General features: G+C 37.4%; 1 long non-coding RNA gene across 2 annotated transcripts; it reads left to right on the forward strand.

The window, feature by feature from the left end:
- Positions 1 to 5987: 5987 nt before the first annotated feature.
- Positions 5988 to 54855, forward strand: LOC135406607 (uncharacterized). 2 transcript variants are annotated; one of them, XR_010426376.1, is made up of 6 exons: positions 5988 to 6085; positions 6428 to 6549; positions 9899 to 10066; positions 12197 to 12232; positions 21748 to 21850; positions 54183 to 54855. It is a non-coding gene; the product is annotated as an uncharacterized LOC135406607 (long non-coding RNA). The 2 variants fall into 2 exon arrangements; XR_010426371.1 differs by having other exon boundaries at positions 9999 to 10066.
- Positions 54856 to 72089: the final 17234 nt, after the last annotated feature.

The raw sequence follows: 72089 nt of genomic DNA on the forward strand, positions 1-72089 counted from the left end.
ACTGTTATATCTCAGTTTTTCAGAAAAGTTTAAAAAATGTTTCATTGCGCCAAATATGATTATACAGATATGGTTTTCTTTAATGGAGACCTTGGGGTCTTGAAAATGTGTTCTCTTCTTCTCAGCATGAGCAATATAATTTCTTTTTTAAAAATATGAGATCATAAAAGTGTTCTGTCTAATATTCAGAGAATACTCCATTTATGCACACGTGTCTATATATCTGTGCACAGGTGCTGACCTTTCATTTCTATATATTGTGTTCATCACCGGTGATTTCCAATACATGGAATTATCTGTAAAATTATGAATAGCCTGACATTTATGGATGAGTAAATCTGAAAATCCTTTTTGTTACATACCCTGTGGCTAACACCAATTATGCAGGTAAGTAATCCAGCTAAGGTTTTACTGAGCAATACAAAGGAAACATGAAAAAGCACAGTTCTGTTGTGCATTACTCACTTTTTGTTGACCAATCCCATGACTAATTAAGCCAACATAACTATCAAATTGTTAACAGTAAAACCTGACTTTTCTCACTTCATATAAACATACTGCAAGTTCTTTTAATGTTAGATCAGGATCCTTGGAAAATCCCACACTTGGTTTTGGGGAAATAGGATTTCTCTTCTAACCAAGATAATGAGACTTGATATTACAACCAAGCAAAAATTAAGGAAAGCAAGCAAATACCTAAGCAGGTATTAAGAACCTTTGTTAATTAGTTTAGCATTTATATTGGAGTTCTGTATTGTTGCAACCTGTTTCTATTGTCATAGGTCTTTGCGCTTAGTAAGTTGGAAATGGCCTGAATATACGAGCAGTAATCTGCTTACTAACTGTGCTATTTTTGAACAATATAAAGTAACCTGTGCAGTATTTTATACTTGTTTTAAATTTTTAAATTTATTTATTCACTTGTTTGTTTTGCACATTTTCTCAGTCAATAAGTCTCTAGGCAGTGCTAACTAAAGATTATAAAACATCAGCGAGAGGCTTTTGGAAAAAGTTTTATTGAATTGAAAGAAATCAAGCATACTTTAATTTTTTCTTCAAAATTTCCTTAAAATGCTTCAGCTGCTGAAAGCTTCCAATTTCCATTTTGTCATTGTTGTTAAAACTTATTATTTCAGGTATTGCTAGTGATTACTTTGTAGAATTTCAGTAGAACAAGTGTGAAATTTCCAAATTCTATTTTATTTGCAGGCTGGCTACACATATGTCAATCTGTACAGGTTCTATTATACACCCACCTCTGCCTCTTAATCCAAACAAATATTTTCTTCTGTGATGAAAAAAACACCACTAGGAAATGTAACATTTTGATAAAAAGCAAATTTGATATCCAGGGAGAGGCAAAGAGTGGGAACACAGAGTGTAGTATATAAGGAGTGAGTACATACACATTTCTTAGAACAGCTTTCTCTTTAGGAATAAAAGTTCTAAGGAAATTTTTGTTGGAATTTTCTGTTACTTCATTCAGTTGAAATTACCACGTGCATTACGCAGAAAGGCTGTGGAGTCTCCCTCACTGGAGATATTCCAGAACCATCTGGGCACAGTCCTGTGCCATGTACTCTGGCTTCAGCAGGGAGGTTGGACCAGATGACCCACTCTGGTGCCTTCCAACATCACCCATTCTGGGATTCTGCATGAAATGAGCATTTTGCCTGAAGCTCCCCAGAATGCTACTAACCAGGCTACCTTTTTCCAACTATTGGGCTGTTGTAAAAGAAGCATCCATTGATACATTATGTCATGCACTATGGAATTTGTTGGTTTATTTATATTCCTCTTAAAAAATAATGCTGATTCGATCAAGGAGAATCCTATGAATGGAAGAGTTGTTGTTCTCACCTAGGTGGAACTGAACTCATCAGGGGAAAAATAACTTCCAGATTGCACAGCAGGAAGGCAGATGACAAGAAGAAGGGATGGGATAGTACAGAGAGGAATGAGAGTTTTGATAGGCACAGCAGGCAAGCAACCACTAAACCAATCTAGGGATGAGAAGGGCTGTTTAGAGTCTGCTGAAACTCCTAAAACCACTGAGCTAACAGAAAACAAGCCTGAAAGGAAGTAACTGTCTTGCAGGCAAATAACTTCTATTAATATTTATGCACATTTTGGCAGTTTCTTATTGCCAGTAACAACACATCTGTGATCTTTATCGGCATTACTGGTCAGAAAACCAGGAATCAGATCAGCACACAAAGCAGCACATTTAGAGCCAGAGCTTTTTTTTGTGTGTGGCCTTGGGAATTTCTGAGGAATCCCTGGCAGACTTTGGAGATGGGACAAAGACTATTGTCATGTCTTGCTAAAGACCTCAGTTTTGGTGATGATGTGTTCTGCAGTCCTTCCTGCTGTTCTCTTTAAAGATGTCTTTAGATTGTTAATACATTATATGTGTGAAGACTAATAAGACGGTTCATAACAGAGGAGTTTCTTACAGTGAGAGGAAAAGGTCTATGTTTTTCAGAAATCTGAGCTTTCACTGGGGCATTATCTTAGCTGATAACATTCTAGTACAGTTTATATTGAGTGAAAAACACGAGGGGAAAAACAGTAAAGTAACTGTTCCTCTGTCTCTATCTGCAGCTAGAAAAGAGAGAATAAGGTAAAGAGACAATAGAAAGTTAAGAGGTTATTTTTGTATAATCTGTTGGTTTACATAAAATATTTCATTACCAGTGGGAAAAAAAAGCCCCTAACGCAAGAGTTCTGGGCCATGGGCTTAGATAGCTGGCCTAGTGGAAAGGCTTTATTATTCTAAATTTAGGAAGTTTTCATTATTTATTCATACAGAAGTAAACTGTGGAGACCATGCCTACTGGGTACAGGCAAAACCTTTTGTACTGTTCTGTCATTCATTATGTATAGTCCACATTTTTAGATATTAACAAGTTTACAGAACTTTAAACTTTTGGGGTTTTAGATGTTTTTAAACATGATCTCAAGATATAGTCTTCTCTCACATCATGTGTACAATAACCTCATATGCTTCAATGGTGTTAAATGTTGGCCCTTTTCCCCATCCTGACTTTTGATATATTGAACTCAATTGGGTGCCACTGGGTTTTTTTTCCTTCTCCACTAGAGGGGATGTCCATTAGTTTTCAACTGTTTTCACCTGAAGAAATACTTGAACCTACTTAAACTACCTATTGATAATCTAAATAGCGGGGTTTTTTTAAAGTCCTTACTGGAAAGCATTATCTACAGTCTATTAAAAAAAGTAGATGTCTCTTTCCAACACCATCTTATTTAATACCCAAAGGATTTTCTGAAAATGTTATATTCTCAGAACAACTTTTATTTTGATGTAAATCCTTACATACTTCATCTTTCTTCTGGCTTTATTTGAACAAAAGTAGTGAATGTGTTCACAAGCCTGTGTTCTGCTGTCCAGTCTCTGTTCACAAAGAATCCTTGCTCTGGGCCTGCCACCCAGGTGTGTCTTTAATTTGTTAGACCCTGAAAGTGCTGTGTCCAGTCCTGGCCCCTGACTTTAGGAAAGATATTGAGGTGCTGGAACAAGTTCAGAGAAGGGCAATGGAGCTGGGGAAGGGTCTAGAGAGAAAGTCCTATGAGAAGGGGCTGAGGGAGCTGAGAGGTGTTTAGCCTGGAGAGAAGGAGGCATAGGGAACCTTATCACCTTCTAGAAACCCCTGGAAGACGGTTGTAGTCGGGTGGGGTTTCAGCCTGTTTTCCCAGGCAGTGAGTGACAGGACAAGAGGACACAGCCTCAAGCTGTGCCAGGGGACATCAGGTTGGGTTGGACATCAGGAAAAATTTCTTCACAGAAAGGTTTGTCAGGCATTGGAATGGCATTGCCCAGGGAAGTGGTGGAGTCACCATTCTTGGAAGTGCTGAAGAAATGACTGGATGTGGCACTCAGTGCTCTGGTCTAGTTGCCCAGGTTTGGTCAGTGGTTAAACTCAATGATCTCAGAGGTCTTTTCCAACCTAAATGATTCTGTGATTCTGTTACTTCCCGCCTGGGCTGAGCCCCATCCTGCCATGCTCCCTGGCAAGATGGCACTTCTGTCCTGTGTTCCCAAATATAAATTCTCTTCTCTAGATCAAAAACTGAGGAAGTTTATTTTGAATATTCAAAAGCAGAACACACAGATTCTGGTGCTTTGAAAGGCGAACCATGCAGGGCAGCAACCAATATGGATTTGTTTGAGTTATCATCTGCCTGAGGCTTTAATGATGTTTTTCATCTTCTGCTTGATTGCTTTCGTTTGTAAATCATTCATCAAAACTTTTATTTTTGTAAAGGAAAGCAAAAAACTATGTACTCTAGTTACATGATGGATATTATAACTTAAAAAAATGGTAGATCAACACTACAATTTAACCAACATTTAGCTGGCATTTATACTCTGCTATTTTAGACCTTTGTGTTGGGGTTACACCCTATATATGCTAGATATATTAGATATATATGATGTGTAGTGTAGTATTGAGAGAAATGAGAAGTATTCTTACTTCCTGTATCTCATTGAATAACAAGGGGGCAGAAAGTTACAAAACATATACCCATATGTAGCTAAATTAGGTAACTAAACACAAAGTAGAGAACTCTGTCACAAGTTTTTGACTGCTTGTATGCAGAGTGGCATGTCCCCAGGCTAATGAAGCGAAAACTATGTGTGGAAAAATATAAACTTTGATTTTATTCTCAGTACCTTTGCTTTGTTAGTATTTTATTCTTTTGTATTTTTTTCCCTTTTTATACATTATAGCACCAGAAAAAAAAAAAAAAGTAGAGAAGAAGGAGGAAAAATAACTAAGCAAAAAAGCCCCATATGGTTTATAGCTGTCACTGATATTAATGTCTTTCTGTAAGAAAGGCATATTTGAGCTACAGTTAACATAAGTGGTTCACTGCCTTTGTAATGGATATTGTTTATTAAATTGTTCTCTAAGAGAAGATATGAGCAAAGACTATTACAAAAGAAGTGCTGAGTTATCAAGCCTTGTCCAGATTATAGAGTGGCAGTACTGGAATTACAGAAGTGTCTCAAATTCAAACAATATCTCTTGCTCTTGCTTTTTTCTCCCCATTACATTAAAAGTTAAAGGTGAGGAGGGAGTTCTTGTGACACTTCTTGCATCTTTGAGTTAAGAATAGCAGTTCTGTCCCTGTAGTTCCCTGTGCCCATTGCCTGCAGTACGAGCAAGTAATTTGTGTCTTCAAGGAAGTCAAAGAGCAACTGGTGATGATCTGTCTTAACTCCCACTAAGTTCAGCACACATCATATCACCTCTCAACTGAGAATTAGTGACAATGAATTGCTTTTTACTCCCCATCATTTCACTCTTTTCTTCATACTTTGTGCAATCAATAAATGCGTTCAACAACTGTGGTGTCCAGGTTTATGGCTTGTAGGAACTGTATATTTCTCTTACTTGGATTGCAGACACAGAACTCAAATGTGTAGCACAGATCTTGCTTCATATGGAGAAGAGGTAATGAATTATAGTTGCTAGAGAACATGTAACATTTGCGTCCTGTCCATAGACACAGAGCTTGCTTATGGTAGGATAATACCAATCTCTTTAGAGAAAGCATGAGAATACTTGGATTTATTTATAAATTCCTCAAGCAGACAATATTTTAACATTCTTCTCCAGGAAACAAGTATTTTTTGGGAGCAGATCCTTGATTGATGAGAATCTTTGTGGTACTCTGATTTTTGATGATGGCAGTTCATGCCTGCTCTTCAGCCTATGCCTATTTTCTTTTTACTTACTCTCTGGTTTTCATACATTTTTCTAAACTTAAGTCACATTCTGTATTATTTTCATTTGAGGAAACAATTACCAGTTCTGAATGCAAAAACAACACAGACAACCATTCTTAAAAAAGATAAGAAGAATGTTAGATAATTACATTAAAAAAAAAAAATTCAAAACCCCAAACCAAAACAAGCAAAAGCCCCGAAGTAATAGAAGATTGTTTTACTCACATTTCAGGTTTTTTTCCTGTCACAGAAGCTGATGAAGACTGTTGAAAAGGAAAATTACATGGAAAAGCATACTTAGAAATTTCTATTCTCAGCAGTGATACTGTAAGTTTTCCTATAGTTTTGCATTTCAGAGGTTGCTATAGTAATGAACTGCTATAGTAAAAATCTGGGGTTTCATTTAACTTGGACTGATATAGAGCTATGATCGGCCTTGATAGTTAGAATTCACATAACCACAGGCTTGTGGCTGTGGTAATTAATGCGTTATTGTTGGTAAATATTATAGCACGGCATTAGTTTATGGCTGAAAATGTTTTTACATTTAATTGGAGTAATGCTTTATGTTTTGAATCATATTGTAAGTGATGTCTTGGTTGCATATTTAGAAAGGAGGAAGTGATGTTTTCAGCCTTTCAATATATTTCACACATTTCTGGATTGCAGCTTGGTGTTAATAAGAAACGTGTGTTTGAAGATGATGCAGCACCATAGATATGGAAGAAAACAAGATTTATGTGAATGGAGCCCATTAAAATGTCACTTGAAAGACACTTCAGTGGGACAAGGTAGAAGATACTTTATGTTTTGCACTTTGTTATACATATATTTTTAAATACACTACTGATTTTTTCTGTTTCAGTGGCAGACAGTATAAATCACTGAATAATCCCAAAGCATCTTTATGCTCTCCTATCACACCAAAACAGATCCTGTAGATGCTTTCTTGTTATAGGGAATCTTTTCTAATTTTTTCCCACAGAGTATCATAAATACTGTATATATAACAGTTTTATACTTAATTACAAATCAGCCTGATTGTGGAAACATGCTCTAATCTCTTCCTTTAATTTAAGTTAAATGAAACTGTACACAGCAGCAGCCAGACAGCTTCATTTGCCTAATGCACAGAGTAAACAACCACAGAATTACATCAGAATTCAGGTCTTGTGGCCTCACTCTTCAGAAACTGTTTTACTAAGAAGAAATAATAATAATAATAATAATAATAATAATAATAATAATAATAATAATTTGCCTTTTGTGGTAAAAATCATACAGAAGTATTATTAAATACCATTTTCACTTTGGGAAGAAATTCTGTTGATAGACTGATGTGTTAAACATGATGTCAGTTGTGAAAAAAATCAAGAACTCTGAGCTGAAGAATCATCATCATCATCATCATCATCAGGTTTTGATATACCACTGTGTTTCTTAGAGTACACATATCTTTAATCTTTGAGAAAGAGAAAATGTCATACTTTTTCTTATCTGTCAATATAATTAGGCATCTTCATTAATGCTACATCTAAGGGCAGATTGCTGAAGAGGAGAGAAAGGTAATTTGTTTTTTCTACATGTAACTCAAATATCAGAATGTTTTACTTGGGGTACTCAATTATCCTTTTATCAGAATTCATGTCAAAACTGTAGCATTAGTATTCTAAATCTGGATCTTCTGTTTGATCACTGCAATTGTTTTCTCAACTTGACTAGTTCTAAAGATTTGAGATTAGTGATTAAAAAATCAGCCAAATAATTAAAACTATTTTGCAAAAATTGTGTAATGAAATACTGCATCTAAAATTATATGTGCTGTAATTGTGTATTATGTTTTAATTGGCATATTTTACAGTAAGGTATAATTCTTGTGCAGCGTTTGATCTGAAGAATGGATGTTCCCAGGCCACTTGTTTGCAAGTCAATAACATTCGTTTCCATTCAAACATAGATAATAGTTGAGCTCTTGATAAATGTCCTGAGCATTCCAGCATGCTTTAAAAAAACATACTGTGGTGGTACAACCCCCCCCCCCCTCCTTGGGCCATACTGTGATCTTAGAAATGCTCATTAGGCCTCAGCCTTGATGAACAGCACGTGGGCTCAGCTCCTCCTGAGCTTATCAGAAGTACTGTCTGCTCCCAGGAACTAGTGCTGTATAATGAGCTCCTGAGTTTTTTTTATTAAACAGCCTTGGAAACTTATTTTTTGAGTAACAGCCCAAGTGGAACAACACTTTTGTTATTGAATTTTCAAAGAAAGTTACTGACCTAAATTGCAGCCAGGATGGAAAATTACTATGACTAAATTCAACTCTATTGTGACCCTATAAGCTGTGGTCCTAAATGAGACCCTTTGAGCTATCCTGGACTGCAGAGGGCTGTGACCAGCAACCTCCCTCTGACTGGGACACCTCTCAGGGCTGGGGAACTCTCAAGGCTGTTGTACTTGGAGAACTCCAATGACGGAGCCCTGGCTGATACCCCCACTCCTCAAGTCTTAACTCTTTGCCTGTTGAGAAGATACAAAGGCATCCAGTGTGAGTACTTCACTGAACTGGAGGGGAATTTTTCACAGGAATCAGCCTTGTACAGACTCTTTAGGTCTGTGTGTGTGTGAGTGTGAATATGCCACAGCAGATACTGTGAACGTTGCTCTCTGCGATTCTTGAGTACATTAGATTCATATGTGATTTAGGCCTATAAGTGAGTTACTGTTGTGCTTATAGTAAATTCTATAGAATCTGTTGTTAAATTTCTTATCTTCAGTTATCAATTCAGTGCTGTTAAACTTAAGTGCTGTTTAAACCTTTAGGCCTAAACCACTGGTCAAGTACCAGGCTAAGTTTGGCAAGGGGGTCCACCCTGAACCTTGTGACTCAGTGGGATGGTCTCCCTTGATCCTTTTCTTCCTTTACCCTTTCCCATCCTTACACTTCTTCTATCTGCAGCCTCTACTTATATCATTTTAGATAAATTTTAGTTTTAGATTTCTTGATTTTAGAATTTAGTCCTATTTTTTTCTATGTGCTTTAACCATCTAGTAAGTAGAAGAGTGAACCTTGAAAAGGATCTTTGCTCTACTTTCACTTTTATATTAAATCTGCTTTTGACAGGCAACACAATTGTTTGGATACCCAAACCCAGTGAACTTCACTGCTTATAAGTATTTAATCTAAACATAAAATTTTAACCATATTTCCTGAAACATGTCTCAGCTTTTAGTCCCTTCAGTTTTTGGCATTCTGGATGTAAAAGACAGTGTGTTCTCGCCTATTATTTGGAATTTTGTAGCAATCAGAGACCTGTCTGGTTTAATTAAAAACCAAGAAGTAACTTGAGATTTCTAGTGACTTTCATAAAATCACAGAATCATAGAATGCACTGGGTTGAAAGCGACCTTAAAGATCATCCAGTTCTAATCCCTCTGCCATGGGCAGGGACACTTTCCACTAGACCAGGTTACTCAGAGCTCCATGCAACCTGGCCTTGAACACTTCCAAGGGTGGGTCACCCAGAACGTTCCTGGAAAACCTGCTCCAGTGTCTGACCCACTCTCACAGTAAAGAACTTCTTCCTAATATCAGATTCAAACCTACTCTCTTTCAGTTTAAAGCCATTCCACCTTGTCCTGTCCTTGTAAAAAGTACCTCTCAGCTTTTTTGTAAATCCTGTGGGTACTGGAAGGCTGCTAGAAAGTCTCCCTGGAACCTTCTCTTGTCCAGGCTGAACGCCCCCAACTCTCTCAGCCTTTCCTCATACGAGAGTCGCTCTAGCCCTCTGATAATTCTTCTATCCCATCTCTGGACTTGCTCCAACAGCTCCACATCCTTCTTATATGGGGGGTCCCAGAGCTGGATGAGGCATTCCAGGTGGAGTTTCATCAGAGCGGAGTAGAATCCCCTCCCTGGACCTGCTAACTACTCTTCTTTTCATGCAGCCCAGGATATGATTCTCCACCTCTACTCCAATAGTTTACTTTGTGTCAAAGATTGATCATTTTTCTGTATAACGCAAGTGTAAACAGCTCACTAAACAGTCCATTGCATTTCTCTTTCCTGCCAAAGGATGCTGACTAAACAAAATGTACATGAACTCTAAGGTAGATTCACGTTTGTTTTTTCTCCCTGAACAGCCAGAGGTGGTAATTAATAGCTTTATTGTGAAATGTGTCATCTCGTACAAGCTCTGCCATCAATCTGAAGACTGTTACCAAATAAATTTTCCTTTAACAGACCAAAAGCAGTGGAATCTGTAAGTGGAAAGTGGGGAGAGACAGAAAACTGGATGATAAAATATAACTGTAAGTAAACTGATTGCAAACATTATCTTTCACAGCCATGATGAAAAAAGTGTCCCCAAAACCATGCAGTTCACAGTGGCTTACTGCATCCACTTAGTGTATTGGAAGTACATATTCAAAAGAGATTGATTCATACATGATAATCACACCTCACTTGTAAAAGTGACTAGGTAAAATAAATTAATCAAACACATATTAACATGCAAATCATTCCCCAATAGTAATTTAAATATTTAGTAGAGCCTATATTAATTAGTTTCAGTGAAGGGGAAGATACAAATCCTAATAATTTTTCTAGGACCTTAAATGAACATGCCTTCCAAAAAAGTGATGCAGTGGATGTGATTCGAGATTGATGAGAAACAAACCATGTTGAGCTTGTAGCTGCACAGTGTGATAATTTGTATACTTTTACATATAATAACTATTTTTGACTCAATGAGGAGACATGAGAGAGTACTTATTTTCATGCTGCAGTATTGCTAAACAAATCTTTACTAGGATTAGGATTTTTTCCCCCCCTCTTTTTATATACCTTTATATACCTTTATAAACCAAGTGGTCTTGATTCCCCCATCAGCCCAGGTCTATCCCCCTTTACCTACTGTACAAGAGAAATATTCTTCCATTTCTGTATTTGCTCATGTGGTATTAATGGGAGAATAAGGCTACTAGGGCTGATATTTAGTTCTTTTTCTGGAACTGGATGGGTCACCCTAATGAAGTGCTGTTACTAACTAGCTGTGGTCCCTTTCTAAGTGTCATGTTAAAAGGGGCAGAAAAGAGGAATTTACTGTCCAACCTGTAGTAATTTATTTTTTGTCTATCAGTGCGCCCTCCTCCCCCCCAGGAAATCAAAGCCTTTTAATGTCCAAAACAGTCTGTTAGCATCTCACCTAATGAGACCCTTGGTTTAACAGGTTCACTGAGATGGACAGGACATTTTTATATAAGGGCTGCACTTAGTAGCTGTAGGAAAACCCCTCAGCAGGTTTCTCCTATGAGTTATTTTGCCGTTGATGAAACTGTCAGCACCTAAAAACAGTCACTCTAACAGTTCACGAAATAACATGTTTATTAATACAAATTTGTGACAATTTATGGGGTTCGTTGTGTCTGGAATAGGGTCTAACTGCAAAAACACAAACTATGTAACAGTAATAATAAAGCCAAGCATAGGCACACACATGCTAGAGCAAAAGCAGCTTACAATGAGGTAGTAAGTACAAATTTTAAAGTGCTATGGAGCAAAAGTAAAGTTAGTGTATGTGTACAGAGCGACTACTCAGCCCAAGGCATCCCGAGGAGGTGGAGGGAGAGAAAGGCAGCCCATCGGTTACCTCCATAGAGAGGATGGAACTTCTCCCTTGTTTTTGCTCCTGTCCAATCTCTTTTTATATCTTTTTCTTAAGCAGTTGAGTGGCTATAGTCAATAAACTAATTTTGGGGTGATAGACAGATGAAATAGGCCCAAGGGTCCACTTCCAGAGTTCCCAGCAGCCAAGATGTTTGGAAAAAAGGCCATGTTGTCTCCCTATCACCCCTTTCTTTGTTTTAATCCTTCTATCAGTTTCTGGGAATGTTTCCCCAGGTGTTAGGGTTTTCCAGGAAACCATCAGGAGGTTTTTTTCTCCTTTTGTGTAGCCTTTCTATCACCTTACACTAAGGAAAGTGTCGAACCACAGGAATGCTTTCAGTAGGTATGAGGTTGTTCTCTTGATCTGTTTATATTCACCCACAATTTGCATGATCAAGTGTTTTATATGTATGAAATAATTCAATCACTCCACAGTTGTTATCACAGTTGTGGACTTTTTGATCATTATGTTTATACTACACTATTGAATTTTTAAAGGTGAATTACACTTTTTAACAAGTAAAAGGTTGTAAGCTGCGTATTTTAATGGCTGTAACTATTAAAAACTCAGTTGCATGCCCATGTTGTCCATAAACTTTGCTGTTATAATATTTTCTTTTTGTGGGAATAACATTGAGCAGTTTTTGTTCTTTTGAATTAACCTCCACTTTCCCATTAAACCAGAGTTCCAACAAAATGCAAACTGAAGTAAGTATATGTGGAATTTTACTTAAAAATGTACTAACAGCAATGTCCTAAACATCTTTTTGCAGTGACACAAGATTCTACAACATAAAGATTCTAACGAGGTAATTGATTAAAATTTTGAAGTCTTGCATGATACTTTTTTTTTTCTCAGTTGCCAAATGTGAGTTTTTTACTATGTAAAACTGGAGAAATCAAGACCACTCAGCAAATTTGGTTCCCAAGCTGTGGAAGGAGACACATAATGCTCCAGCTTTCAGTTTTGCCACTGCACACAGAGGAAGTAAATCTAGTCCTATGGTGTGTTTTCTGTGCTGTGAAAAATACAAAAATTCTAAATTTAAGAGAAACATTCAACACCAGAATAAATGGGCTCGTCTGATGCTATTGGTCCTGTTACAAAATCCATTATGAAAAACATCTTTCTGGAAAACAGAACAAATATGAACACAAATTATGTTCTTATAATACAACTTGTCTCTCCCAACTGAAAATAGAAATATCCAAATATTAAGCATTCTATATTCTCCCTTGAAAGGGAGACAAGAAAATAAAGATGTGGACTACTGAACATCTCCCTCTTTTCTTCATAAAGATTTCCTGAAAAGCTCCTCTCTATTCTGCTTAGCAGGAAACCAGTGTCAGAATTTCCCTTTGACTACCCAAATGTGACCAGAATTATTCATTTCTGTAATATTTTGGACATCGTATGATTTTTTTCCACTTTATTATAATATAATCTCTCACCCTGCAGCCTGTGTGATTATGTGCCATTTCTAATATGTCAAAAGACAATGTAAAACAGTAATGAAAAAAGCAAATGCAAATACTTTCTTAGAATGTATATTGGATTTTTTTCCTGAAATATCTTTTTCATTTTGGAGAAATCTTGTTGTGTGGGCTGTATTTGTTCTGCAAATCCACTAAAAAGTGTTTTTTTCTGAACAAGTATTTTCAATCATAATCTGTTTTGATTATTATTTTGCAACAATATTTTTCAAAAAATATAGTGATATAATGTTAAAGTTACAAAGTCAAGTACAGAAGGTTTAGAGAAATCCAATTGCCACAGTCTGTAAGTGTATCATAATTCAAAAAAGTACCCACAAATTATTTTCTGTATAGTTCTGTCCCTATTCACTTGATGCAATGGCCTTTCCCTTCATTGCCTCCAAATGCCACAGATCAACCAGGCAATTTTCCAGTGTGGCATCTGGTGCCCTGATTTTGGCAGAGCCTGCTTTTCAGAATCTCTCTTCTACATCCAAATAGGAGTTTATGGAGGTGAAGTGTAAAAACATGGCTTACTACGTGGGTTTTTTTGCCACTTTGTTCCAGTCCGTATGAGGCCACGCTCTGGAGAGTAAGTCAGTCTCATCTCTTCATATTACTCTGAGGTCAACTGATTAGACTTAAATAGGAGCATGTAGGCATTGGAAAGGTCTGAAGTCATGTCTTCTCGTGATCCCTCCTAAACTGTGGACAGCATGGTAATTTAAGTTTTCTAAGAAATAATACATTTCTTTTAAAAACAGATATATATCGGTATATTTGATGAAAAACATTGCTGCAAAATATTAGTTTTATAACAGAAAATACTAGCTCAGCAAAATGCTTCATTTTACATTGCCTTTGGCATGGGCAGAAAAAAAAATCTTTATGTGTCATAGACATTGTCAAGATCCATGGAAGAGTAGTTTTTACATTAAACTTACATACATTTTCTATTAACTCTTAACATCTCTCAAACATAACTTCTCTTTCCTGTTGTGATTCCCAGAGGTGCATTGACTCTGTCTACATACACTTAGTATGAATCTAGGTGAACAGAGCAGGATTCAGGTATCTGAAAATAGACTCTGCAGTTACTGGGAGGAGTCCCACTGAGGAACAGCAGTCTGGACATAAATGTGTGTCTCAAAGCCCTCACAAACTGCCAAATGACACCAGTTGTTTGCCTATTCATAGCTGAATGGTCTCTTCACAGAACAATTCAAGTGCTTACAATTAGGTGTCTAACAGCATTTTAGATGTCCTAGGGTATCCTGCCGTCCCAAGATGGCCCTTTGCAGATCTCTCACAGACCTGCTGTCACATATGGCAGCTCTAAGCAGGTGTTCCAGGTATTCTGTGGTCTAGAACAGCTCTACACAGATGTGTTTATGCATTTGAATTGTTTTGCTACATTTGGACATCTAAATTTAGTGGCCTGCGGTGTGGTTTCAGCTCATCTGGGCTATTTAAGAACTGCCTATCAGGATATGTTATAATTGAACAAATAAAAGCTGAATTGCTTGTTACAGTATGCTTACCACAGACGTGTATACATATGTACAGTTACAACTTATTGCATTCTCTGCAGCCTCTTATTGCTAAAACTCATAGTAACCAGTACCCAGATGTGGGCAAGTCTGCCAAGCAATCAGGCATGAAAATGCCCTTATCTGGGCAGTCTGTTCAGGGATGCTACAATACCATGGAGGATGAGGTGCCATCAGCTTTCAAGCCCCTCCCAACACTTCTTGGGTTCTGCTTAGGAATGTGCTTGGCTGATGTGGTTCATTGGAATCAGTCAGGGAATGACAGTGGTTAATCTCTTTATCTTGTCCCACCTCTGTGAGTTACCAGGATTTAATCACTGTCTCTGTTTTAGATCTTGTTGTCTTGAGAATTTGCAGGTACATTTGTGAGTGTCAGTAACATATCACTTTTATTGCCCTTGTCCATTCATATCAATATGGAGATTTTTATTACAATTTTACAAAGTCCTAGAAGATTCCTGGGCTTCTATTTTCTTATATTTTGTAGACAGTTCAGTATGTCCTGGTAAAAACTTGACATCTACTATTTTATGATATTCATAAGTTTTCTTCTCAAAAGTCTCCCAAGCTTCTGGTGTATTTCAGCAATATATTGTCATAAACTTTCCACTTTCCTAGTCTGGAATTGCAAATGAAGATTACAGTTCACTTCTTTCTCTGCAATCATTTTTGTCTTTAAGTTCTAACCTAATGCACTCTTCATATGCTCTCTCCCGGTTTTATTGGATTCTGATGAGCTTTATGATGTGCCTTCCCAGTTTCTCATTCTCTATTATTCACCTCACATTATCCATTTTTATCCAAGACAGACTGGAAAGGAACTTTGAAAAGAAGCAGAAGAGTCACATGCCATTGCTAGGACAGACACAGTCTTGCTGTGCACTGTCATCATACTTTCTCTGACTGTCCTGATGAATATTTATTAAGGGCTTCCTCTCAGGCTAGTCTGAACTTTACTGGTTATAACAGAGATGGTGAATTGTGAAAGAAATAGGCAGAAATTTTGAGTAAGTTCATCTTAGTAAGAGGAAACTTATTTTTCATATGATTCTGTTATGGAGCATGTTTCTGGCAATGCTAAACATTCATATGCAATTAAAAAATCCAGGAAGTTTGTATCATCAATCTCACATTCTGTTATTAACAACAGGAGGAAAAAAATAGTAGAAAAAATAATGTGTTGAAACACTTTATATTCAGAACATTAAGTTTATTTGGAAAGTTGGAAAGTTTTTTTCAGAACCACTGGAATGATGATGAAAGTCTGTTGGTAAAAATGTGAGAATGGAGACTTGAAAGACAGGTTAAATCCCTGGAATCCAGCTTCTTCAGGGCTCTGTATTGGCTAAGGCTGTTGCCTTCTGTAGCCACCCTGACAAGACATCCAGTTCCAGATACTGTGGTTCACACAAAAGTAAAGTTCAGTTGAAATGTGCTCCTAATGACTCTGTGTGACCCTTGGACATCTCTCGTGGCCCTGCAGCTGAGAAGAACACCAGCAAGTAGGGGGCCAAAAGGAGGTGGAGAGGGACTGTGAGGTGATGGCAGCCTCGGGTGAGAGTTTGCCCCTGAAGATGCTGATGTCTCCCCATGAGCCTGGAATGTGGAGTGTGTCCATCCCCAGGCATACGAGGAAGCATCAAGAGCTACAGCCACTTCCCTGGGGAGCCGCAGGTCAGGACTTAGTCTCAGAGGCAGCACAGGGCACACAGTGGACTTCTCCCTCCTCAGTCAGTTGCTGAAGACTTTCAAAACTTTCTATGGAACAACACGAATCCAAGGAAAAGGAGAGCTGCGTGGCACACACTTACTGTCTGCCATGTCCTCAGAGGTAGCTGTGCAATCCACATTCCCCTTTTCCATGTGATGCTTTCCTCAAAACAGTTTCTGATTCATGGGCTCATCAGACAGGTGTTCTGGTTTTGCCTGGTCAATCCCTTTGGGGATTTCCTTGTTGTCCTCAGGTACCTGTCCTGCTGGATTTGCGTTTTGTCCTGGTTTCTCACGCATGCATGAGGCTGTCTCAGAAGTGTTCTATGGATGTCCTACTGGGGCAGATGGGATCTCTTTGTTTCCGCTTTGCAGCAGGCAGCTAATCTGGGGCTGCTCAGAGATAAAATGGGTATGACAGGTTCAAAAGGGCCACTCACTGGGGGCAACCCCATGTATGCCATGGGCAGCACCAAAAGAGTGTCTTGCAGAGGTTTCCCCTGGAATGAGGGAACAGCCCTCACTGAGTGCCCAGTGGACACAATAACCAGGACAGGACAGTGCATGAGTGGGCTGCATGCCCTGCCTATGATGTGTGGCTTCCAAGAAAGCTCATCAGGCAGGAGAGGGAAGGGGCAGTGAGTTGTGATATGAAAAGAGCAGGGATGTGACAAGCAAGCCACACTAGCCTTTGGGGTCTGACAGCCAGAAAATTCACTGGAGAGTTTCTTAATACCTGTGGATACTCACACTGTGCTGGGTGCAGGAGGTATTTCTGGGATAGTATAGCATGGTAGGAATTTTGACTCCATGAAATTGCAGGAGGTGCAATGAGAGTCTGTATACAGTCACAATTAGGAACATCCACGCAGTTATTTGTGAAACATATTTTGAAATAATTTATGAAGCACAGGGACTTCCTCTTGGCCGCTACCTGCTGGTCAAGATGCTGATAAACTATTCTTTGTCTGATGTAAGCATCTACAATATATGAGTACTGTTACATTTTACTATTTTAAGTGGCAAAAACTGCATAAGCTTTTCAACCAGAACTATTTTAGGTCTCCACAATGTTCAGTTTGTTACAGACTAAAATTTTTTGTGGTTTTAAATCCAAAAACGTTGTCGGACTGAAAAAATGTCTGCTCTCTGCAAACGAGCTTCCTACTGGTAGATTGCAATTCACGGCAAGGTCTGTCTCTGTCAGTTCATACAACAATCTCAGGTAGGCAGAGTGGAACAAAATGAGTATTTTCTGCAAGTGAATTAATTTCCCTTGTGGTTAGTGGGCAGTTTTGTGTGGACAATGGAAGTTTTGTATATATCTTTTTTTTTTCTTTAAAACCGTGTCTGCAACTAACGCACACATCCCACAGAAGGAAAATTTAGAATGTTTGTTCAGTTCAAGTCAGTAAACAAGTATTTTGTGCTGATGAGATTTAGCATGGAATTATGGGAGCACAGAGATTTCATAAACCAGCTCAGTTGGCTGTCAGACATCTGTTTATGTAATAACAGATCAAGGGAATGAAATGATGGTTGATGGGACTTTGTAAACAAAAAATTTAGAGTGGTTATATACCACCTATGTAACTTGCTATTACTTTCTCAATCCTCGGTTGAAAACTTATTTTGCACTTCTGAAGTGCAATGATTTCTTTTTAAAGACTTTAGTAGGAAAAAAATTCACAGAACAGGAGTGAAGCAAACTTTAAGTTAGGCTGAGTTACATTTGTTTACCTACCTATACACAGGAAAACTGTGATGAAATTAGTCATATGCATAACATCCACAACAAGAGAAGCAGTAGAAAGCATATTAAACCATGAGGCTTAATCTACATGAGATTCAATGCTTGCACAAACTGAGCTTTTTCTGCTCCTAGGACACCAGTTTAACTGTTCCATGGCAGGTTTTCTGACACCTTATAGACAATTTTGCATGCATAAACTATTTAGAGACTGCCTGCTCTCTTTCTAGAACATGATAGAAGTATTTTATTTTACTTTGTTGCATATTTGAAATCGGCAGAATTTGTGGGTGATAGAAAACCCAGCAGGTTGCCTACACCCATTAAAACCAATACTTGGCTCTACCTGTCTGTACATGGACTTCTGGAACAGAAGGAGAACAGAAACAGCAAAGCTTGGATGGGCTGTTACTGACCTCATGTCTAGAATCTCCTGGCGTATCGTTCTCCTGACTGTGACTTTAACTTGAACCCTAAAGATTCCTTCCCCTAATTTTGTTATAAATCATGCAGTTTACATAAGCTTACTTGACACATCTGCTAGCTAAGGACTCTGAAAGCTGTTTTTTGAATCAGCCTGATATAAGCTATTTCACATAGAGCATCTTATTTCAGGCCTGTCGATCTACACAGAAGCAAAATGTAAGTGAAATAAAAAAGCGTGTAGAAGAAATCATAATTGGGTTAATTTCTATTGAATGGAAATAGCAATTCAGAAGAAGGACAAGAAAAGCAGAAGCAGTGTTTGGACAGACAGCAAAGGAATAGTAAAACTAGATATTTCTCTTTATGAAGGCAACAAAAAAATTGTAATCAAGGTACAAGTGTACAGGTTACAATGAAAGGGCAGTAGATGAGCAAAGTAGAAGCCGTATGGCAATTTAGCAATTATGTGGTTAATGAGAGATATGGAAAATAAGCATTTAGGCAAATAATGCTCAATTAATCAGTCAGGCAATTAAGCAATACTTTGAAATGTCTTATGGCTCCTACCTGTTCCATTAAATTTAGGGAGAAAGAGCCTTAGGTTGTCTTTACATATTAAAGTGCTGAGCCTCCTGTTCAGTGCTCATTAGGAATTAAATACTAAAGAGGGGAAGGCAGACTAAGATCTTTTAAAAATAAGACTCATTTACAGTAAATGAAACAAACAGAATTAGCTCATAACAGCTGGTTCAGTTTAGCTGAGTTCCCTCCATTTGTAAACAACACATTGCTGGGATAAGGGTGGCAAAACATGTGGTAGGTTATGAGAAATGATAAAACTCATGTTATGGTTTTTAATTTACAAACACTGTGTGCACTACCAGAAAGTATGAGATAAACAGTAAAAGCTGTCTTGAAAGGCTGAAGTTTCTCAGACTGATGGGATTACTGATAAATCCTGATGAATAATAGCAGTGAATATGATAAGTATGAGAATAGTTTGCACTTAATATAAAAGGACTTACAAAACTTTTCAAAAGACTTGCTGATGTAAATATATTTATTTTCTTTCTTAGATCATGTTTAATGGCCTGATATGTATCTGAAATATTGGAAATATTTTTATTTAGAAATTATTATGCCATTCAGCTCTAAATATGACTTCCATCTTGTGCATAGTGTTGTTATTTTAAAATTATTTGGGAATGAGCTTTGGAAAATGCCATACTGTCAATTAGCCAATTAATTTTGTTTTGTTTTTTTAAATATCACCTGAAAATGTTGTGAATACCTAAAACATACATGGCACAAATAGTAGCAGAGATGTAAACTCATAAGAGTGAAAAATCAGACTCTCCTAAGCAACTCATTTCATGTAACATGAAGTGAGATGACATTTCTTCTGTTGGTAATAGGTTGACATAATTCACCATCAATCACACAATATGCCTGTCTCATCTGGAATTACCTTTATTAAATCACAAATCACAGCAGTCACTACAAATAACAAACCTAACACATATTTATTTCAGAATAAGCTCACCGTGAAAAAAAAAAATCCATCTTATTGGTGTGTGTTGTTGCTATAATAGATGCTCCAAGTCACATGGCTTGGATAAAAATGGTAACTAAAACTAAGTACATACAAATAAGCTAAACTCCTTGCATTCTTATCTTTTTGGTTCTGCAGTTTACAGCTGGTAGGAAAGAACATAGGGAAAACATATGGAATTCAAACATATGGGTTGATCAAAAATTGGAACAAAGCAGCAGAATGACAGTAATTAGCACAAGCAGGGAAGACAACTGGCCCAGGTAAATCCTAGCAAGAAAAAAAAAAAACAAACAAGCAAAAAAACCCAAAGAAGCATTGAGTAGCTGGCAAATGATAATTATAGTGCTCAAATTTATCCTGGTTGTTTCTGTTTCAAGGACAGGACTACTAAGCTCAACAGTATTTAATGTTTCATTTTGCACATGTGGATATATGCCTGGCATATTTTGTGGCAGAACATTAGTCTCAAAGGTCTAAAAGGCACAGAGGATTTGCTTTGATTCCAACAGTCAGTGCCCAACCACTTGTGTGGCTTCATAAAATCAAACCCTTAGCACAGTCTAATAAAGGCAAAATCTGTAGAGCAGTTTATTTCCAAATGTCAAGGAAATTGTTATAGTGAAATTTTAGGTTAGTGTTTTGAAGCTCAGACCTACGGATAGGTGGAATTGAACTTTTTTTAAAAAAATGGAAAAGCTGATTTCTAAAGCGTAAGGGCTCAATCAGGGCATGCTGCATCAGAAAGAGAAGCCCAGACATTTTGTTAATGAAGATGCAGTCGGAGCTGATTGAACAGGAAACTCAGAACAGCAGCAGTACAGGAATATGCTGTGAAAAACCCCTTCTTAAGTTCAGAGTGTATTGTAATAGTACTTCGTGGCAGTAAAACGTCTTCCTTCTGGTTTTCTCAAAGCATTCTGAAACCCTTGGTGCTCCGTGGTCCTCCAACAGAGGTCCAAGCAGGTGCAGCTCTGGATGGGCTCAGTGGGTTAATTTGGAAAAGCCATGCAACTGCAGCAGTGTGGCCAGACAGTTCTGCTGATTAGTTTGGTGTCCCACCAGAGATAATTAGCTCCACACTGATGCAACTTTGCTGTACTTATTGTCATTAGTACTTTGTTTGGCATTAGCTCAAGTTTCTCCTCAGTTGTGCACTTTATGGCACAGAACTTACTCTTAATTTCTAAAGTCTCTGGACATAACGTGTGTCATAGTAATTGGGAAGCCAAAGAACAGAAGTGGGAAGGATCTCACTGAGAGGCAACAAAACCAAATCCCTAAACATGTAAGAGCTTTAGTGACTTCTGAGATTTGTAGATAATCCTTGTTACAAGTCTGTCCTGACAGTGGACTTAGTACTGCAGATGTATTTCTATAGATATGTTTAATTTTATGGAATATAAGTTTAAAAGACCAAAACAATAATTGATGAGAGAAACAGAAAATGGAAGGCTACTTTTTTTTGGTCAGTAGTTGTTTGTAATACACACAGAGTGTTTCTGCCATATGCTAGTATCTTCCTTGTGAATAGGTGTTTCTGAGGAAGTAAAACAATAGATAATACAAGTTTTAGTTCAGTTTCTCAAGTCTTTAACAATTTAAAGCTTCCTAAAGGATTTTCTAACATTTGAAAAAAGCATGTATTTCCTGTTTCAAACATATCTTCATTCACTGATCTGCAATGTCAAAATCACCACAGACATCAATATTCATTCAATATAATGTCTAAATAGAAAAGGGCCTAAAAACATTTTGTGTAAGATGTGTATTATTTTCCTGTGTTTTTTTTTTTTTTTTTAATGTGCCAACCTTTATTTGTAAATGCATAACACTATTTATAATATTAATCTTTTCTAGATAATGGTCAACATTATCAGATGTAAAGAGTATTCTGGGCTGCACTAGGAGAAATCTTGTCAGAAGATTGAGGGAGGTGATACTTTTTCCCTGCTGAGAACTGGTGAGAGGCATCTGGAGTGCTGGGTCCGGTGTTGGGTTCTCCAGTACAAAGCAGATATGGAGCTGCTGGAGAGAGGCTTTCCTGTCTATTGGGAAATTACAGTTTTAGGCTCATTTCATCTTGCGCATTATTTAACTATATGTTTTTCAGAAAAAAAGCTGCAGTATGAATTTCCCCATTAGAAGATACTTAATAGTGTTTGAGGTGGTTTTCTTATGGTTTTTAGTTGGTTTTGTTTGTTGTTCTTTTTTAATACCAAAGCTCAGAGAGCCACTGTTTCTTTACACTTTTTTTTTTACTGTGTGCTCAATAATTGCATGCATATAACCAAATTTCCATAATGCAAACCACAGATAAAGACAACAGTTAATAAGAAGATACCAGTTATTAATCTTCTAACATACATAAAATATGCATTATGTATTTTCCTTGTCAAAAGTGTTGCCAGAGATCAATGTTTTAATTTTCCGAAAATGTGACTCAAAATAATCGTGTAGGATTTACAGAAAAGATTTATTATTACTCTAATTGTAAAAATGAAGCAGGGGTTTTTTTTTTGCCTAGGCCAGTGCGAAATATTATGTCTTTGTAAAAGCCTCTCCTATCCTTTAATTGCCATATCGACTGCAATTTAAAATCCGCAGAAAGTATAAATAGGCCAAATGAGATATGCAAGGTTTCATTTGTGTACTTATTTTTAATTGTTATGCAGTTCTGTTTTGCTACTGAATGATTAATGATAATACTTTGAATGTCTCGGATAAATAATGCAGTAAGAGTAGAAAATGTTTAACTAATATTTACTCATTATCCTTTACTGCACATTCAGGTAGGTAGGAAATAGTTGTTTGGGGTTTTTTTAAAATTTAAATTGCAATGGATGCTGCCTAAATCTGAAGTGCTGGTTTAGTGCTGATGTTTTGGAAATCTCCCACTTAAATGATCTAATGACATTTGATTTTGAAAAATTCAGGAGTACCATAAACACATGAAACATGATTTCCAGTTATTAAATGTTATTACTTTGCTAAACATGCTCCTGAGATGCTGATGTTTGACATTAAGATAGCAGTGTGTGTGTGTGTGTGTGTGGCTGTAGGAAGAGTAGTTTCTTATTTTTCCATTGCAAAAGGCTTGGTTTTATGCAGTGATAGAAATGAACTCAGTGACTGCAGGACATCTTACTGCTTCTTCCTACAACCCCTCCAAGCCCCATGTCCTACACTGTCAGTGGGTATCGTATAACTGCTGCTGCAAGTCACCATAACACTTGAAAAAGTTAGTTTTTTTCTAGTTCAAATAGTTCATAATATAAACTAAACATTGGCTCTAGGATAGTAATTCTGATTAAGAAGGGCAGGGGGAGTTTCTCAATACAGCAGAGGAGAAATTATGCAGAATAGAGCTTTGATGAGAAATATGTTTTTTGATATTTCAGAAACTATCAAACATAAGGGGTTAGCAAGAGTCTGAGAAGGCTAAAATGAGAGGAAAATTACAGGAGGGTCAAAAGCAATAAGGAGATGCCACATTAGACCTGTATGGACACCTTGAACTCTTGAAGAAGCTTTTTAATTCCTTGGCTTTCAGATAATCTGAAAATATAGTGATGATAGTTACCTGTGCTCATATTCTTCAGGAGTCAATGGCACTGAAATATCATGAGACTTTCTAAAACTCTTTTTTCTTTTAATAATATTTAGAGTAATTGGCATTCAGCTACCAGAAATTTATATAAAACAATTTTTTTTTTGAGGATATGATGCTAAATTTTGAAATTAATTTGTTCAGTGTTTGAAGAATTAACAAGTATCTGTTCAGTGGAATAACGATGCTTAAAGAACATTTTATCCACCAGTTTATAGGGGCCAAAGGTTGCTAGATGCTTTACACAGAAAAATCATGCTTGTGATCTCTTCCCTAAGGAATTTAAAATCTCATTTTGGAAGCAACATGGTGAAGAATATTAAATACTGGTAGAGATGATTAGATAAAGCTATGAAAAGTTTACAGTTGAAAAGGAAAACAGACATGGAATTGCTAATACAGCATACATAGAAAAAAATTTGTTTGAGAAATTGATATATGGGGCCACACAATAAACCCATGCTCTTTGTGAGCATCTAGTTACATTTCTGTTTTTGTAGCTTTTTCCTATCTCACTCAAATATCCTATTTTCTCTGACTTCTCAAGCTTTCAGGGGAATATGGTATTAAATATATAGGTTTGTTCAACATCTTACCCTAATTATATAAAACCAGAGTGCACCATATGATTAACTCTCATGGTTACAACTGTTCTTATAAAAAAGCCATTAACACCTCACAGTGATCAGAACACGAAATATCTGATTATTTCAAATGCAAAGAGAAGGGCCAATTAGTGTGTTTGAATGTCTTATGAAACATTCTGATGTGAATTCTTACAGATACACACAAGTGTATGTGCATTTATATGTGTACATATACATATATTTTATGAACTAAGTAGGGAGATTACACACTTTAAAGAGGAAAAACTGTAGAATTAAGGTAATTTACATAGCTGTAATTCAAACCCCTCCATTGCACAATTTAAAGGAAGAAAGAGGAAGCTATGTAATCTTAGCTGGCTTCCATTATGAGATTGTTTTAAGCCCTTGCCATTTTCTCCCCATGTACATTTATGTAAAAAAAAATTAGCTTACAGCTTGGTGTAATACCTTGATTGTTCTACCAAGGGCTAGAAGAGTTGTAAATAAGGAATAGCAATAGATTGAACAACTAGTGAAAACAGGCATATGGGCATAAAAAGGAATGCAAGGGCAAGTAGAACTCTTGGCCAAAGATCAGACATAATTGCTGCTTTTCTTCACTAATTGGTACCTGCTGATCTGAGTGCTTATCTACTGTACTTTTGGAGAACGTATCTTTAGTTCCATTTCAAATACGGTTCAAGAGGACTTTATAGACCTATTAATTTTCCTCTCCTTTTTTCTCTCTTTGCAGAACTCAAGTCTTAAAAGTGCTCTTGATAGCAACTTTAGATCAAAAGGGACAATACCTGATTGTAAAGTATTCTAGCCAAGAATAACGTAGTTATTTAAGTCACCAAAAATTCTACCCCCAGGTGTACTGTATGTTTTTCAAAAGTAGCATAAACCATGGCTGCAAGCTCTTCTCAAATTATGCACACAAACATCCAGAGGATTACCCCAGTGGTTTGAGTTCTCCACTTAGGTACAAAGAAAGAATTTTCTCTGGCTCTTATCTTCTGTAAAAAAAACCCAAAACACTGTAATTAGTTTTACTCATAGACATCTGACTCACGCTAGGTAGCTAATCTTACTCTTCATTTGTCCTCTCTTAATGTTAAGCACCTTGCATTGTTCACAGAGTTTAGAATTAATATCTTTCCAGTTCTCTGGAGGCATTTTTTGGTCATCTGTCTTTGCTGCATATTGCCAACAACATCAGGTGTGTGTCTACAACAATTTGTACATAAGAGAGCTATCATGTTCATTCACACAGACATACACAAGGGTGGTGTAGGGGATGCCATGGAAGAAAGTTTTCTTTTTTTTTTTTTTTTTTTTTCTGGTAACATTCTGCTCAACTTCTCAGAAAACTGCTCTAAACGTTATTTCATGAAGAGAGCTATTGTCAAAATTTTCATGCTAATGAAGAGTCCTGATTTTTACAATACTAAATGCAGAAAAGTACAATTTAACTTGCCTTTACCCAAATAGCACTAGGAGTGGAAAATAGAAGTTTATTTCTATTGCTGTTTATATTATTAAATGATCTCACAGAAGGAATTTTCATTTCCCTTTAAAATATAGTTTCTTAATTAATTCCTGATTTTGAGCAGATCGTGATGAGCACTGTTCAGAACAAATGCTTAGCAAGTGTAGAGCCTCAGCACCGTGCAAATCTGCATTCTAGACACCCTAATAAACTCTCATCTCAAATGCACGTCTTTACTGCAGGCTACATCATTCTGTAAGCTTTAAACATGTCACACCAAAATACTGGAAACAAAAGATGGAACTCTGTACAAAGTACTAACCCTACAAGGAGGACAAAGTCTAAAGCACCAAAGCCTGGGAGGAAAAAGTAATTCAAGAAAGATATCTCAGATTTTTCTCTTATAAAGAACTTTATGGTTTCAGATTAAATAGAGGGAAATCATACAACTGGTATGTTTATCTAAGGGAGATTGGTCTGAAATTAGGACATATATATATGTACTGCTAAATTTTCAAAAGTCCTATTTGATTCCTGTTGTGGATATACAGATATTTATACACATATGCATGCATATGTATATGAGTTTATATGCAAATTTATAATAGAGAATTTGGAGTAAGACTATATACTTTGCAACTCTGCTTTTCGCTAGCACAGCAACATTAATCTGCAGAAGCAAATTGATTAAGCTGATCGAATGAGGTGGTTTGAAAGCTCCCACTAGACCATTATGATGGATCATAGCTTGACAAATGATGAATAATGCATAAGGGACAGCGTGTTGACATGCTACTTAATTACATTGTTAGTGCAACCATGATACAAGAATTTCAGAAAGCGAATATAGACAGGTCTGAAACAGTATGATGGTTATCTAATTCTATATAGCAAAAGTGTCAGAGGCTGAATAACAATCACGGTGTGATACAAGTAGTAAAAGCAAAGAGTAGCACACAATGTTGAAAAGATAAGGGAAAATGTTAAAGATAAGCATGATGATGTATTTGACAAAATATCAACAGAAAAGGACTGAGACTACGGTGTGATCGTCTCAGTGCTGTCCCCTTGATCACTCACACTCCGCTGTGAAAGCCTACATAGGAATGAACAAAAATATACAAGAATCAAAGTGGCATTAATTTTAGTGGTGACATTATTAGTATCTGAGATAGACACATCCTCTTTTAAACTTGAAGTTTTTCATAAAGTTTATTATCAATGAGCCTTGATTATATTTTGCCACCTAAACTTCGGGAACTGACCTTAATACCTGCCAGGGGAAACCAGACCACAACACATCTATATTATTAATTAAATGTGAAGAAAGATGGTTAAATAGAATAGGCACTGTCATGGTTCTTAATAAGGGAGCAGTAAATGATCACTGAAAGTTTCACTATAGTAAATAATCCCCTGTTAACCACACTAACAATATTCTAGTGAGTCTGTTGGTGAACCTCCAGAATCAAGAGTGAGCTCTACTCCATACATACAGATCTGGCTGCATTCATAACAAAATAGGTAATTTCTTTTTTTTTTTTTTCCCTTGCAGGGGCAAGGTTTACCAGTTTTGTTACAACTCTAGTTCAAATTATCCCATTATTTATCAAATGGTCTTAGTGGTATCCATCAGTAACAATAAGTGTTAATACATGTATTGTCTTGTGTTAGTTCTACCTGGGAAAATTTATTTGCATTTTGATTGACAAGGTGGAAAAGTTTATATAACTCATTTATCACTATTCATTTTACTGATGATCAAACCCAATTTACTGTTAAGTGTTCATCGATGTCCTAAATTCTATATAAAAAATAACACTCTTTTGAAAAAAAAAAAAAATTATACATTTCCACTTGAGCTCAAGTACAGCTTCTAATATCACAGCTTCTAATATCAATCCCTTGTGTATTGTTAAAGTAAATTTTAAAGTCCAGATTGTGCCAGTTTCCACTGGATAAGCTTATGAAAGACTTGGCGTTTCTGAACTTACGTGATCAACATACTCGATAGTTTATTTTTCTGCAACACTCACATTAGAGATTGTGATATTTAACTGACCATTGTTATTGGGTAAATAGGATACTACCAGGGACAAAAATCAGACTTCTGAGTAGTAAAGAAGGAAAGATATTACAATAGGCTAAAAGGAACATTTCAGTGAAAATATCCAACTCAGAGCTGAAACGGCTTTTATTGTTTTTTTCTGTAGAAAACAAAAAAAATATAATATGGGTGTAAACTAGAAAGAGCTGGAGAAATGAAAGAAGATCAAAGCTTACAAAAAGGCAAAAAGAATGAATAATAAGATGGGAGATGATTCAGAAAGACACAAAGCAATCTGTGAAGCTGGGTTAATGATAGACAGTGAAGGTGAAAAGAAAATTAAACGGATTAAATGCCAGAAAACCATTAATTTCAGGAGAAAAAAATAAAATGAAAAACAAGGAGAATTAAGGGGAGAGGAGAAGCATTTTCTGTTGCAAACCCATGAACTCTCAAAGAAGGCAGCTGAGAGGGGCTGAAGAATCAGTGCATTTTCAGTGTGACAGTGTGGGTGAGGGAAAACTTCTGAAGAGATGCGAAGGAGCATAGTGTAGGAATTTACAGGCCAAACAGTGCTGAATCATAGACTTTGGTGAAGGAGTTACTGAATATACCACTCCAAGACGAGGCTGACTCCTAAAAAAAATGATGTTGGGATCTGTGCTACCTGATTGACATTAAACAAGTGGTTAGAGTTTTCAAAATATGGCAATGGAGTTATCTATGTAATATGGAAAGTGATACATTAGGCTACATTAAAATGGTGTAAGATTTAGATTCATGACTGTTAAAACTATAGTAACAACCTCTTTTTTATTTTTGCACATTCCTTTTTTCCTTCACTGGCTTGAACTTTGATATCTTAGGTAACCAGGTTCCAGCTGATCTATGATCTGTTCTGCTTCTGGGCCTCCAGCTGATGACACTGTTTACTTCTTTCCACAACATGTGTGCACTAGAGCTCACTGTGTGAACAGTTCTGTGGTGTTAACTATGTCAGAGTATCTTGTGCAGCAAGGGTGCTTCCTTCCTGACATGCTTTTAGACAGCTGCAGGGAGTAGCCACTGGGATTTACAGCAATAAAGTTACAAGTGATGGATAGAACTTCATTCCTCTAATCTTCCCCCTGGTAGCTTGAACTGTCTGAAATCACTCTGGTGTGTGTAAGCCTTTCTGGACCATGTGAACTGCAAGTACCTTAGCTGTCTCTGTACATCCATTTCAGCAATATATTTTCTATAAGAGAACATGTCCATATTGTCAATTGTTCTTGCTTGGTATTTCTGTCAGAGTTCTTGCTCCCTGCATCATCTGTCCTTCACTCACACTTGCTCACTACAGGGCTTCCTTCTGGAATAAATTACTTCTCTCCCAGAAGAAACCCTGGCATTGTTAACAGGTAGTTCGCTCCAGAGCTTACCTCAGACTGGCAGTATGGATGCTCACTGAAATAAACTCAGACCCAACACTAGATCAGCAGGCCTTATCCCACACCTCATTTGATAAAGAATATTAGAATTCCACAAAGGACCACTCTAGCTCACTGTCATATAGCTTCCTCCTCTTCATGACTGAAGAGAAACAATCACTATGACTGAGGGTGACAGGAGTTTCACATGGGTGCTAGAGCACACCAAAATTCGAAATGATGGAAACTCTGAGTCCCTTTCACTCACAGAGTAGCTGAAGGAGGAAGGCACCTCTGAAGATCACCTGCTCCAACATCATGCTCAGAGCAGGGTCAGACAGAGCACATTGTCCAGGACTGTGTCCATCCTTGAAGGCTCCACAGTGTCTCTGGGCAACCTGTTCTAATGCTCAACTACGTTTACATGGATAAAAATACCCCTTAAGGACTGTCCTGCTCCAGGCTACACAGTCCCAAATGTCACACCCTCCCCTCATATATCAGATGCACCATCATCTCATCATCTTAATGGCTCTTTACTGGATTCTCTCCAGTTAATATCCTCAAGTGCTTCCTGCAGTCCTAAACCTGAAGAGCTGCATCCTCCCTCAGATGCTCAGCTGAGCCAAGGTCTCTGGTGTGCTTGGAGTAGTGTGGGAAGCTGCTGCTCCAAGGAGTGCTAGGAACCATGCACCAAGATTTCTGATCTCACAGACAGTCCTCAGTCTGTGACAGTCCCATATGCTGCTGGAGCCCACCAGCAGTCATGGCCTTCTGTCACAGCTCCCCCAGCAGAGGCAGGCACCTTGGAGGTCTTCAAGAAGTCTCAGAGTCCTCTGAAAAGCCCAGAATTTGTTCCCAGGAGGTCTAGAAAAGGGCCTCAGAGCTTGCCACACAGGCAGTGTGGCTGTGGTCTGCCTCAGTTATCTGCACTCTTCTCTAGCACGATGAAGAAAGGATGTAGGTGTGCACAGCACTCCTTTGGCCAACTCCACATGCTTGAGTATTTTCACATTATGCATGTGATGTCCATGGATTTTTTTGATTTTTAGCTTTTTTGCAGATTTTAGAAGTAGCTGTAGTTAGCTCACCCTTTAGAACATTTACTCAACCCTTTCACTTCATAGTCAAAACATTCTTCAAAACCCAGAACTTTGGAGTAGCTCCTAGGACTGGACGTGCCATGATGAAGAGGAAGATGAGGAAGAGGGGGTCTCAGAGACCCCTAACTAAATTTCCAGAGGAGTGTGCTGGGGGCAGAACCAGGGGCAGCACTTGGGGGTGGATAGATCTGGGATTGGATGGACAAATAATTTAAACTGCGGAATTCCTGGGCACGTGGGCGCGCGCGTCTGTACTCGCGTGGTGGTTGAAGGCCTTCTATTAAAACTGCTCTCTTATCTCTACTAAATTTGCCTGGTGAGTAACTTTTTGGCTCCCAGCCAATCTAAGGCAACACATAGGCAACACTGTGTTTTTCTCTCTTATAACTCTACTCATGTACTATGGATAACTAAATATTAATTGAACCAAAAAACGCAGACTCTGTAACCAGTGTTGAGGGTACCTGACTCTGCTGCAATGACAATTTATCTGCAGCAGAACAACAATGGAGAGAGGTGCAGCTACATCAGCCACTGGATACCAACTTAAACACAGTTTTCTCTTGGCCAAAATATCCTGTATCTACTGATCCTACATAATTTTTCTGTAACCAGATGGAATTCCCACATTCTAGAAATTCTAAGTTTCTTTGTGGCAAGTCATGCTAGAAACTTTCAGCCATCAGTTTTTGTAGACATATTCTCTCTTTGTGTTTGTTTTTTGACAATTTGTACTTGAGTCGTTGTAGATTTGTTCTGAAGATGAAGGAGATAAAAGTCACATATACTGATAAAAAAATAGCATTAAGTACTTGATAGCATTATTCTAAAGTGAAAATGTACTAAGGATTCCAACTTATGTAGGTAATGTAATTATGATGAGATTCCATATTTCTTTTAACTGACACTAAACAGCATTTTCTTTCAATATGCTAAGTGTTACATACATTTACCTTTTTCTTTTTCCACTTTATTCTTTCCTGAATAATTTCAGAGCCAGCAGTGTGCCCAGGTGGCCAAGAAGGCCAATGGCATCCTAGCTTGTGTCAAGAACAGTGTGGCCAACAGGTCCAGGGAAGTGATTCTTCCCCTGTGCTCAGCACTGGTGAGGCCACCCCTGGAGTGCTGTATCCAGCTCTGGGCCCCTCAGCTCAGGAAGGATGTTGAGGTGCTGGAGCAGGTCCAGAAAAGAGCAACAAGGCTGGTGAAGGGACTCGAGCACAAGTCCTATGAGGAGAGGCTGAGGGAGCTGGGGTTGTTCAGCCTGGAGAAAAGGCTCAGGGGAGACCTCATCACTCTCTACAACTCCCTGAAAGGAGGTTGTAGCCAGGTGGGGGTTGGTCTCTTCTCCCAGGCATCTATCAGTAAGACAAGAGGGCATGGTCTTCAGCTGTTCCAGGGAAGGTTTAGGTTAGATATTAGAAAGAAATTCTTTACAGAGAGGGTAATCAGGCATTGGAATGGGAAGTGGTGGATTCTCTGTCCCTGGAGGTTTTTAAGATGACATTGGATGTGACACTTAGTGCCATGGTCTAGTAACCATGGCGGTGTCAGATCAAGAGTTGGACTTGATGATCTCAGAGGTCTTTTCCAACTTGGCTGATTCTGTGATTCTATGATTCTATGAAGTTGCAAACAGTTCCATGACTGACTTTATTTTTTCCTTAGTGTAGTTGGTATATTAAACTTCAAAATGAAGAGGATGCCTTCACAAAATCTAATTTTGACTTTCAGGACCTACCTCATTGTTTTGTCTTAAAGCCAACCAGGCTTGAGCAAAGCATGTATTAGTTTATTGTTTAGAGGCATAAAAAAAATCCTGAATATAAATATAATTTTAAAAAAAAATCACCCTGTTACTATCACATGTAGTATTATAGATGCAATTATATCTTTATTACTTAGAGAAGTATAAAGAAAGTAGAACTAAAATAGCCTTTTTGTGGAGCTTTTGATTGCTTTGCATTATGCTATAAACATCAGCATATACAACAAGTTATACAGTAAATGTGTGTAGATAAGGTGAAACTTTATTAGCACACTAAAAGTAGTGAATTTGGGACTGAGAAAATGCACTAAATGTGAAACACCCTTACTCTTTGCCTTCTTCAGCCTCATGCTGAGTGTTTTTCCCTTGTGACTTTCCTGCTGGATGAAGTCACCATTATCAGACTACACTTAACTCTCATTGCTTTACTGTCTGCTGCTCTTTAGGTGGTACATGGAGAGTCTCCTGTGGTCATTTCTGAACCTTTTCAGTGCATTTATGTTGATTTACTTAAATATTGGCTGAGCTTTATGTCTTTGTCTCCCCACCTGCTGTTACCTTTGAGCCCTCAGAATTCACTATGAATGCACTTCCAGTTTCAACCTTGCATCCGTATATGACACACAGCCGTTCCTCTGGCAGACACATAAAGAATACCCAGAGGTTCAGTTGCAGTCTGCGGGGGAATCTAAATTGACACAAAACAATTGCGAACACTGCAGAAAACAGAAGGGCTCTGGATGATATGCAAGAGTTAAGCTTACTCTGAACAGCTCCTTTGCATTCCCAGTTTCCACTAGAGGTGGTGGATCTCAGGTCTGGGCTAAACAGTAAATGTTTTTTCCTTTACATGTTGTGGCTGCTGCATACAGCAGCTAATTTGAAAAGAAACATTGCTAAACTTTGAAGTGTTGTCTTAATGCAAATATGTTCAAAGGTCATGGGAAATCTATGTCTTCAAAGTTGTCCTTTTTTAATTTTATTTATTTTTCCCAGTATTTACCTCTAAAGGACATGTCCTCTGCTTTACAAACTGTTTTCATGCCTTTGTGTATCTATGATAGTTTGCTCCACTGGAGCATCTGTATTCAGGTGAGTAAATGCTCCTCCCTTACCTGAAGCTTCTGAATGTTGAAAAATTCAAGTTCATTTTTATTGGCACAGAACTAGAAGTGATGTAATCACATCTTGTAGGTGCAGGTCTATTTTTATTAACATAGTAGTTTGAACACAGTTCTCAGGAATGTCTAAAGGATTTTCCCTCTTGTTCAATGAACAGTAATTATTGCAGCAGATACATGCTGTTTTTAAGAAAATAATAGATACTTTAATTATACATATATTTTTACAGATATTTTACTTAATCAAAATGCCACTTTTTTTTGCTTGTGTGTAAACAAATGCTTAAGAATATCTTTTTTTAACTAAAAATACATATTTTTTTTATGTTGAAGAAAACACTATTTCTCTATCTTAATACCTTATGGCTTTCTTTTTAGTGTTAGAGACATTTTAGAATAACTAAGACATAGTTTGTTGTCTTTTTAGAAGCCCTAGGATTTGCTAGTCATCATGATGTGTAGCTAATAATTTTTGCCTTCTCTGATTTTACAGCATGTCTACACTATAACACTTAAAGACTTTTTTTTTCCTTTAAATTTTAAGGATGGGGAGCTCAAGCTGGGCTGTTGGACAAATATAATTGTCTGGCATGAATCTGTAACTTTAAAACACTGTCTGTCACCTCTTAATCTTGGAACAAGATTTAATGTAAAGATTCCTGCTGATGCAGCAGGGGTTCAATAATATCTCGAATCTTGGAAAAGGAAAATTAGGCATATGATTATGATGCATCTTTTAAATTGTTTTATCTTCACTATCCTGATGACTTAGTAAGCTTGTCTATTTTGTTCTAAAGTGTTTCTGGTGTAGACTTAAGAGGTGTGTCTTTACTGGCTGTTCTAAAGCTGGTCAGATCCTGATGCTTGTCCACCTTGGTCTCCTCTCACCACTCATTTCTCAAACATGTCACCTTGAATGAGGATGGTTTGTAATAATGTTCATTATAATTAGACCAGATTTTATTGAGCTTCCTGTGGAACAGAAGTATTTGTTTCTTCAATAAATTCAAGGTCACTGCAGTGTGGGTATCAAAATACTGATTCACTGATGAGTTTATAGACAATGTTCACATCCCTTTATAGGAAATACTGAAGGACACAATCTGTGATGGAAATGTTGGTCTTGATGCTTCACTTTTATAGAGATGCTGGGCTTTATGTTTAGCTCTACACTGTCACAGAGTCACAGAATCACAAAATGGGTCAGGCTGGAAGGGACCTTAGCTGGTCATCTGGTCCAATCTCCCCGCTCAGGCAGGGTCATCCCAGAGCACATGACACAGGAATGTGTCCAGACAGTTCTGGAATATCTCCAGTGAGGGAGACTCCACAGTCTGTCTGGGTGATCTGTACCAGTGCTCAGTCACTGCACAGCAAAGAAGTTCTTCCTCATGTTCAGGTAGAACTTCCTGGGCATCAGTTCCTGCCCGTTGCCTCTTGTCCCATTGCTCAGCACCACCGAGCAGAGCCTGGGCCATGCCCTGACACCTCCCTGCAGACACTGACAGACCTTGGGGAGGTCCCTTCTCAGTCATCTCTTCTTGAGGCTGAAGTCTTTTGTTTCTTGCTTTGGTAGGTTTGTTTTCCCACAGAAGAAGCTGCCAATTTGCATTAGCAGTGGAACAAGACATTCACCATGCGACCTCACTATTCAGAAAATTCAGATCTCTTTTCCCCATGTTGACCTCTTTCTTTTTGGTTTTCTGCAATTCTTGGCATGTCGGAAGCCCACAATTAGTCACAGTCTCACTTTTTGCTGCAAATCTGGAAGAACATGAGATGAGTACTAATATTCTTCTTGACTGCAGCCCAGTGTTAGTGCACAAACTAGCTCTGTTGGCTTTCCTTTTGCAACTGTTGGTGGAAAATATGAAAAGCAATGAATGGAAATATAATTCAACAGTCTGGGAACAACAAATGTGCTTTTTGTAAAGTAAGTCACTGCTCCACAAGTTGCTTAATGGTTTATGCTTTAGTTAAAAACATGCTCATAGAGACAATACAGTAGGTTTAGTGTACTTGGCCCTGAAAAAGGCTTTCAAAATTTTTCACCAAGTGTACTTATAGGAATTCAGATTTCATACAGTAATTGGGAAGGCTATGCATTAGTAGCCAGATTAAAAAAAAGGGGGGGGGAGGGAATTAGGAATATGTGACTGTTTCTCAAAAAACTTTTTTTCCAAATCAGAAATGCTATTTGGTGCTATTTTTTCTCCCCTAAAGAACTGTCTGAATATTTTATGAACAAGTCAACTACAACCAAAATATAGAAGGAGACACTCTCAGACACAGTGCCTGCAAAAATGGTGCCCAGAATGAGTTGACCCTCTCATCACTCTTGTTCCCTGGGGGAATGATCACCAAGTCCCCACAGCAGAGCTATGTCTGTGCTGTATCACCTGGGCAGGCTAAATCTGGCTCCTCTAAGCTGTGCTGGGCCCCAGGGGAGATCATTCCTAGACTCCTCCAACAGGATATTGCAGCATCTGTACAAAACCCACCTTCTGGATTCTCCACACAGCCTACATGTCATCTGCTGCTGATAAGCATTGCCAGTTTTTAATCTTTCCCTGCCATTTGACTATCTGTCTGAGTTGTGCTGCCATTAATTAACTCTGCCACTTCTCACCTCACTGTTGCCATTTGATTAACTTTTCCATTGCTGCCTTTTGGGTTTTGGCCTGTTTTTAATTCATTGCTGCCATTTCATTAACTTCCTCTGCCGTTTAATTTAACTTTTGTCTTTTGATTTACTCACAGTTGCCAGTGGATTTAACCTTGTCTTACCAGGCAGCCTGACTTCATCTTCCAGCTCCTTCCCTGATCCTTAACTTATCCCACAACCAGACATTTCCCTCGTTCCCTCACAAAGACTTCATCAGCTCTTTTGTAATTTTTCCTCCCATTTATTTGGTCTCCCTTTCTGGGTAGTAGATATTTCTGGAGGCATTACATTTATATTTTTGTTTTGGTTGGTTTGTTTGTTTTTTTACTGAGTTATATTTAACACATCAGGTAACTCATAAACCTATATTGTGAATGACTCAGTCCCTCTTTTTCTATATTGCTGTTCACACATAGTTTTACTCTGACAGTGCTCTGGGTAGGCTGTATTGCATCAAAGAAAAGTAGTTTTCTGAGCTAGAATTGTTTCCCCAAAGCATCGTAAACATATATCCTGTTTGTAAGGAAAGTTTATCTGATTTCTGGAAATTCTAGGGTATACTTAAAGTACTCAAACTTTCATCTAACATATCATTATGATTTTAATAGAGAAAATTAAAATATATTTATTTCATAGAATACTTTGGTAAAAGTACTCTTCCTTACTGTCTCTGAATCTTTGTAAAACAGCAGACTATTTTGCTTTGTTGCTCCATCCTCATACTTCTCTTTATATATTCTTTCTCTTTTTAATTTTTTTGCTGTAGATCAGATTATAAATAAGCAAGTCATAAATATGTTTCCTGCTTTGCCATTTAGCTGTTAATCTGAACTATCCTTAGAATCCATCCAGACAAAAAAAATAATACATAGACAATGGGAAAGGAGAGAATATTCCTTTTTTTTTTTGGTGAAGAAAGGGGCTATGTTATACCATGTATTCTTCAAGAAAAAATTGTTCATTCCTGGACCTAGCATTATATTTGAGAAGGTGAAGTATGTTTGGTTACAATTATGGGTGTAAGTTGATTGATTATACAGTTCTATATTAATCTTCTGTAGTGATTCTTGAAGCTTCTTGGGATTTCAGAGGCGATGGTGAAGAGTGGGAAATATTGAAATCCTGTTAAGATTTAATCTTTGTTATTTATTTGTAACTTAAACTTGCTTAGCTAACTTCCTGTAAGTTTCTATGGTTATTACTGAGGACTGTGGCTAGAACATTCTTCAAAGTGATAAGTCTTAAAATCCATGTCTTCCACACCTCCAGCTCCCCTTTTCTTCACATTTGTATTTTATTTCATTATCTCTCCTGTAAAATGTTTGTGGATGTGAAAATGGCCCCCCAGTAGCCATCATTACTCACAGTGAAGGTGTTTAGGGAGTCTCATCCATCCCCTCCAGGTGAGCTCTTGCTGACACTCGAGAAACACCCATGTGGGTGGGCATCAGATGCATCTACAGTCACAATGGGGTTCATTTTCCTGTTCCACTGGGATAATTAGGCATCAGACTTCTTGACAATCCCTGGACAGTCCAAATCACCCTCTGAATTCTCTTTTCACCTCTTTTTTTCCCCAGGTTTTGCCCTCTAACATCCACTTGCCTTCAGAGATAAACACCTCATCCCTAGTTTTTCCTGGTTTTACACTTCTATGCAGTATGTGTGGCCTGGTTACCCTGGCATGATTACCCTGGCAATTACCACCTCGGGTCAGCATCTCTATGAAACTGCCTCCCCACTTTGTCAGCTGTAATGTTTCCCATTTTTTCTGTTTCTTGTGTTGCTGCCAAGGCTGGCCAGCTGCTCCGCTCCTCTTTGCTCTCTGTGGTGCCTTGTGATTTCTCATGTTGTCTTGCCAGTACAGCTACAGGTTGACTTGACCTTCTGCTCTCATTCTTTAATACTTCCCCTCTCACAGATGAGTTAATATGAGAAGCACCTTTGTGACCCCTCCTCTCTGACACAGAGCCTGCATGCACTTCCTATGGTCCTCTCCATGGACTGCAAAGGTGGGAGAAGGAGGCAGGCTCTCCTGGATGTTTGTTGCCTGCAGTACTGGGCTGCCAATAGGGCTCTGCCATCTTGGGGTCAAAATTTTTGGCCCTGCACATTAGAGATATGACACTTAAAAGCATAAGGTTATTAGTCTAACATGTCCATAGTAGTCCATGCAGAAAAGCCAGGCTCATGTGCCCGATAGCACGTGACACCTGTGTGGTGATATTTGCACTGGTGCATAAATATATGCTTGAAATAAGATTTTGCAATGGAATTGGTTAAAAAATAATGAGTGCCCTTTTACCATGCCTCTGACTAGGATCAACAATAGTGTGACCAGCAGGACCAGGGAAGTGATCATCCCCCTGGTGCTTTACAGTGGTGAAGCCACACCTCAATCCTGTGTCCAGTTCTGGGCCCCTCACTGCAAGAAAGACGATTTGGTGCTTGAGCATGTCCAGAGAAGGGCAACAGTGCTGCGGAGGGGTCTGGAGCACAAATCTAATGAGAAGCAGGTGAAGGAGCTGGGGGTGTTTATCTTGGAGAAGACGAGGCTCAGGAGGGACTTTATCACTCTCTACAACCACCTGAAAGGAGGTTGTAGCCAGATGAGGGTTGACCTCTTCTCCCGGGTAACAAGTGAAAGGAGAAGGGGAAATGGACTCAAGTTGTGCCAAGGCAGGTTCAGGTTGGATATTTAGAAAAATTTCTTCACTGAAAGAGTGGTTAAGCATTGGAGGAGGTTCCTCAGTGAAGCAGTGGAGTCACCATCCCTGGAACTGTTGAAAAAATGAGCGGATATGTCCCTTTGTGATATGTTTTAGTGGATATGGTGTTATTCAGTCAAATGGATTGGATGGTCTTGGAGGTCTTGTCCGAACTTTATGATTCTGCGATCTGCCTGTTCATCTCTCTCTCTCTCTCTTCCTGGTCTATTTGAGCTATTTAGTATATTCATTGTAAGCGAGAAGAGCTCTGCTTGAAACAGTTAAGAGTCCTGAACCTGGATCTTCAGCACACTGTCAGAGTGTGCTTCTTTCTGATACCAATTAGTCTGGGATGAGACTTGCTTCTCCTTCTCCTCCCATTCCTTCCCAAATGTAAACAAATTTTCTCCAAGCTATTTGTTTGTGATTTTTCTTGCTTTGTTGTTGTTAAACAGAATTGATATTTCTGCATTTTGCAGCATAAGAGGTGAGAGGTGGAAGCAGAGGGCATTCGTCACCTCGCAATGTTTAGAACTCAGCCTGGTAGCAGTCTGAATATCTAATCATATAAACCCAGCTATGAGGAATGGAAATTTTAATTTAGGAAGAGGGCAAAATGTCAATCAGATAACCAAGCTAATTCACCTTAGTCCTCAGAGCTGTATTCCCACACTGGAAATTTGGATTGGTTTGTGTGCTTTATTTAAAGAATAGTAAGTTAAAAGAAAAAAAAATAAAAGGAACATGGTGCTGAGCTAAAAACCACTGGATCGTTGAAGAAATATGTATGAAGAACAGTATGATGGCCAAATCAAGGCAAAGACTCAAGCAGAATTATGATATTAATGAGCTATGTGTGTATGATTAAATCATCAGAACTTCATGCTGATATAGGACATGGGTTTCAGAAGGGATTCATGTTGTTAAAGCTGGAAAGTATTGTTTAAATCAATCTTACATGAAAGATTAAGGAATAAAAGCCTTTACACCTCACTAGTGAAGATAACCTGTTTTACAATAGACATTCCTAGTGCAGGATGTGAGTCATCTGTTCTGACTTCAGTCTACCAAAGGGATAGTACTGAGAGCTTTCAAGCGAACATGTTGTATGTAAGTGAACAAGTGCAGAGATCTCAGATGAATTTGTTTAACTAAAATGTCACTATTATTACAATTCAGTCTCTAAAAATCAATTACCCTACTTTACTTTTACCCAACTCTACCCATTTTTATTTTACACTTCCTCTTAAGTCTTAATTAGGCAAAGTGACTTTAGAATGGTGCTGACTTTTGACTCAGTTTCATCTCTTCCAGCAGTAACTCAATATAATTTTTTTAAAAGTCTAAGGTGCTTCTAAATTGAATGGAACTCTTTTTGGATTCAGTATATAGCAAACTCTTTATGAACCCATTTTAAAAGCAAATGAACCCTGAATGCTGAATCACAATGAGATAGATAATGGCTCCAAAAACAAAAGTAAAAGTTTTGAACATCTTGTTCTTTGTAGTTTTGGAATCTCTCATTCCTGTGACTATAGTTGTCCGTCAATACAAGAGCAGGACCAGAGTTCTGACTCCCAGAGTTGGTCTTTTATGTTGCCAAGACTGGTGTGGGTAATGATGAGGATGGTTACCTGCTGCTCTGACAAGGAAAGATGTTGCTGGTAGAGTTGAACAATGTGTTTTTCTCATGAATGATGTTGGCCTTGATAGAAGACTAAGACTTTTACTTTTTACAAACAACTTTCATGGCTTCAGCCAGTTCAATGAGTCAGTATGCTAGAAACAGTTATAGGTTTAACTCTCAGAGAGGTCAATCCTCAGTCCTGAAGTCCTGTGCCTGTGAAATATTTCCATTTGGTGCAACCATGGCATGGAACCCCCCCCATGCTTTATCTACAAATCACAGCTACTCTGTATACAAAGCACCTGTGAATTTGGGTTCTAGCTGAAGTAAACAAACCACTAACCCCTTGCTGCTGCTGCTTATAAGCATAAGACTTTTCTCTTTGAAGTACTGATGGGTCTCTTGCTTGCACATTCTTTCAATAATTCATAAAAGACAAATTTGGGAAAGAGGAGCCATCTTGTATACCTTTACAATGTAATTTCCATGTATATAATAGAAAAATAAGATGTCATTCCCCAAAACAACTCTCACTTGATCCTACTTGCATACATTTACAGACTAAGTGACTGCTCAGGACCTAAAAATTTGCCTTTAAATTTAGAAAAAATTTATTGAGCATAGTGTCTGATATTATGCTGATAACAAATCCAATTAGTAATAAATCAAATACTACTGTGAAATAATATAATATAATATAAAATTCTATCACACTGCTTAAGATCAACATGCAGCTATCAAAGCTTTGAGAGGCACAAGAAATATTTTAATGCTGAATTTTTATTCATATACCAAAACCAATGGCCTAATTACAAAATACATTTTTAGGAGCTTTCTGAAAAATGGAAAAGTCTAGACATATATGGGAAGAACATGCTTCTAGAAAACATAACCTGTGAGACAACTTGTACCTTCTATGGTGATGAAATTGTGGTCCTTCTAGGATATTGTCTTACTATGTTTGAGGAGCTATGAGCTGGGCAATACTACTGTTTTGAGTAACAAAAAATGTCTGCAAAGTTGTTTGACTTTGCATAAGCATTTCTGCATAAGTTAAGATTACGCTTCAGAGACCCCGTGATCTGGTTCTTCCCCCTTGTGCTTTACACAGATATGGTTTAGAAGTGGGGGGAGCAGGTACATAGTCAAAATAAACCTGGGGATTTTTGCAAGCTTTGAACTTTTATAACGTGGCTTTTGGGCAGCCAGTAAGAGACAAAATCAGATAGTCTCTGTTAACATGTTGAGTCAGAGCTTTATAACGTTGTATTAGAAGGCTGGATTCATTCCTGTCTTTACTGAAATGAAAAATCAGTTTCTTTTTTTTTTACTTCAATTTATGTAGAATTCCTGGGCTTCAAAAGCTGTCTATTTTTCCTGAATTAACTCAGTTATTTACATGTGCTCTGCAACTTTCAAGAGTGAGCTATGATATTTAATTCAGTCTAATCAGTGCAGTGTCTGTAGGAGACAGGCTAGTTGTCTTAGTACAACTCAGAAGACTTTAAAAAATGTTGTGGATTTAGCTGATTTCATTTTTTTGGTTGATATATATGGGAAAAATCCAACTGTATTATGATTATTTTGCAAAATTATATTTAGATCTTGTTTGTGTTTTGATGTCTGTGTAATCAGATCATAATCAAATAATTGAATTTGAACATATTTCTTATCTCAGCTCCCAGTGAATGCTACCGGTGGGGCAGAAAATGAGCTATGAAATCTATCATGTTGGTGAGAGAAGGTTCACTCCTGAGATAACAGGAACGCTGTGTGACCACTCAGTCTTAGAGCTCATGAGGTCAAAGCTGGGGGTTGCAGTAAAGCACAACAATATGCTGTGGAAGGACTTGGTATTGAAAATATTCCTGCTTGTATTCCATCCTTTAGAAAAGGGAAGGGAAGGATATCAAAAGCACTCACTGATGTGGAAGCCTCAGTGTTCCATATAAAGTATTACAGTTATTTAGGAGCTTAAATTGCACCAGCTTGCAGTGAAGGCTGAAATCAGGTGCTACTGTAGCCCTGAGTGGACTTAAATGTGCTGTGTGTAGCACTACTTTGAGAATTCTTCAGTACCATGTGCACCCTGAGCATTTTCAGGAGCTAATCATGTCATTGAAGGAAAGGAGTAAGTGTTCCTAAGATTTCTTGTGTAATAAATTTGAAGGTGTTATTAATGAGACTTTCCTGTATTCATTTGGCATGTGAATGTTAATGCTATTGCAATTAGACTTATAGTAACTTGTATATTAAGTAGAGTACTAAGATTTTACTTAGGACACAAACTAATTCTCAACTGCTCTTTGACAATCACAAGGTTCCGAGGCTAACAGACAGGACAAAAAGTAAGCCTTCTAGCTTGTACTGTGTAGCTATTTTCTGAAGGCCATGGACAGGAAGGGTGCTGCTCAGAGTGGAGTAAACATAGGCAGAAACTCAGGTGCCTGGAGAATATCCACCAGTGACCTACTGGATTTGATTACTTTGGACATAGATGAGAGATGAGTGGGGACTTGAGAATGAATCATAGAATCATAGAATGGCCTGGGTTGTAAGGGACATTAAAGATCATCCAGTTCCAATCCCTCTGCCATGAGCAGGGACATCTTCCACTAGACCAGATTACTTCAAGCCACATCTAACCTGGCCTTGAACCCTTTCAAGGATGAGTCATTCACAGCTTCTCTGGGCAACCTGTTCCAGTTCCTCACCACCCTCACAGGGAAGAATTTCTTCTTAATATCTAACCTGAAACAACCTTCTTTTGGTTTGAAGCCATTCCCCCTTGTCCTGTCACTACAGGCTCTTGTAAAAAATCCCTCTCCATCTTTCTTGTAGGTGCTGGAAGGCCACAATAAGGTCCCTCTGAAGCCTTCACTCCTCCAGGCTGAACAATCCAAATTTTCTCAGCTTTACTATTTATTTCCTCAACTGGATTCAAGTTCCTCAGTTCTAACTTCTTGGCTTATGTACTTAGGAATGCTATTGAATCCAGCTTTTTAGTTGTCCTAGTAATTGGGAATGTTGTGGCCAACACCTTAGAAAACCTCTGAGTGCTCTTTACCCGTCACTATATGTTAAATAGCAATATAATAAGCTATACTGTAAATTAACAAAGTTTGAATTTTCAACTGGGGGTGGTTTTGCTCTCATCTCATTTGTCATGATTTCTCTGCTACTATCAATGTTTTAGTTGTTCCAGTAAGTAAGTGAAAATAAATGATCTTTTTGATGTGTTGAAATAGAAATTCTAACACTACCAGTCAGGGGTCTTTCATTAGATATTAATTTCATGCATGGAAAAAATTAGTTGGGGGCACAGTGTACATATGGACACTCAGGGCATTCTGGATGTAGTCTTCATTTATGAACAGTCCTTAACTACCAGAGTTTTTGCTGAATCACGAATGCTATTTTCTGTCTTGCATCTTGGTGTCTCTGTTGTTTGAAAGAACAGGATTTATAAAGGTTTTCACCACTTACAAACCTATGTTCTTTTCCATTATACAGTGCAGCAAATTTTATTTAAGTAAATTAAATATGCACTAGATATTTGAAGGGGGTACAGAGACAAAGACTTATAGTAAATATAACTATATTTTTCGCAACCAAAAAAATATTGTTTTCTTAACTAAAATGATTTATGTATAGGAAAGGTTTTCTTGCTGAAGCTTCAATTCTTTCTTCTGTAAGGCATATTTAAAAATAAAATGCATATGATTATTTGACTTTGGAAGTACCTGGGAAAAAAAGACTGGGATATGATCCCAAAAAGAATTATAAAATTATCTTTGCAACTACAGAGATAGCCAACTGTAATATCTCAGATAACTGAAAAACAAAAATGATGCTTGATTAAGCATACATTGAAGGGGTTTTTTTGAGAAAATTTTCATAAATAACATTTTAATTCCCTGATTTTTAGTTTCTCTTTGATTCAAAAAAGGCTTTTAAACAAAGTCATGTCCTAAGTAGGGTCTTTGCAGTCACTGAAAAAGCCAACTGTTATCTGCTTGCAAGCATGAAATACTACTTTGTAATCTAACATGTTCAAGACTGAAAAGCTGTATGGCATTATTCAATATCATTCTTGACCTCATGTGTCTTCTTGTTTAAAATGCTATCAGGTGAAAAGAGGGGACAAAACATTATCTAACTTCTGTAGCCTGTGATAAGTGAGAGACATGGAAGGGTAAATATCAGAGAAGAAGAAAGAGTCTTAATTAAAGACAATTATGAAAATGTGGTCAGAAAGATAATGGTTTCCTCCATACAACCTCAGAAAGTACATACTCGCACTCATGGGAGAAATACCATGTAGTCAGTGATGGGATACTGGAACTGCACTCAGAGAGGGCTTATCTTGTCCTGCTCTTTGCCTGCCATGAAGTCGTGTGCAGTCTGTTTCCTTTTGGCACTGCTGCCTGAGGTGCAGACAGATGGTGCAGAGGGTGAAGCTTGTGCTGGGCTGATGTTTCCTGGGGCACACCTTTGGCTTCCAAGAATGTCTTTAAAAGAACCGTGGTAATGCTCGTGGCCACACAGGTTTCAACCTGCAGTATTTTCTCTGTTTCAATATCTTTCCTTAACATTCTAACCTTGTTCTAGTTTTTTGCCCCAGTTAACAGAAAGAACAGTAAATCCTCTCTTCACATCATACTGTGCAGACACACTATGGTTAATAGGAACACTGTCTTTCTCAAATCTTTTACCTTTTAGAAATTTTTATATGTCCTAAATGTTTCTTTTCATCTTGTGTTTTCTTCATTATTCTTTATCCATAGTTTGGATCAGTTTGTCAGATTTTGATGTTCTGTTTAATATCAGGTTTTGTTTTCCATACACTTATTTTAATTTTCTTCATCGTAAAAACATCTCTCTTTGTCCACTTAATGACTATTAAATTTTGTATAGCTTGTGTTTTTGCAAGGATTATTCATTCCAAGAAGATGTTTTTCTGTAAATATTATGCCTTTTTTTTTCCTGTAAATATTATGTAAATATTATCTCCCAGTTCCTTTACTCCAGAAGGATCTTCTCCTCCGCTGTTGTACTTCGGTTTAACTGCTTTGCTGGGTTTCAATTTATATTCATTATTACTGACTGTAACTGCTATATTCTGTTGGGTTTTTTCTCTCACCTAATCATGGGAAGCTGACTAAGTAGCATCAGTTCTTAGACAATGAAACTGAATTATTCTTCCAACTCATGACTTTTGGCTCCTAACCAGAAAGCATGTTGATGTATAAAGTTTACTCATACAGGGAGGCTCTTTCAAACTATTTCTAAATTACTTTTACATATTACAGTTTCAGATTGACTGTGTGACATTGCATTTATAATTTATGCCAGATGCTAGTAATCACGGTTGACTTTAGTTTAAGTTCATAAGTAACTTTTCACCTTATATTTTTAATGAATATTTTTATTTTATCTTGTATATTAATCTTCTCTGGTGTTTACTTAGTTAAAGCAGACTTAAAAGGTATTGATATAAAATCAGGCCATCTCGCAGACAAATGATACAAGGGCACTATTAATTCATATTGTAGTCTCGGGAGCCTGTTTTTTCTGATTTCATAATTTGTTATTTTGATCAATTCTTTTGAGGAGAAACTACTCTTGAGTTACAGGAACAATGTAGAAAATAACAGTGTTTGATGGCCTATTTAACTTTCTCAGTATTCCCAAATCCTAAAAGAGTGATGTTATGCGTAGTTGAGATAAACTCAGTATTCAGAAGAGGTTTCTTATACTGACCTTGAATGCTGAAGATAGAGCCTCTTTTAATACATTCTAATGCATTTTTATTTTTCACATCAGAGTTGCTGATTTAAAAGTATGTCAAATGCCAAAATATGTGTAGCTTTCTGCTTATCCAGGTTATAAAAACATCCTTGTTCCAAATACTTTACAGCTTTAACAGAGAAACAATTGTTACAGTAAAGAAATCCAAATACACAGAGATTAAGATAAATTATGCAGATAAGATAAAAATAAATTATGCAGTCCTCTGTTAGCTATGCATAAATTGATAACCAGTGATTTATTTCAATTAATTAATAATAGGTTCTGAAATTTACCCTTTCTCTGGTGGATCTGAGCAGCGAAAATTTAACCTGAGAAAAAAAATGTTGATTTACATCACTTGAGCATCCATCCCTCCTTTTGGTCCAAATAACTGGACATGCTCCCTGCCATTTATATTTTGTTTAAATCTTTCCACAACACCTCATTCCCCGCTATTCCCTCTTCTCATTGTGAGACTGCGGATCTGAGGCAAGGGCAGACACCAACTGAAAGGAGATGTCTCACCTGCTGCCCTCAGGTCCTCGTTGCTGCTGTCCCAGTCCCAGTGCTGGCCTTTTTGTGGACATGCACTTTGGTTGTTTGACTGGCGGGTTGATTGTTTCTGAGGGACAGTTTTCGTGCACCTTTATCCCAGCTCAGTTCACTGGATGGCTGCACAAAAGCTGCTGCTGCCAGAAAGGAAGACAAAGAAACAGGAGGGGCAGCTGTTCTCTCTGTGGTGAGATCCGTGGATGTTGGATTGATCTGAAGGTGGCAACACACCCTGAGTGCATGGGACTGAGTGAATAAAATATGAGTTCTATGAATAAGAGTGATGAGATTGCTTGAGTTCCTGGTGTTTGTTTTCTTGCTGTTTTCAGTCACCAATTAACCTAAAGGGCACCTCCTTTCCTGAGAGGTGGTTGATAGCAATGGTCCTATGTGTGAAAGTGTTTCCCTCGTCGTCTTGTCAAAGGTGCTGGCAAAGTCACAGCCTGTAGCTGGGGGTGCTGCTGAAGGGGGCTGAGGAAGGGTCTGGGGCTGCAGGGAGCTCAGCATAGAGGCAGTGCAGTGGTGAGGGTGGGGCCATGATTTGGGGATGACATGGGTACTGTGGCTGTGTTGGGATTATGCCCCCAGCACTGCCCCCATTCCCTGCCAAACTCCAGAGCAGGTTCTTGCCCCCTTCTTGCAGAGAAACATAAAGTTAATGATCGTGGTGTGCTCCTGTGGCCAGGGCAGCCCAAAGCTGAGAAAGAGGTGGGAAGAAGGAGGGGTTGCAAAGGAGGATCAAAGGGAGATGGTTACAGGCTGGTGAGAGCAATCAGAGCCTGCTGGTGCATCCGTGGTGGTGGCAGTCCTTAACACTATGCATTTTCAACTACTCAGAGTCTGGGTTTAAAGGAACAAGAATTGTTCTACTCTTTTAATTTAAAACCTTAAGAAAACTAAGTTATCTGCCTTTGCAAAAGTGGCTCTTTATACCTCACTCAGACTTTCTGAAGAACAAATGACTTGTATATTAGTGAGTCACAACAGGGATGGTCTCGGAATAAACATGTATAATTTCAGGAGTGATTTTCAGATTCAGTCAGCCAGATCCAAGTGGCTCTAGATAAATCACCTACTAACCATTTGGCTTCTAAATCATGAGACAAAATCATGAATAACAGATGTTTCATGATGTGGAGTGACTAAGAGCTAAGTACTTCTATGAGCTCTGAATATTTTAGACCACGACAGCATCCTCGGTATCTGGACATAATGATAATTACCCTTCTTCCTCCAGCTCTCAAATCTTTTGCTGGAGATGAGAATGTGGTTTGTTATTGCTACGGAGGCCCTTGCTTTAAATTTTTGGACATCTCCCTGTAATTTTGTTAGAGACTCTAATTTTATTTCTTCCCTCCACCCTCCCCTCCCTTCTTCAAGATATCTGCTTTGGAAATATAATGAGCCCTTCAGCATTTTTATTTTGTTCTGCTTTGAAACAAAAGCACTGTGGATCACCTAGGAAATGCTTGCCATGGTAAAACGCTTCCCAGCAGATTGAATTCACCCTTTGACAATCACTTCTCTCCACTGCTGTGGTGCACATAAACTTTGCTTTGTTTCACAAACAATGGCTTTGGTTTGAAAATGAAAGAAAAATAAATCACTGGCCGACATTATTTTGTTTGGCTTTATAGAAGACTGTCAGAAGGCTAAAATCATCACTCATAATTATGTGTCAATGTTTTCACAGCTCCATTCATATGGTGATACAATCTGGATAGAGATTATCTACTTAGAGGTGTGAAAGTCAGGGTCCTACTGAGCACTGGTTAAACTGTGGCATCTTGATGACGACAGAGAGTCAAGCCTCCACTGGTAAAACTTGGTGTAGGCATGTTGACTTTGAGTAAATATTTGCACCAGGCACGTTTTGCTCAGTATAGTTTCCTCATCTCAATGTTTATAAATTTCCAAGGCTTGTTATGTCAATTCTCGTACTACTTAGATTAGATCAAGAACAATCTTGTAAAGTAGTATTTTAACCATGGGAGTGATACTGCCCTCCACTGACTAGAACTTAAGGATTGCCATCTCTTTTATGTAGCAAATGTCCTATGGGTAACTAGCTCACCTTGCACTGTCAGTACGGTGGGATTCAGGACCTGGTGTTGAGAAGAATGGGAGAGCTATACCTTCATCACTGGAAATTGGTCTTCTATAGCAAATGAACTGTAGACTGTCATGCTGCACTGGTAAGTATTGGTGTAAAATTAAGTGTCAGGCAAGATATGCAGCATGCAGCGAGTTAAAAATGAAGAACTAGTTATGCATTATGTGGGCGGTTCTTGATTTCATAGTGAATATTATACACATAAGAAATGTGAAAATATTCGCTGTCACACACCAAGTGTATCTTTTCTGATCCTTTCAGAAAACAGGATTTATTGAATATTTCTTTGATAGTGATTCCCGTTTAATAGCAAAAGAAAGCAATGGACGTCCTAGCGGTAAAACAATTTGAAGTAAAAAGCAACAACAAAAAATTATTAAAATTATAAAATGTTGAACAATATCCAAAACTTTGTGTAATCTCATTTAGTGTAAAGTGGCAAAATATGCTTTCTAGTGTGGAAATCTTGCAAAGACATATACAGTCCATTTAATTATGGGTGTGCAATAAACAATATAATGTGGAAGTTTGTGTAAAGTCTGTTTATATACGGAGGGTCTACTGGAGCTTCACAATTTTAATGCATCTGTTAAATAGCTACTTAATGCAATTAAACTGGTCTACTTAATAAAGCAGGCAGCAAAATTTTAATGGGCATTTGCCTTCTACATTTTCCACTAGAGATGGAGCTTTTTAATAGGAAACACTGTGGGCAGAAAATCCGGAGGGGAGCAATGTACCATAAAACTGGAAAGCAGCTTGTCTTGCATCATTTGGTTTTCTGCAAATACTGCTTCATATGTATATAGGAAAAAATTAAAAATCAGAAAAACGACTCTTAAAATATAATAGGTTAATAACAGATTTTTAAAAATCTACAGACCTGTTTGACAAATTCCACTTCCACATCCTAAAGAATATTTCCTCACAGAGAAAATGGCTGCAAGATTGAGGTAGCTGCAGTCGCATCCAATAAGCATGTGCTAATTAGCATATGTTTAATAATATGCTGATTAACATATGCTCCATTCTAAGCAAGTCACTCAGAGACGTTATAGCAATGCTGTTATTTTTTACTGTGACAGAAGCATGAGTACACTGGTTCTACAGTTTTAAATTAATCAGTAAATACAAAATAAGAATTAATACCAACTTCTGTTTTATAAAATGGAGATTACAAACAGTTGCAGTAATTCTTCTTGCTCCCATTCTTTTGAAACTATGGTACCTAATTGTGGTTTTTCTCATAAATGCCACTTAAAGTGATGCTTTATTGTCTTCATCTATGAGAGAGAGCAATACATTTTAATTTGTATTTATATAGTTTAGCCTGAAATTTTGTTTTATCTTTACACAGCCTCTCAGGTCAGGCAATGTCATGATGATGTTTTGCTATTCAGAATTCAGGGCTATAAAAAATACAATTTTGGCCACAGTAATATGACTGGTGATGCAAGATTTGTGACTCTAACGTATTATTTTCTCTCTGTTGTCACTTTCACCAATCTAGTCATAAGAAGGTCATATTGTTTTTTATTTTTTAATGAATTGCAATGCCATTTTTCCTCACGTAATTTATATCCAGGTATATGATGCAGGCATTAACTGGACGTAGGGCTCATCCAACTTTCACTGTAATCCCAAATCCTTTAGCTGGTGGAGAACAATAGTACCTTAATCTGACTTTATCCTTCAGGAGATTGACATTCCTCAGGTTCTATCTGATGACAATAAAAAAACATGAGAGGCAGTACCAACTCATATTTCTGTGGGCAATGACTTTTAAAAGAAATCAATCCCTGTCTTTTTCAGGGAGCAGGTGTCCTTTGTCGCTGGCTATCAGGATTAGGCCATGTGGTTATGAAAAGGTGCATTAAAACTAGAGAGTACTGAGTGTTGGCAGGCCCCAGACTTTGAAATATTGGGAGAAATAGCATGTACTTGGTTGGCATCCTTGATCGTTTGGGATTTCTGAGATGTGCTTAGGCACATCTTTCCTTTCTTCTCATCTCCTTCTTCCGAGAGCAAAAAGTGTTGCCTCTTCACTCAAGAGCATCCAGCAATGCTTTTTCTTGGCAACAGGACCTAAAATTCTACAAACGGGCCTAGCCAGGGCCTAGCCTAGGTCTTAATGAAGTTTGTATAAAGAAAGATGGAAATGATGCTTTTAAGGTAATTATGTACAAATTTAGGAAAACTGGATATCTTTTTAGACATACAACTCTTCCCATAGCTGAAGACTCATGAGACTTCATTTTAAAATGATGGTGATATTACCTTATATATTTCTTTTTTTTTTTTTGGTGCATTTTTTTAGTCAGGCCTGGGTAAACTTTGAGCAGTGTTCAAAGAAAGCGAAAATAAATACTCATCACACTTGTAGGAGCTCATTAACCTACTCCTGAACTTATTTTCTTTTGATATTTTCCTAATATTTGTGGGTATACAAAGAGTTTTTGTTCATTCCAAAAATCCTTTTGAGACTACCTAACACTGTTTCATGTGGAAGCTAATGAAGGATCTGTATTGCTTGCAGTGGGCAGCCCGGCAGCAATCAGAGAACATCCACTGTTGTAAGAAGTGCCTGTGCAGATATTCATTGTGAAGTACAATTGTTTCACATCAAAAAAAGATTGGTTTTGGTTGATTTTTTTTGTTTGGTTGGGGTTTAACTAGGCAGTTTTCACAAAGTATTTCCACAATAGACAAAGACCTGTTTTAGGCAGAGTATGCAGGTGATGATAGGTAAAGAAGAACAACTCAAAACCCATGGAGCTGCGGGGTCCTACTGGTCTTGTGACCTCCCAGTAGCTTTGCCCTTTCTGGAGAACCATCCCTTCATTACAGTTTTCATCTAGCAAACACACAAGATAACCATTTAATAGCATAATACCCTTACTATCCAAATGTGGAATTGCTGCCTCTTGATGCAGAGTCAGGAGTGAAATGGGTAACTGAGAAAGAAGTGTGTTTAGGAACTTGATTTCCTAAGTCTGGGAAATAACTCAGTACCTGTCTTGCTGTCTCCTCTTAAATAACCAATCCTTTTCAGTTCTTTCAGTTAGAAAACAAGCAAGTTTCCTTGCAAAGGGAGCTGTGATAGCTGGGACAAGTGTTTCAAGTGCTGTACAGAAGCATAGATGGGGAGGAAAAGAGCATCTTGTGGGCCTGGCATAAGAGAGACTTGCAAGCTTCAGGCTATCCAGCTGCCCACGTCAGGATAAAAGGGAGCTGGATCATTCAGGATGAGTGCCTACCATCCCAAGTATGGCCGTATGGGACATAAAGGGGAAATTATTTAATTGGCTTTGGGGTGTTTCTTTGGTACTGAAAGGCAGCTGGCTAATTTGGGGAACCATCTAACTGTCTTTTGGCTGACTAATTCAGGAGAAATGAACTTGGACTCAAACCACTGAAACATGTTCTGTCATATTGATAGCCTGGAGGTAACCTCATAGCTAAATAGCCATCTCTGATCATCTTTTTGATCTGGAAGTAGTTTAAAAAAAGAAAGTATAGGGATTTTTAATTTTCGGTTTTTTTCCTAATAAAATATTTAGGGACTTGAATAATAGTTAATTAAAAAGGCAATAAAAACCAGAATGCAAATCTTTGGATTTTAGGAATGTTTTTCCCCACAGACCAACAGCAATATTCAAGGAAGATAAGGTTAATTATCATGAACACTATCATAAAATTTTTACCTGTGCAGAGATAAAATAAAATGCCCTGAGTGGCAACACTTCACAGAGGTGAATGTTTGCACTCGAGTACACAAATCCCATGAGAACCACAGATTCACCTATAAATATGAAAGACAATAGGATTTTCCCTTTTGTAAGTGTATTGGTTGAGGCACAGAGGTCTTAGCTGGGGTGTCCAGAATCACAAGTAACTAGGGATTGATAGAAAACTCATTGATTTGCTTCAGATTGCCCCTCACCAGGGGCAAAAGGAACATCTGGGAGCAGTTCAAAGACTCCAGGTTCCCAAGAGTGCTCCACTAACCCTGAGAGAACAGCCAAACAGGTATGGAGTTGTTTGTTTCCCATCCTTCCATTGCCCTGCTTTCCACAGGAAAGGACAGAAAGCACTTGGATGAGCAGGAGGGCAGAACAACTGACACAGTAAAGAACACATCTCATCTCCATGCATGTGTTCTTCTCTCTCATTTTTCCTCTGCACATAAACCCAGTTATTTAGTGGCCTATTTTGCCAGTTTATTTGTAGTGAAATGAATTTGACTCAGTGATTCCCTTCCCTGAGCTATCTCCTCAGGGATACATTTACCACATGTGTTTTATGTGATTGTACAATTAAGGTCTCAGGACCTAAAAGTAAAATACAAAAATCTCAGCTTTTAGCCTTCTCTAAAAAGTGTCCTGTGCAGATACACACTGCAAATTGACCCCTCTCACGTCAGCTTTCCACAAAGAAAAAAGGTTATTCTGAAAACTTAAAATGGAACTATTGTTCTATTTAGCTTTGGCTTCAGGGGGTAACAACAAAGCTGTTGAAGAACAGTTCTATTCTTGTTTTTCTGCAGTTTTGGTTCATATGAAGAAAAGGCAGCACAATAGACAACATATATCAGTACACTGGGAAAGAATGTAATCGAAGCAGCTTATTGACTTCACAGAAATGGACAGTTTACTATTGGTTTCAGGTGTCCCCTTCATTTAGCTTTGGTTCTGCATTGTGCACTCCAATAACTTAGAACATTTTTATTTTAACTTCTTGATTACTTCTTTTGGAAATTATGATGTACAAGTATTAACAACAGAACTTTCAAGTGTATCTAATTCAGATGGATTTTACTTATAAAGCAGTACACAATGCTGATTCAATGCCATTTTTCCCTGTTAGTGAGTGCATATTTATAGTGTATTGCATTAGTAAATAACCACAGAAAAAATGTTCTTTGTTCTCCATGAAAGAAAAATAACGACCCTGAATTAATCCAATTAAAAGACCAAGTCAATTAATTTGAATAATTATAGCAAAAAAATGCAAAAGTATGGATTGTTTATTCCATTGTCAAGTTTTTCCTTTATGCTCGAGTCTTAATTTTCACTTCTCAAGACACAATGAATAGCACAGTAATTTAAAATTGTGCTTACCATTTCTGTTCATTAAATGAACAATAAGAGAAAACTTCTACTGGCTAGTAAGTAGATGACAAATTCTTTAAAAAGAAAGATCTCAGACTATTTTGTCAATCAAAGAAAGGTACTAAGAAGACAACACATCAAGTATAGGACATTAAATACGAAGAGCAATATGGACAAACGATAAAGCGGTGAAAACTGGCTCAGTGGATGTTGTAGACTTGGAGGAAATTCAAAAAACATGAAATGCTATTTATAGAGGATGCCAGTTCCTATACATGCCCCTCAGTGTGTGCCTATGCACCTCACTCGGTGAAGGTGCTGCTTTTTGACAGTACCTGCCTGGTCTCTCTTTCCTGGCGCAGAATTCCAGGGTAGTTCTATTACTGTTCTTATAATATTTCAACTTATGCAGTGGATTTTGAGAAAATAGAGTATCACATGACAGCCTGCTGATAACTGTCCTGGCTTTATTCTGCAGTTTGTGTACTAGGAATAGAAAAGAAAAAGAGACTAGAGAAAAATGACTTCACAGTCTACCCTGGCTGCATAACTGAGACAATTTTTTGACCAAGTATATTTTTTTCTACAGATGTTCTGCTCCCAGCACCTTGACATTCCTGTTCTTGTGCATCTGCAACAACAACTATGGAACTGCAGGAGACAAGGAAAGAAAAGGATTTCAAAAACTGCTTCTGCATCTTTCCTGGTCCCGAAACAGAAAAAGACTGACTGAGATGCTCATCAACTTCCTCTATATGGATAAAGATGAAGCTTCTGGAGTTGAAGACACGGACCCTAAAAGAACTCAAAGCTGAAGTGAGAGTAGTGAAAAATCTGTTGGAGCAGAGTTGTCAGAAATGAGTCAGAACCAGAGTTTTTGCCTCAAAATGCCTATGATTGACACATGCATAAGTGGGTGAAGCTCTCCCAGATGCATTTGGGTCTGAGTCCTTTTTGTCTTTAAAAGGCATGATGCTGCACACATCCTGTTCAAATGCAAGCTGAACAAACTCCTGACTTCTCAGATTCGAATGGTAGCCCTGCAGGGAGGACTGAGGTGAAAAATGTTGCTGGGAAATTACTGGCAATGCTTTTACACTGCCCCCAAAAAGGAACCTAAACACATCATTCTTCCCTCCTTGCAGGTCTTTCAGGTAAAAACCTGGCTATTAAAGTAAAATGGGAGTTTTGTCATTTCTGCCAGTGGGGTAGGGTTTCAACCCTTGGTTTTGTGTTATGAAGTATATAGAGCAAGTATTTTTTCAGTGATTCAGACTTTGAATCCATTTCTATCACAAATATTTTTTATTCATAGCACTTTCTATTCTGTTCAGGAAAGATGTGTGCTCTTGAGTGAGATTTTTTTTTGCCGCTTTTCTCAGACACAGGATAAGCAATGGAGATGAAGATTCACTTCAGTATCTTTTAGCTTCCCTAAATCTGGGGTATTGCACAGATAGTTCAGTGCCTAATGTGAATTGGATCACTGAAGAGCTCTTCCATTTTCTTCCAGCTCTTCAAAAAGATCTCTCCCTGTTTAGAATGTAAATTTCAGAATTCAGAGTATAAGACTGATTTATTCAGAGAAAAATAGTCTAAACTGTTATCTGCTGACTATGGAGGAGAACAGCCAGTAGGACCAGTATAGTTCTAGATATGGTATTTAAAAATATTTTTGAGCCTGAAATCAGAAGTGACATGTAAGTTCATAGCAAGAGAAAGGCAGTAAAGCCATAAGTGGCTATGAAAGGGAGTGGAGAACAAAGAAATTGCAGATTAAAAGAGAAATTAAATCTGTTTGTGGAAGAAGTGTAAGAAAAGCATCTTCTTGAACTTGTGAGCAGTCAGTTAAAGCAGAATTTACAGGATATTGGATGATTTCCATAAGTAAAATTTTCATTAAAAAACATTTAGTGGGCCTATTTAAACAAGAAACACTTAACATTGCATGTTTAAAAAAGCTATAGTTGCAGACAATTCAAAAAAACCTTGGATCCTACCCATTCTCTTACAAATGACAACAAATAAAACTATTCATTACTCTGTCCCTTCTAAATGTATTGTTTTGCAACTGTAGAGTATCCACAGAGTCCTTGGCTGCTCTCACTGCAGAATATGCATGATTTGCTCTCTCTGCTTTTAGTGAGATTTTGGCTGTGCTCATTACCTCACCGAATCACTGCTCTCCACTGTAATGAGCTCGGTTCAAATGACAAAGTCTTCTTAACAATGATGCACCTACTGCATGCATTAAAATTGTGTTTAGTTGAATTTAGCTGCAATGCACAGGCTTTTAGAAGTATAAATTTTCCTGCAGCAGAAATATCATATTTTGTTTCAATTAATTTAGCAGGAGAACATTGAGAACTACAAAGAAAAAATATTAACTACAAAGAAAATAGAATATTATGTTTGTGTCTCTTTAGTTTATTTCAAAATGTTTATGATTGCAAAATAGAATATTCTATGAAATTTTAAGGTATTTTTAATATAATAGATGAAGAAATACTGTAGTATTGCACTAAAACATTGCACTCTAAAATACATTTGATTGTAGTATGAAACATTTTGTACTTGCTTTTTTGTTCAACTTTGCAAATACGTGTTATTAGACATAAACAGGGAACAGGAGGGATGGGGTCTGCTCCAAGGAGGGAACCAGGAACTGGGGCAACCCAGGCACTAGGACTATAATATATGTACAGATAGATATGTTTATAAGTTCCTAGTGTGTTTTTGCCATAAATTTTTTTGCATGACACTTGTTTATATAATGAAAAGAGGAATTATCTAGTCAAGACCAATCAATTTACGTCACAACAGTGTTTGTATGACATGTGAATAAAATGTGCTGGATTTGTGTCTGTAAATTTCAGAAGGAACAAGAAATCATGATGGATGCTGAAAGAATTACATGAGTTATTTGAAAGCTGAAAAAAAAAATTAGACTTTTTAATTAGCTTGGAATAACCAAAATAAGATTGAAAAGAGTTTGATCTGAGTACCAAAATATCTTCCAGAGAAAAACACTGAATAATTATTCTGAAGTTCAAGAGACATGCATTTAAATAGAGAAAGGAAACTAAACCAAAAACTCCCCTCCGAAAGACAGCTATTTTAAAATCAAGAGGAATGAAGAAATTAACCACTGGAAAAGTCTATATATCTTTGATATTCTCAGATCAAAACACAAAACATTCCTACAACTTAACAAAAGCTAGCACGAACTTTTTAAGACAAATATACCAGGCTCAATGCAGGAGTAACTGGATGAAAACCAGCATTCTGTAGATTGCAGAAAATGAAGCTAGACACTCATAATTGTCAATATTTAGTCTATATAAGAACAATTATTTCCTGATAAGTCTCATTTTTGAAGTGTTTTAGTTGTGCAGTGAAACAAATCTTGGCAGTTCAACCCCTAATGGCCTCCTGAAAGCTCCTTTGTTACAGCCCAGGTGAGGATTCCCAAATCAGCTCCCAGTTTCTGTAGCCTCAGACGATCAGTGGAGTAAGAATTCCAAATAACAAGAAGAGATTAAAAAAGATGTCAGTATGTTAGAGCCACATGCTTGCACAAAGTATTTGCTTTCCATATTTATGTAACTCTGATCCATTTGGCTGTTAGCTTGTGATGTCTGCCAGAAATCCCAGAGAACACAGGGAGCAGAGTTAAAACCATGTAATAACAGGCGTCAGAAGAAATCCTAGTGGGCCAAGTAGTTGTTGAAAGGCAATTTGTAGAAGAAAATTAGTTTTCCAGAAAATAAATGGGAAATTGATTCTGTCAGTGGAAGAAGATCTGATTGTTTATTTCTTGTTTTGAGTAACCCTGGGTAGTCTGAGTAACATTATTCATACAGATTCCATATAAAAGAAGAGGAAAAGAAAAAGGACAATTTTTTTCCCCTGGTGTACATGTTGCAATGTTCCTCTACAGTTACTAATTGGTAATATATTTTGTTTAGAGCATAGGTTTTCCACCAAAGCCTTGTGAGACAGGAAAATTAAGAGATTTCTTAAAAACAGAGACTACTAAACTCTGAGAGCTCAGGGGAAATTATGAAAACTGCTTAAAGAGGTACCTAAAATCTAATTCTCTTGATAAGCCTTTTGAATCATTTATATCTGGGCCAGGATCATGACAGTAATCTCTACACATTTAAAAACTGCTGGCATGAGTAATGTGACTCAAAGATCTATACAGGTATATACAACAGAGTTCAGCTTTGTAGTGGAATAGGGGGTTAAATTTCCTTGTGAGAATTATTACATTATTTTTAAGTAGTCGTATTTTTAAAAGCAAACTGAGTTTCAGTTCTGCTTTAAGTTCTGGTACCACAGGAATCAGGAAGTATGAAGAGGCACAAAGCTGAAACATGATAAAATAAGCAAAACAGAAGAATCTTAAGTTTTTTTAATGTTAATTTTCAGCCAACAGCACTGTTTACTGAGTGAGTCTTCACAGTTTTGTGGGATTCTTTTCCCACTTCATAACATTGCCATTATCCTAATTAGTTTTACCCAAATCTTGGATAATCAGGAACTGTGTAGTTATTTAGAAAGCTCAGGTTTTTTTCCTAAGGAACTCAGCTTTCAAAGAGTAGTTAAACTCAACATTAGCAAATTACAAAGAAATCTAAAAACCTTGCATTCTAGTAGTTGTGAAAGTCATCTATAAAATCTACTCATATTCTGAGAGATTTTTTCAAATCTCAATCAATGCTTCTTTGCACAGAATGGAGATTGGTGAAGAAAGATAGTAAATATGTTTCAACTCAAACTGGTTTATTATTCAAGGAATTTATCTTCTATGTGTGAGATACTAGTTTTGAGTCTCTGACCTGATCATTTAAAACAAGAGCTCCTATCAAAATCTCTTACACCAGAGTGAGAGCTACAAAGACAAAAGGAGGTATGGCTTTAAGTAGCTCAAGAAAACAAGAAGCAAGAAAATACAGCTGTACAGTGTAGTCTGTCAGTAATAGAAGCATTTCAGTGAGTCCAAGAATGAGTGTTAGCTGGATCAATTACTCATGCAGCTAATTCTTTTAAAAGCAAGAAACCTGTCAAAATAGGGCTTTAAAAATTAATGAGGCTTCCAAATGAACAGCCACATGGAGGTTTCTAAAGACAAGTGGCATAATTTGAAAGATATGTCAAAGGTGAGCGGCTGCTAAAAAAGAAAGGAAGTAAACAGATCTATAATAGCTACCATTTAGATACACTGGAGAAAAAAACAAGACTGAAGTGCATGTCTCATTAACTCAGTCTGCCTCCAGTCCAGGTGAGAAGACAATAGAGTTGTTATCTTACACAAATAAATGAACTTGTTTCTGTAATTATTTAGCTATTATTTTTGCAAAAGAGGACAAGGAAAGGTGACCACAAAGAAATAGAAACAGTGCGTTCTAAAACTAGGGCATTCCAAGAAAAACAATGTAAAGATTAATAATATTCTGAAGGTCCTGTGGCATGTAAAGTTATCACTAATTAAATAATCCAACCTGACCTGATCAGCACAGTGCATTGAGGGGAACAAGTTCACTGGAAAACAACAGACAACCGAAATCTCCTATGGTGTATCTCAACTAATTGTGAGAGCATCTGCAGATGGCTAAGTCGTGATCTGAAGACATGGACGTGAGGAATCCACCAGTCTTTTGCTAATAGTAGTAGTAACAATAAACAACTAAATGCTGATGGGCACAACTAAGCTGTGTGGGTTCAGAATCTGTCCCTGTCAGCAGCAGAGTTCCACTGACTTCAGAGTTGTTATCTTTCACTAAGGTCCTATGGTAACATGCCATTTGTTCTCCTGGTAGACTCTCAGTATCCAAATGCATCTATATTTTCTTAATTTTTTAGTCATATTCTTTCATTTGGGTGCCCTTCATTTACAGACATAAGTGACCTGCCATGCCTTCTGTAGACCAACTATATCCATAATTGTTTCTTTTGGTTCCATGGCTGTGTATGCATATTCTGGAAAACCTTGCTCTGTAGTGAGAGTTGTTAACTCATTCATATATCTAACTTGCAACATGTTGTCAAAAACATGCTTTTAAAGTTTTTTTACATAAGCCGCAGAGTTTTCAAAATCAAACCATAAACCAAGGCAATGCAAATCAACCTGCTCTAAAATAAGTAGCTTAGAGCAAAGTTCATTAAACAAGTATCAGAAAGATGGTATAAAAATCTTACTAATTCAAGCGGTGAAAAATAATTCTAAAATCATATTGAAACCCACAAAAAAAATTTGAAATATGTAAGTTGTTCTTTCTTATTTCACTTGGGCTTCAGAAGTCATTTGGTCAATGAGATTTGACAACATCCCCTGGGAAGAAAAACGTGCCTTTTTATTTTTTTTTTTTAATTCAGAATCAGCACATAAATATTTTATTTATAGATTGGAGGGGTTTATTATTTTAAAGCTCTTTCTTGAGTCCTTTTAATACTTCTATTTGCTAGTAGAATGCTGTTCTACTATCTTTGATGAGGACCAAGTAAGTTTTGTGCAGCTTGAACATGGAGGAGAATCTAGATTATCAGTTTTGGGTTTAGACTTTGATTTCTTACTTTCCAGTATCTAGCAGGTTAGTTTTCAAGATTCGAGTATACAAAAATACAACAAGGTGTACATATTTATTAGGATATTAAAAACAAAGCCAGTGATGAACAAGCTATAGAGAGATTTCTTAGTTTACCCCTCAGGCTGGAATTTCTCAAAATTTTGTGGGAAATACAGCTGCTGGACAACAGCAAAAGGGCTCTGATCTTAATTTTCTTGAAACATGTATTATTTCTGTGTTGTGCTGCTGTTACTATTAACAGTAAAGTAGTATAAGAGTGAAGCTCAATAGGAACAGCTGCTTATTAGTTAAAGCTCCATCCCTTTCCATACTGCTTATGGAAGTTTATCTGAAACAATCACTGAATAAGTTTCATAAACATGCCATGAGCTCCTAACTAAATAAACATCATGTCTTCCATACGATCAGAGAAGATGGGGCTAATTTGACTAAAATTGAACACCTATATGTTACATTCTCAGTCTAAGATGTATTTACAGTCAGTATAATCTAGCACACAATTCAACCCTTCTTAAATTAATCAGCTAAAAGAAATCAGGCAGATCTTCTTTTGAGGAGCCATTTTGACTCTAAAAGGAAAGTAAAGAAAGTATGCAATACAGAGCTACGAAGGATACACCTAAAATTATCATAAATTTGGTGACAGTAGAGTTCGTGCGATGTTGATTGAATGCTGTGGAAGTGATCTGGCAAACCTCCTGTTTCAATCAGGCCAACACTGGATCAGATGTAGCTTTGCCTAGTGAGCCTTGAAAGCATCCAGGGATGGAGGTTCCTCACCTCCTCTGCATAATCAGTCTCACTGGTAAAAAAGCCTTTCTGATGCCTGATCTGAACTTACCAAGTCATAATGTGCAATACTGCCCCTTGCCACTGCCATTTTGCCATGGATTTCTTTTAGCTTTTACTTTTTTATTATAAAACTTTTCCTAATCTTTATGTATGCAAGATTGTTCTTGAAAGATGTTCCCAATATGAGTGAAAAAGAGCTGTCTCCCTGAAAGTTGCCAATAAATAGCTCTTTTGAAGAGTATTTATTTTTTGAGACAAAAAAAAAATGTTTTGAAGTGACTGACAAATTCTAAACCTGGGTAATTCAGTTATCAAATCCATACTGAGCCACATTTTTTAAAACTTAATAGGCCAGATCCTTCAAAGCCTACACTGAACAAGCTTGATGTTTGACAGGATCTTCATTCTGAAAATATTGTTCCTTTCTACTCAAAAGGAAACAGTCTGCTTTTTGCTTTCTTGTCACTCTATTATGTTTTTGCAGTGGTACTGGAGTCAACAAGTAATAATATACATTAAATGTTTCAATACAGATGTGTATATCATAGCCATGTAACAAAGTTATTACATTTGACTGCTATGAGAGAGAAAATGTTTGGAAAGCCATTAGTTGCTCCATTTTCAAGCCATAAATCTTCCCCTTAGACTTTTAGTGTGCAAGGAAGAAGCACTGGATACAGTTCTAGGTATATTCTGTCTTTCATTGATTCGGAACAAGAGAACTGTCTTTTCAGTCAAATAAGTTGTATTTGTTAGCAAAACCCACTTAATGATAGTAGGAATTGGTAGGCAGCTCCATGGTGTAATTTAATTGACCTCCTTTTCTTCAGGCTGCATGAATTTCTGCTATTCAATGAATGTACTTCAACTTTTTTTTTCAATATAAATATAAGATACAAGGAGAAAAATAATAAATGCATGCATTTTTTTATATTAGAGAAGTCAATATAGACAACATACTTCTATCAAAATATAAAACATGATTAAAATTCTCATTTAAGTCATGCAGGAAAAAAATGGGGAATAATGTAAAAGAAATCCCTAGTAAATAATTGATAAAAAGTCATACTAATTCTGGTTTGGTTTTGTCCAGGTCCTCCAAAAATGACCTCCAAAATCATGGAGGCAATAACTTACTGCTGTCCATGATTGTAAGTTGAAACTGGGGCATGTCTAATGAGTGCACTTTTAGCTTTAGGTTGAAGTCAATAGTGAACTTTTTCTGTCCTACAGGTTACAGTGAAATCTAAAACTTGAGGCTATGAAATGTTTAGCATCAAGAGAAATGATTCAAATAGTTGTGAAAAATAGCTGAAATTAAGTGTCATGACCATTAACTTCTCAAATATTCACTAAGAACATTGTGCCAAGTATGTGACTTGGTTACTGGTACACGGCTTCTGCATGTTTGCTGTTAGTACAGATTATGATGAAATTCATCAATAAGAATTAAAAAATCCTGGAGAAGGTTTAATTTTCATTCTTTATCATCCAACAAACGTAGAATCATAGAGTGGTTTGGGTTGGAAGGGACCCTAAAGATCACTTAGTTCTAAACCCCCTGCTGTGGGCAGGGACCTCTTCCACTAGACCAGGTTGCTCAGAGCCACATCCAACTTGGCCTTGAATACTTCCAGGGATGAGGCATCTGTGTTTTTAATTTCCTTCCTGATTGGGCTAAATTATATTTATTTAAAAAGCTGATTAAATATCACCACCACAATCTAAACAAGTTAAAAATGGATTTGGAGACCATAACTGTCAGAAAATGCATCATTAGCAGGCTAAGTCAATCATAATGCCATGGCATACTATCTTATGATCACATAAAATTTGCCTCTGACACACTATATGATAATCCTTCTTTCCTATAAATTCTGCTTTTGTTTCTCTTAGAAGAAGATATAAAAGCTAGTATAGGCACTCCTGCTGAAAAAATTATTTCCTTCATTTTAAAAAAAGAAAAGTGCTTTGTTACATTTTTTCAGTGTGGGTAGGTATAAAGGCATACTAGTGTATATTATTCAAAGCAACTATAAAGAGTAATAGACATAAATATTCCATTTGAAGGGAGCAATGTTACCAGCAGAAGGTGGAGAGTGGATAATATCTTGGCTCTGTCAATCCTCTGGAACGGCCAAACCACTTGAGCTAAAAGAGAAGGGGAAGAAGCAGGTGCCAAATTGGCACAAAATTGTTCTCTGTTTGAGCAAATGAGAAGTAACAACCAGAATGTGTATCCAAGAATACCCTCCCGAATAGCTCTCTAGTATCACTTCTGGTCCAGCTGCACAGCTGTGTCTGTCTCTTTTTGAAGTGGAATCATAGGTATTAATGCAATAGTTTTCCCATAGTGAGAACAAAACACGTAGAACAGCAGGGAACATTGTACAAAATGTGTTAGGGAAAAATTCAAAATTACAGTTCTTCAGTTTTTCTAGTCCCTCATAGTGGCATCCAGTAATTTCCTTAGGTATTGGCTGTCTCCCTTCTTAACTGAGGAGATAATAGGAAACTCAGTCTAAGAGATAATAGGAAACTCAGTCTAAGTGTTTAGTGTAACTCTATGGTCAGTAAACACCATTACAGTGTGAAATGTAAATTAACAAAAAATCCTAACATAAGTAGTCAGTGGCTCATAGGTAGCTGGCTTGTAAATGAAAATGAAAATCCGTGTACCACAGGACATTGGAAACTTCAAACTGCAGCCATCTAGATTTAACATTTTGATTCAATTGAAAATTGCCATGAAAGTTACTGTAACATTTGGAGATTTAGGATCAGAAGAAGAAGGTATTTAATAGCAGAGTGTCATTAAGCCATTAAAAATACGTTCTATGAGGGCAAGAGGGACAAGACTTTCTCAAAGGAAGTGTACAAACTCTGATCTTCCCAGGAGAAGGTATGGGAACTGGGAAAGTTGTCTCCTGGAGTTTGCTAGGACAGCAAAACAGCAGGAAAGTCACCTGTGCCAGAGAAGGTGCTGTGGCATCCAATCCTGAACAAACAGGTAAAATGTAAGGCACCTAACAAAGAGTTTTTCAAAAGCCATACTTTTATTGGCTTTTATGGCATGATGGGGAGTTTCAGGATTCCCCCTCCCCCGCCAGGAATTCTTAAAATATGGTTCTTGTGTGTGTGTTGGGGCATTCATAAACCAAAAGTTGTCCTTAAAAGCCACATAACCAGCAACCACATTGCCCAAGTAACTTGTCTGACACTTCTGAATGTAAAGAGGGGAGTTATGTAGATTAGAGGGGCTAAATTCAGTGTACAGTAATGGACCAGTCTTCAGCCTTTTTGCTCACACTGACAAAGAGCAGAAGTTTGGATCTCAAGCTTAATTGTGAGGACATCAGGCTATATGCAAATATATGCAAATATATATAGTCACAGCTGCACAGCACATTCATGGATTTTTGATCTGCTGCTGCCTTTTTTCCCTCAGAGCTGAGTTTTGAGTCAGTATTTTATACACATATTCAAGAGAAAGTAACAAACCCAAAACCACTAAAAATTCTTAATATTCCTTAAGTAAGGGGAAAACATCTATTTTAAGCTTTCCATTAATGTTTTGGTTTCAAAAGTCATTAGCTGTAACCATGCAGAAATAAATGTGAACTTTTTCTAACTAGCTATTAGCTGAAAATTGTAATAAAGGAACTTCTGCTATAAAGCTTATTCTTAGGAGTGCATATTTGAAATAGGAAAACTTTTACACAGTAGTATTTTCTAAGTATAAAAGCAATTAAATGACAATACAGTTGTTGTAGATTTACTACTGATGTATGAAGAATGTACATGTCAGTGTATCTGTTGCAGTTATTTGCTTACTTCCAAATTAGCTATTTATAATGATTAAACGGAGTTATATTGAAGCAAAACAATGCAGAATAAGTAATACTGAACTGATTGTTGATATACGACTTGGTAGTACCTAGAATATTGTATATGTCAGATACACAATATCTGTATATGCTGTGTTGAAAGTAAATCATGATTGCCTTTATTTCCTCAGGAATCTACCTTAGGAGAAGGACTGCATAAATGATTACTGGGAAAAAAAGCAATCTATTTAGTAACCTGTGGAAATTATTCATTTTTGTGGCAATTTTACCTAAAGAACTATAAAGAAAAAAAAAGCATATAATCAAATATGTAAATGGAATATATACTCATAATAAGTGTAACTGTATAAAGAGCCAATTCCATCAAGGTTTCTGCATCAAGCAATGTAGAAAGTATCAGAAGAATATTGGCACTTGCTTTTGGTGTGACTTTTGTGCATAATTTCAAACCCACAGAAAAATTCATATTCATGAATTAATTAATTCATATTCTTATTGTTTATAGTCAGCCAGGTGGAGTAATAAAAAAAGGCAAAGTATGTTATTAACCATCCCTGTAATTTACAGTAGTCCAAGGCAACAGCACTTAAATGTGGAGAAAATGGAATACAATAAATGGAAAGGATTCTTGCATTTATGACAGAGCTGCTGAGTAACACCTGGGGTGTGATTGCATGATGAAGTGTTTGATTTTAGTAAATACTTGCAGGCCTTAGCCTTGCAAACAAGTATATACACTTTTTTCCACCTCGGTGACTGTCTTGATCATCTTTTTTACAAAGAATAGTGTGAATGAGTGCTGAAGGACTGGACTGAAAGCAGATCATATGTGCAGATAGATAATGATCTTGTGTAGTGATGAGAATTAGTGCTGTTTCATTATTTTGCTTTCTGTCTCTTTTCCCTGTGTTTGAAATGAAATTCAAACCCTGAAGTACCACCAGGATAAACTGTGAAATATAGTCTCTCTTTGCAAATTAAAATGTGTATCTTTTAATAATATAATTAACAAGTCTTGTGTAGTGGCTGATGTTACAGTGTCCTTAAAATAGAATATGGGTAAAAGTGAAATTATCACCCTTTCGTTGGGTGCCTTTTAGTAAACTCTTCCTAAATAGTAGGATTAGATCTTAGAGATTGGCCCTTGTTGTAGGTTCTATAGAAACATTAGAGAGGTTTTAAACTAAAACTACTGTGCAGGTAGGAGAGATGTTGAAAGGTGAGATAAACAAGAGCAATATATTGTTAGCTACTACTCAGTAGCCCATTGATAGTCATTGCATTCAATTTTAGGTTAGCAGGCCTATTCTGATAAAATGAAAGAAGAAAACAAAATAAATAAATGAAATATTGCATGCAGCCTCCTCTTACTGTTCAGAAACAGAGCAACAAACAAGCAAAAAGGAATCACCTAAGAATGGCAGGGTAGCACATCAGATTTCATCTTGATTAAATAGAAATTGAAGTTGCTATGATTTTCTGACAACCTCCATGCATAGAGCTGAAAATCTGACTGGTGCTTCTATGGAGGAATTCTTCTGTTCCTGGTCATTTTCCCTATACCTTTCTCTATAATGTAACCTCATGTTACAACTAGAAAATATAGAATTTTTTGTGCTTTCTTCCAATAATCTAACAAATTAGATTATTAAAATCTTCTACTATCATTATAATAAAGAAAAGAAAAAGATACTTTCATCTTTTTAAACCACAGCCACAAATTGAAAAACCATGATATATGCAACTTAAAGAGCTCCAGGCTTTAACTTTATACTGGATGCAGCCAAATTACTATTTCTAAACTTTTTGCAGCTGTCCAAGGGATAAATGTAGCTCCTGCTGAAATCCTCCACATTTAACTGCTATGGAAGAGAAGTATTCCATAGTGTCCACAGCCCTTGGATGTCCAGGCAATCAGTAGTAACAAGCCTCCATCCCCAACTGGCAAGGTCTGCTTCTAAGGGAAGAAAGGCAATTGGGAAAACAAAACAACACCTCCAGTTTTAGTATTGTTATTTTTATAACTATTTTCATTATTATTGTCATGTGTAGAATAATTTGAAAAAATATTTTGGCTTTATGCTTTGTTATATTATTATGGCAACACATAATAATATACACACCAAAACCTAAAGATCTTGTTTTCTTTTTTTGAGAATGAAGATGATAATTATTTATCCCTTTAATGAACAAAAAAAAAACCCAAATAATAATAAGCGAAAATGTATTTGTGTGGCTGAATATATCATTTTATATACTTGAAATGGTATTGACAACCAACATATTTGTAACAGGAACTTAATCACTATACATTTGAACACTATGATTTTGTCTTCTTAGCCCTTGTTTTGCAGAAAGTTGAAGACAATATTCTAAACTAATAATGAAAGCCCATTCCGCAGACACTGTCCTCAATATTTTTTTCTCTTTAGCAATCTCTTGGGTATCTTAAATGTGTGTAGGAGTCAACTTTTGATGGATTTTTTTTTTTTATTTCACTTAATTTAGTCCAGTGCTTTTGAGCTGCAGATAAACCTCCATCATTGGCAAAAATCTGGAGCAATGAATTTGAAAATGTAGGTGTACATGACATGAAAAATATTTTCCTATGTTTGTTCTGTAGTTTCTAGTCAATAAATTCATTTTGCACCCTACTGTTTCATTCATTATGAGAAAGAATATATCATCATTCTGTATTTCATTTCAGTTAATACTCCTCATTTGACTCATGTCTGGAATACTGATATAATTCTGTAAGTTCTGTATGCCATCCTATTTCACATAATATTTTTTAAAACAGGATCGATGACTTATTAAAAAAACCAAACTTACAAACACTCAAAAACCTGAGTGCACAGTTTACTCATGATGTAGCACAGCATAATTCTCTCAGGCATGACATGATGCCCACCATTAGTGACAGCAACACGACATTCCCCATACATTCTCCCTCTTTACATCTGTCATCCCTACTGCGAAAAATGAATACTTGATGAGGAGAGGAGGGGGAAAGGCTGACAAATAGACAGCTCACACTGCAGAAGCTTCTTGACAAACTCTCAGAGGGGAGATGTGTCAAACCTCATGTCATGATCTGCATCAGTAGCCAATGCACTACAGACCAGAGGGGGGAAAAGTCACATCCATGGATGTGATGGAAGATTATTGCTTTATTGTCTTTTTGCATCTTTCACTGGGATAGTGGATCCATCCAATATGCCTTATCTTGCAATTAAAAATATAGTGCTTTTGGGGAAGCTTTTTCTCCATATTATAGATTTCTTTTTGTGTTCGTTCAGTGCCTAATGAAATGAAGACTGATCAGATGAACCACTGATCGTGTGAATAATAAAGTCCAGGGAATAGATCTGAGTTTCACAAATAAATATAAAAGATAATTTCCAGTTGTTCTGCCAAGCAGCATCTTCTGAGGCTACGGGCTAAAATTTTTTTTTAAAAATTGTCCTTCTACAAGGGCTGGGTGAAGAAAAATTGAGGAACTAATCATTACCATGAGAGAATCTAATCTGTTATAACTTCAATAACTTTCCAGTCATTTTCTCCCACTGCAGCTTTCTGGTTCTCTACTCCCCAGCCTTATCATGAGGGGTTTAGAATTTTTAGTTCTCTGCATCATATTTGTCTCTTAAGAAAAGTCTTATACAACGTATGTGAATCCTCACAAAGAACTGAAGATATGTCTAGACTTTGTCTCCATTCTTTCCTCAACTGTTTTCACCACAAGATGTGGAGCAAAAAAAAAGATGCAATCAAACAGAGCATAATTTGTTAGTTTTCTTTGCAGAAATGCTCTTCTTTTACATGAATTTAAATGCAGAATGAAAGATATCATCACGTTTCTCATTTTTTGAAGAACAGATATGATTCAATTTTGAAACAGCTTTTCTGACAAAAGTTCAGAAAACAAGGATTCATTTAACCTCTGTGTACACTCTTTCATCACTTAAACCTGTCCTATTTGCCTGCCCCTGCTTCTTGTTCTGACATTATAGGCAATAATTAGTAATAATTCAGGAGCGTTTCTCTCTCATAGGTTTGTATTTATTTTGATAGACTTATTTTCTGTGGTTTGCAGGACATTCCATCACATCTTAATAATCATTCAAAAGCAGGGCAGTATTTCTGGTTACACAATATGGTAAGCATAAAAAGGCAACCTTTTTTCATTAAGTCTACACAACAGATACTGCAAAGACATTTCTCACGGAATGTTGCTAAAGGCAAAATGCGCTCTAATGACAAACTGGGTTATTGAAACGTTAGAAAGATGCAATTACCCAGCTATGTCCTCAACCATCAACTGTTCCATGACAGGCAGCCTTGAAACTAATCAAGTCTGTGCTGATGTCGATAGAAAGATGCTGAAGGGCTATCCCAAGAAAGAATCTAGTAATAAAATAGCAATACAAGGAATATTGTAGTTATTCATTACGGTATCTGGCAACAGGTGTTTTATGATTACTTTTTACAGCCAGGAAATCAAGAACATCCAACTCCTGGAGTTATCAGAAATGTTTCTTTTGCTGTGTTGTTGTGCTATGTATTCACAGCTCTCCCCGAAAACTTATCATCTTATAGAAATAGGCATTACTGGAGTGAGCATTTAAATTCAGACTCACATAAAAGACAATGATCTATTTATACAGCTATAAAAAGGAGAATGTAAAGGAAGAAGATAATGAATCATCTGTAAAAATGAGCTTGGCTGCCATGACTTCTAGTCTTGTTAATGTCACCTGTGCAGACAGAATTAAGATTGAAGATGTTGGTGAAGGAAAAGAATCTTAAGGTGTTTGAGGGATTAAGGGTTTGGGTCTAGAAAATTGTGTTAGCCAACTAGCGAACTTCATATATGTGTAACTGGGGCAAAATTTACAGGTTCATGACATCCATTTCTAAAAGCCTGTACAGAACAATTCCCTTTGCATTCCTAAAGAAAGTCCAAAAAGACAGCACTCAAAAAAGGTCAGAGAAGACTAGAGGGAAAGAGTGCAGAGAGTTTTGATGAGTAAGAAATACAAGCTGGAACTAAAGAGACCCACAGCTTAGGGAAGCCCCCAAACCAGAAAGTAGTTTCATCATCTGCATCCCCTGGTTATCTGTGAAACCTCAACAGAAATGGATTATGCAGAAACAGCAGTATGACAGTTTGCACCGCTGGCCTTTTTGTGGCACAAACCTTTGTGGCTTGGTTGTGTTTTGAGTATTTTATGTGACCAAAATTCTGTTCCTCCTTATGGGTGAGAGTGAGCAGGTGCACAACTCCTAAGAGTTAGAATCCTATTCGGGTAGTTTGTTTTCTGAAGAATATCTGGTTTTGAACATAATGTAACAATTGTTCAGGTATTTGTGAAAATGCCAGTTGAATTGGGAAGCAGTTTAACCACTTCCCCAGGAGCCCAGGTGCTCCATCTGTCTGCCCAGGAAAACATGTGGCCATGGTTATAGTTGCCAATGTTGTCCAGTTCTCCATATGTCACCACGGTGTTATTGGGGTCATTTCCCTGTGCTGGGAATCCACATACCTCAAGATAAACTTATAGGCATATCAGCTGGATGCTGGCTTTGGACTTGCTATTGAAATGGGACTTAGGACTCAGTAATTTACAGAATTTTTTCCTATTGATTTGTGCAATACTTTGTTCCAAACTGTATTACCTGCAGCATTGTTTGTTTCCTCCTGCTTTGTAAAAAAAGCAAAACCAAAATCAAACCATAATCCAAAATAAAAAAACAGCTCTAAGTGAAGTTTTCCCTGATTTCATGTGTGGTTTCATGCAGTGAAATTTCACATCTTGAAAACCACTTGCAGTTCTAGTCTCAGGGGGTTGTGGAGGCAGAGAGAAGGTACAAGAGCAATTAGTGTGATTGAAGGGATGGAGTAGCTTTACCAAGTGAGACTGAAAGGTCTTTGTTTGGAGAAGAGAAGGCTAAGAGTGCATGTGTCTCAGGTTTATAGAATCATAAAGGTAGTAGATAAGGTGAATGCCAAACAATTATTCACCAAATCTCATGATGCTTTAGAGCTTTCAGAAAAACTGGTCAGAGTTTAATTTGAAACTCACTTTCTGGACTTGTTTGAGAGGGTGGCTGGACTGTGCTTGGCCTGAGCTGGGTTCAACAGGCAGTCCCTGTGGGGAGATGAACAACCCCCAGGGGTGCCCTTTCTGCTTTCCCCTGCTGCCCTTCCCTAAGAGCAGGGGAAAGGGAGAAATTGGGTAAGAAAGCACATAAAGATAGTCTTAGATTGAGAAGAAGGAAACTCCAGCATAAATATCACACTTCCTCATGGCAAAGACCTATGGGTGACAAGGACCTCTCACAAACTCTCCCTGCCCCTCATCCAATTTTTGGGGAAGGCTGATACTGTGAGGTGTAGGATGCAGAGGGACATCAGAAGGGTGAACATAACTCCAGGAAAGAGGGTTGGACACAAAGAAGGGCTTTTTGAAAATATAAATAATGTAACTATCATTGTTATCATTAAAGATTTCCCAATTTTGATAATACAAACAACTAGAAAGCTAAAACATTAATTGAACTGTTTATAAATTATTGGCTCCATATACAACACCTTCCCTTTTTTCTCATTTCAGGGTATTGGGTGTGACACTGCCTCTCCTCCAAAAGTCCTTCTGTGCAAAGAAGTGAGGGAGAGTCTGGTGTTCTCTGTTTTTGTCTCTCTCTGTAATGGGAGTCCCATGCACTGAAGGAATAGAAGTTGCAGCTACAGACCATGTCTTTGGGTACTGTGAAAGGATTGGTACAGGTGCTCATGACTGTGGAGGTGGCCATAAAAATAGCAGTGATTCCTGTAATCCTGATGAAGGAAGGTTCCAGCAGATGTATTTGATTCTTCTTGGTATAGGAAAGGGGGTGCAAGAGAAGAGTCTCTACAGGAACTGCTGTTGTGCTCAGTGGGGCCTTCACACAGACCCAGAGAAAACAAGGAATCAGTCCTTCTCTCCCTGCATTTCCTATGGGTTCTGAGGCATGTGTGGGCATGGACAAGCTAACCTAGCCTAACATGCTCCTCCCAAGTAGCTGTCTCATAGGTGGTGGTACTGCTGTGACTGCTGCAGACAGTGCTGTGCTAGAATGACCTGTGTTTACCATGGTAGTGCATTTCTTATGATTTTGCTCCTCTTTGTCTTAAATATAATCAGTGCAATATATTAAGGTGTGTTATGTTCATACTGGGAGCTCAAAGGGACATCCATAAACCTGCTGTGATTATCTCAA

This window comes from Pseudopipra pipra, chromosome 2 (genome assembly GCF_036250125.1).
Source record: "Pseudopipra pipra isolate bDixPip1 chromosome 2, bDixPip1.hap1, whole genome shotgun sequence".
NCBI classification, from domain to species: domain Eukaryota; kingdom Metazoa; phylum Chordata; class Aves; order Passeriformes; family Pipridae; genus Pseudopipra; species Pseudopipra pipra.